This window comes from Sarcophilus harrisii, chromosome 4 (assembly GCF_902635505.1).
Source record: "Sarcophilus harrisii chromosome 4, mSarHar1.11, whole genome shotgun sequence".
NCBI lineage: Eukaryota > Metazoa > Chordata > Mammalia > Dasyuromorphia > Dasyuridae > Sarcophilus > Sarcophilus harrisii.
Genome location: NC_045429.1, coordinates 31,048,680 through 31,109,627, shown reverse-complemented (window position 1 = coordinate 31,109,627; position 60,948 = coordinate 31,048,680). Strand labels below are relative to the sequence as shown.

The following is a 60,948-nucleotide window of genomic DNA, read 5'->3' as shown; positions in this document are numbered from 1 at the left end:
TTTCAGAAAGGCCTGGAGAGACTAACATGAACTGATGCTGAGTGAAATGAGCAGGACCAGAAGATCATTATATATTTCAACAACAATACTATATGAGGATCAATTCTGATGGACGTGGCCTTCTTCAACAATGAGATGAACAAATCAGTTCCATTTGTTCAATAATGAAGAGAACCAGCTACACCCCAGAAAGAACTCTGGGAGATGAGTGTGAACCACAACATAGCATTTCCACTCCCTCTCTTTTTGTCCGTTTGCATTTTTCTTTCTTTCTAGAGCTGATTTTTCTTGTGTAGCAAAATAACTTTTTAGACATGTATACATATATTGTATTTAACATATACTTTAACATATTTAACATGTATTAGTCTACCTGCCATCTAGGGGAGGGGGAGGGGAAAGGAGGGAAAAAGTTGGAACAGAAGGTTTTGCAATTGTCAATGCTGAAAAATTACTCATGCATATATCTTGTAAATAAAAAGCTGTAATAATAATAATAAAAGATTGAATCTATCATACTGAACTAGAGAACTATTAATCACCATGCTAAACTAGGAGGGGAAAGAAAAAGAAAAATTATCCATGTATATGTTTTGAAAATAAAAAGCTTTAATAAAAAATTAATAAATTGATGCATCATCACCCCCCCCAAAAAAAAAAAAAAGAGAGGGGGAGGCAGATGCAGGAGATGTCTTACAGAAACAAGGTTTGCAAATGATTTCACCAAAATGACCCATCTGGAGCTCCCAGTAGCCCTTCAAGATAGACCTCATCATTATGCTCATTTCATTTGGGTCAGTACTTCTGAGTGGGAAGTAACTTGCCCAGGGTTCCACAGCTTGCAAGAGCCAGAGAAGGGATTCCCAAGCTGTCATGAGAAAGACTGACTAAGAGAGACCCAGCCAACAACCTGAAGACCTCCAGGAACAGTCACAGGTGACCAGGAAAGGACACGTGGGTAGCCAACAGATCCATTTGGGCCGGCAGCATTAGGGAAATCTGGGAGGAGGGTTTGGGATCCCCTCAGCAGACGGCAAAGTAGAAAGAGGGCTGGGCTTGAAGTAATGAAGGTCTGAGTTCAAATGTGGCCTGAGATGCTAAGGCCCTTAACCTCTGTCTACCTCGGGTTCCTCAGCTACAAAATGATAATAACGCTTCCCTCCATGGGTTTTTGTGAGGATCAAATGATCAAATAGTTGTCAAATTGCTTAGCACCATGCTTGGCACATAGTAGGTTCTATTTAAATATTAGCTATTATTATTATTTACCCCCGGAGAATGGGGCAGAAGAGCAGGGCGAGGTGGACAGCTGCTGTGGGTGGGGGGTGGACTCTACAGTACTTACAGAGTTGGGGATGAAGGGGGGGGACAAAGAACCAGCTATCCCAGTGCCCACCCCCTTCCTCTCCAAGTCTACACCACCTTCCCTCACAGGTCCCCAGACTTCCTCCTCCCAGACCCCGAGCCTGGGGCCCCAGTGTGGTCAGGGATCAGTTCCTCTCCGGCCCCTGGGCTGCCCAGAGCTGGGGCTGGGGCTGGGAAAGGGAAAGGGACAGGACGTAGGGCCATATCTGACAGGAACCTGTGGGCCTGGGGTAGAGAGAGAGCTGGGGCCCAGCTTCCTGAGGGGAGGACCAGGGTCTCACAGCCCACATGCCCAAAGGGATGCCAGCCTGGGGGTTCATCCTGGTCACCTGCCACCTCCTCCTCTCACCCAGCCAGGCCGTCACCCATGTCAGCAATGAAGGTAAGGGGATAGAGCCTAAAACCCCCCTCCCAAAGGCCAACATCATAAGGTACAGGGGGAAAAGAAAGGGAGGAGATGAGGGGGACACTGGAAAGGCAGAAGGACACAGGGGGAAAGGGAGAAGGGAGAAAATGAAGGGGAGAGAGTGAGAGAGAGAATAAGAAGGGGGGGGGGAGAATGAGGGGAGGAGGGAAAGATGGGGAAGGAGGGAAGGGGAAGGAGAGAGGAAGCCTAGAGAGGGAGAGAGAGCAGGAAACTCTGCTCAAGGTGGGGGCCTCGGTGAGGGGGTGAGGAATATTCGGCCCTGATAAAGTGCCTACTGTGTGCAGAACACTGAGCTCAGCATGGGGAGATTCAAAGGCTACAGTCATAAAATACACATGTTCCTATGCATTTCATCAGAGAAGGGCTAATATAGGAACAAGAGCTCTGGGAAGCTGGGATGGGGCATCTTGCAGGAGCTGAGCTTTGAATGGGTTTGGAATTCAGCAGAGGAAAGGGAAGGGAGGACAGCATCCCAGGTCCAGAGAGACAAGAGGGCAGGACAGTGAGGAGAGGATGAGCCAGATCTCCAAGTCCCCACGTGTGGCGACCTCCCCCTACCAATGTGGGCTGGCCCCTTCTCCGAGTCATACCGTCTGACACAGCTGCCTTGGGTCACACACTCAGTAGGCACCAGATGGAAGACTTGAACCCAGGTCTACTGCTATACCAGGCTGCCCCTCAAAAGCCCCGGGCATCGCAGAGGGGGAGCTGGCTTTAGAGACAAAATTTAGAGTAAGAAGGGACTTCAAAGTTCACCTAGTTTCATTTCCACAGGAGGAAACAGAGGCCCCCAGTCAGGGTCATCCAGCCAAACAGCAGAGCTGAGCTCCTTCCCCTCTGCCTCTCAGACCCCTTCCTCAAACTACAGTTTCCTTAACTGTAAAATAAGACAATAATGGTTACACTCCTTGCCTTTCAGGGTGAACCTTAAGGGTTAAAGGGTAAGCTAGGAGAGGCGACTGTGGGGCCTGGGGGCTGGAGAGCCAGCCCTGACGCCAACAAAGCCTGAGTTTGTCTCTGACCCTTATTGAGAGGATGGCTTTGGACAAGTCCCCTAATGCTGCTGGCAGAGAAAGTACCACACACTCTGTTGGCAGAGGGAATCTTCATCTGGGAGCACCCTAGACCATGAAATCACTACTCTATATTATTATTATGCTTACTTTTTTACATCCCTATTATTATTAATAATAAGTTAAAGGACAAAGTTTCATAGGGATGTTTTATTCAGGGGCAGAGAGACACAGCCAGGAAATTAAACTGACTCCATAAGTGAAGGCCTTGAATGCCAGGCAGAGGAATTGAATTAGAGAGCCTGCTTTAAGTCAGTACATGCTTTGACATCTTAGTTCTCTGCTCTTATACCATCTTGTTGGGGGTTGGATGCTGGGACGATTCCTGGCCTTTCTGAGGCAACGAGGTGGCTTGTGGCTAGAGCCCGGGGCCTGGAGTCAGGAAAACCCGAGTCCAACTACTTCAGCCTCAGAGGTGAATGGTGTGACCCTGGACGAGTCACTTAACCCATTGGCCTTGATCCACCAGCAATGACACTTCACTGCAGCACCCTTGCCAAGAGAACTCAGCGGGCAGCAGTCCGCGGGGTGGCAGAGTTCCGTCCGGCTGAACGATAGGGAGTCACTGAGGGGTTTTGTTTGTAAGCGGAGGAGTGACCTGATTCAATCTCTGGACAAGATCTAGTATTCTAGGAAGGTCAGTGCTGCCATCCTCCAGAAAGCTGGCTGGTGCGGTGCCCCCTCCCCCTCAGCCCTTCGCATTCTGGGCTACGACCCTGGAGAAAGCTTGTCTAGAATTGTCATCCTCTCCTCAGGGCCAGCTCTGCTCCAGACTGAATTTCTCTGTGTACTTGATAAACATTTATTAGGCCCCAACTGTGTGCAGGCACTGTTCTAAGTTATGGGATACAAAGAAAGGAAAAAGACAACTCCTATCCAGCTCTCAAGGAGCTCACAGTCTCCTGGCAGCCCAAACACCAACACAACTGCTTAGGGGCACGTTTAGAAAGGGCATAAGCTGCCAGTGGGAGGAGCCAGGGCAGAGCCCCCAGTTCTTCCCCTTGGCCCAGTTCTGGCTCCCTCTACCATCCCGGAGTATCCCTAGTCCCCCTTTAAAAAGGGACTTTTCCCAGGAGTCAGGGGCCCTCCCGGCCTGCCTCGGGGCCAGTGAGATCTGCATTGATGAAAGAGTCCGAGAGGCTCAGAGGCCCACAGGCCACTCCTAGGCTACACAGAAGCCGCCAAAGGGCCCTCGGGGGAGCTGCCTGGGGAGCGGGCTCCAGAAGCATCAGCCCGAGGCCCTGCAGGCCCCGCAGAGTGCGGGCAGCCTTCCCCACCTCAAGCCCCTTCCTCGGAAGCCTGGAGCGCAGCACTGGCTAACGCTGGTGTCACCTGTAGAGAGCTCCCCGTGCGGCCGCTCAGCCTCCGGCAGCGCCCGCCCCGTCGGGAAAGACCCGGGTCTCTGTCCCGGGCGCAGCCGGACCCCGGCTCGGGATCCGGCCGGGAGCCCTGTGGCCCTCTCCAGGCCAGACCGGGGGAGCGCGGGCAGGCCCTGCCAGAGCGGGCCACCCGCTGACGGCCCGGCCTTTGGCTCCTTCCCAGAGGCCTCGCTCCTGGCGGCAGAGCCGGAGCCCCTGCGCTGCTTCTCCAGGCAGTTCGAGGACCTCACGTGCTTCTGGGACGAGGTAGAGGAGGAGGACTGGGCTAAGCAAGAAGCGGAGGGTGGCCAGGAAGACCGAGGGCCCTACCAGCTTTTCTTCGCCTACCCCGGGTGCGTGCGTCCCACGCAGAGATGTAGTCCCAGGCGACCCCTACCGTCAGGGAATGGGGGGGGGGCGGTATAGGGGGAAAAGACGGGGTGGGGAGTGGGAGGGGAGGGAGGGGGCAGGACGGCGGTGCATCCTCTCCCTCAGGTAGAGCCCCCTCCGCTCCCCATCTCCTCCCCCCGCCCCCAGTGGAGGCCGGAAGGAGGGAGGGAGGACAGGGGGGACGGGGAGCCAGGCAACCGGAGGAGGGGTGGGCGCGGGATGGCAGCACCCTCTCCTCTGGCAGTTCCCACGCCGGGAGAGCACAGGGGCCTCCGGAGTCTCTTAGATCCGTGCCCGGCCTGTAGGGAGGAGCCCCAAGTATGCCCGCTGAGCTCCCAGAGGCTTCCCAACGGAGGGCTTCGCCACGTCTGTCAAATCCAGCCCGCCGAAGGCATGCGCCTGTTTGCCAAGCTGACGCTCTGGGTGTGGGACCCTGCCAACCGCCGAAACCGGACCCAGCGAGTGCTCAGCCTGGAAAACGTGGGTGAGGCCCTCTCTGCACAGCCCGGCCCCTCCTCCCTCCTCCCAGTGCAGATGCTCCTTTCTCCCCACAATCCGGTCCTCCCTTCCCACAGATCTGTCCCTCCTTCCTCCACACAGCCCTGACCCTTCTCCCTCCAACAACTCAGACCCTCCTCCTTCCACACAATCCTGACTCTCCTCCCTCCACATAGCCCTGGCCCTCTTTCCTCCACACAGCCCTGACCCTCCTCCCTCCCTACAGTCCTGATATTGTTCTCTCAGTCCTGCCTTCTTTCCTCAGATCCTGTTCTCTCTCCTCCCAGCCCTCTCCCTCCTCACTCAGAATCACAGAATTTAAAAGCTGGAAAGGACCTCAAGGGCACAGTCCATAAAGAACCCTGGCTCCAACATACCAAGCAGTGGCCAGCCAATCTTTGCTTAATGACCTCCAAGAAAGGAGAGCCCATCATCTCCTGGGAAGGCCCTTTTCCATTGGGGGATTATTCTGAGAGGAAGTTGTTATTCTTTTCTGACATTCAGCCTAAACTTATCTCTTTGCAACTCTCCCCTTTCTCCACCGCTGGTTATTCAAGCAGAACAAGTCTCTTCCATGGAAGTCCTTCAGATACTTGAAGGTCACTCTCTGGAACCTTATTTTCTCTAAGCAACCATCTGAGGTTCCTTCAGCTATTTGTCAACAGGCTCCTTAAAACAGGTCACCCAGAACTGAACACTACTAGGTGGCGTCTGAGCAAGACAGGGTGAGGGACTGTTAGCTGAGCAGACCTACTCCTCTGAATGAGCCCAGCAGCTTTTCTGGCTTCCACGCTCCAGAGGACATGTTCAGTGAGCTCTCAGTATCCAGCATGTTTAGGTCTGGGTCGGACCTAAACATGTGTGTTTACAGCCATCCCACCCCAACCCTTTGCTTCTGGATTCATCTTATACCTGGAAGTTTCACCCAAGTATTGCAAGAACACATTTGTGCCATCTGAATTTCATCGTATTAGATGTGACTAAAAAGAATAGCATTGCCAGCTTGTTTATAGTGCTTTAAGGTTTGCTAAGTGCTTTAAAAAATATTCTCTCATTTTATACTTACAACAACCCGAGGAGGTAGATGTTATCATCACCTAATTTTACAGATGAGAAAATTAAGGCAGACAAAAGTGAAATGAGCACTTGGGGTGAAGGTGGGAGAAGAGGGAGCCTGACAGCTAGCAAGTATCTGAGGCAGGATTTGAACTCAGGGCTTCCCGAGCTCCAGGGGTAGCTCTCTATCCACTGCATCACCTAGCTGCCCCTTCTAGTCTCTTCAGGTTTCTTGGGCTCTTGACTCTGTATTAATAATAATCTGACATTTAGGTAACAAATTTAAATTTTACACAACAGTTTACACAATCATCCCATAGGATGCCACCAAAATCCTATAAAGAAGATATTGCTGAAGCTCAGAAAAATTAAGCAACTTATTTATCAGGCTTATGTCTAGTAAGAGCCTGTCCAGATCTTTTGGGTCCCTGGCATCTTTCTTTCTTTTTCTTTTTTTCTTTCTTTCTTTCTTTTTCTTTCTCTATCTCTTTCTCTCTTTTTTCTTTCTCTTTCTTTTTTCTTTTTCTTTCACTTTCTTTGTTTCTTCCTTCCTTCCTTTATTTTTCTTCTTTCTCTTCCTTTTCCTCTTCCTCCTCCTCCTTTATAAAGATCTTTCTCTTCTTCTTTCTCCTTCTCCTCCTCCTTTGTAAAACTCTTCTTCTTTTTCTTTTTCTTCCTCTCCCTCCTCACTCACATTTAGATAGATCTTGCAGGTCTTCAGAATACTTCACATCCATCATATCCCATGGAACCTGTTGGATCCTGAACCAGGAAGACCTATGTTCAAGTCATGCATCAGACACTTAATAGCTGTGTCACATTGGGCAAGTCATTTAATTTCTGCTGCCTCAGTTTCCTCATCTGGCACCATTCTGGCAAGGTACTTATGAGGGTCAAATGAAATCTTTATAAATTGCTTTGCAATCTTTAAAGCACTAGTTATTAAAACCTGTTAGATATCAGTTATAGTTATATGCCAGCTAACATCATCATCACCATTCCCCTGCTAGGAAGGTATTACTGTGGCTGAGAGGAATTGGGCAATTTGCTCAGCATCCCACTTCTTGTAAGGCTGGATTTGAACCCAAATGTTCCTGACTGCAATCTAAAGTTCTTTCAACTATACGTTGGTGCTCTCCATGCCGCAATTCTCACTCTCTCAATTTTCCATTCACTGCAAAATTAATGAGCCTGCCATCTGTGCCTTTAGAAGCTATTGCTAAAAAAGTTTTAGCAGCCCATTGTCAAGGACGTATCTTTGGGCCACTTCACAGGAGAGCGTGTGCCAAGGTGGCATTGAACCGTTGGTGGCAGCTCTTGGAGTCTAGTCATTCAATTAGTTCCTAAACCAGTTAATTGCACTAGCCTCTATTTCTACATCTCATTTTTTTTTTTTCAAAGAATAGCTTGGGATGCTATATCAAATACAAATCTAGATAAATTACATGTATGCCATTCCCTGGGCCTAATAGTCAAGTAACCCTATCAAGAGAGACTGGCAGGACCTGTTCTTTAGGAAGCTAGGCAGGTTATTTGTAATTAATGCTTCCTTTTCTAGTGGTCACCTCATTAATAATTCATGAAAAAATTGTGCCAAGAATTGAAATCAGATGTACTGACCTCAATCTTGTAAGGACTTTGGTCTCTTTCTTTTTTCTTTTAAAAATAGATGTCTGATTAATTTCATATTTTGTATACATTTTATTATATGAACATTTTACATTTATTTTTTATTAAATTTTATTAATTGGTACCTAATTAATTAATCAGCAATCATTAAATATTTCCCAGTTACATTTAAGAATAAATTTTATATTCTTTTTTAAAAATCTTGTTTGAAATTATCACCTTTTTTGTCCATTAAGAAGGCAAGCAATATGATTATAGATTCTAATATATATGAACTCATGTAATACATATGTTCTTATTACCCATGTTGCAAAAAAAACAAACAAAAAAAAAAACCTCTTTCCTTTTCCAAAAATTTACCCTTTTCCAGTCATACAGAATTTCTCCCATTCAGCATCTTTCAAGTATCACTCCCAGAGAATTGGTAATCCCATCTATTTCAATTCAATAAACATTCATTAAGACTTATTAATGTTCCAGGCATCAGGGATGCAAAGACAAACATCCAAAGTCCCAGCTTTCCAAAAGCTTAAGTTCCAGACCACGCCTTGAATCTCAGGACAATACAATAATCTCTAGTTATCTCCTTAATTTTCTTCCATTTCAAAGTGACTATTTTAGTTCTATCCTTTACAATGCAAAGGTCATAGTCCTTGGCAGAGAGAAAACAAGTAAAACAAGACTTGAGCTCCTCAGTCTTCTCTTGATTGTCATTTATCATCAGCCCTTCTATCCCTTCTCTGATAATTTTCTCTTTCTCAACAAAACAAAACTCAATTAAAACCAAAACCTGACACCTCCAATTCTTTCCTTGTCTTTAGCTTTCAATTTGTTTTGAGCTTTCACTCTTCTAATGTGGTTCTTATAGGCTCACTTCAATCTTTTTTTCTTCATCTTCCTTCTGTTGTCTCCATTTTCTGTATGTCTCTTTTCAAAATGGAGTTGGTTGATAAATTCCCCATATATCCACATTGTTTTTTTCACTTTCACTTTTCTTCTTCACTAGAATTATTTCTTCCTCTCTAGAGTTATTAATTAATTCCGTTTTTTTTTTTTTTTTTTTTTTTTTTGCTTTTTTGCTGAGGCAATTGGGGTTAAGTGACTTACCCAGGGTCACACAGCTAGGAAGTGTTAAGTGTCTAGGGTCAAATTTGAACTCAGATCCTCCTGATTTCAAGGCTAGCTCTCTATCCACCGCGCTACCTAGATGTCCCTATTAATGAATTCTTTAGACTTGCCAACTAGTAGTGGACTGATTTCCTCAGTAGGATTTTAGTTCTGTGAACCCTTTCACTCTGAACTCAAATCTGTGGTATACCCAGATGTTCTCTCCTTCTCTTTCACAATCTCGAAGAGGCAGTGATGACTTTTCTTCACATTTCCCATTATTTCTACCCCAAGAGTAAGCTCCTCTCCACTCACATCAGTGCCTTCACATTTTGAAAGATGACATTACCATCAGTCCATCAAGAAGTTATTAGCTTCTCTAGCTGTGTGACCTTGGGCAATTGCCTCCCCTCCCAAAGTTATTAGCGTCTATGTTTTTGGAAGAGAGAGAGATCTCCCGCATACATTGAAATCTCCCATTGTATCATCATTATATCATGCTTCTGTTCCAGTCTTATGAACTCTTTTGTGACCCCTTTATCTCTCTCCTGCTTCTTTCCAAGCAGTCTGCTGTCTGGTGAAAATCTCCCTTTAGTTTCTGCCTCCATTCATCTTCCCTCCTGCATTCCCCCTCTGGTTCCTGGATTTCCAACCATGAACTTTTCATCTTTCTGCTCAAGCTCATCCCGCCTCTTCCCCCATGTCTTTCTAATAAAGCATATCCTTCCTGAGCTATATTCCTATCATGGATTTCATCCCACCAAGTTTCACAATTACGGGTTCACCCCATCTGTTACCTTACCTTTGTGCCTTTTTGTGCATGGACATCTAAGGTCACGTGTATTCCTACCAGCATCCTTCCTGGATGTTGTCTCTCATGAATAGCTGAGTGACGAAACTGCTTTTCTCTTTCCTAAGTTGTGGCTACTCACTCTGGTATCTGGCTTGTTGGAGACACTGGGTTAATTTTCTCCCTTCCCCTCCCTTTTCAATTAAAGCTCTAGATTTACAAGACTCAAGGCCATTTACCAATCCTGTCCTCATTCTTCACAGTCTTGGGTATTTTATTCTTCAGCCTTCTACTTACAGTTCTGTCTCCTATGGTTTGGAAGGATCCTTTGAGGTGGTTTGGGGAGCACTCACGGTGGTCTGAGGTGGGGAGGAAGCCTTTGGAGTGGTTGGGGAAGCCCTGAGATGCTGGGTCCTCTCCCCTAGGCCTGCCTGTGCCACCGAAGAGCATCACGGCAGTGACTTCTGGTCAGTCTGGGGAGCTGCAAGTCACATGGGAGGCACAGCCCTCAGATATTAGTGACTTCATGCAGCATGAACTTCAATATGGCCCTTTGGATCCCAGCAACCCCGCTCAGCCCACAGTCACAGTGCTGCTCCAAGCACCCATGTGCTGCCCATTCAGGAAGTGGCCACATACCCAGCCACTCCAGGTCACGGCAACCCCCAGACCCGACCAGACTCCAACGCGGCTTCCAGGGAGTCAGTCTATGCAGCGGGACCCCACCACCGAGGGACCCTCCAGAAAAGGCTACGTGAGCCAGGGACCTGCTGTCGGGGGGCCCACAATAGCGCAGTGGGCTGGGCCAGAGCAGCTTGGGGCCACCAGAGAAGTAAGTATCCAGCTTTCTCTGTCCCCATCTTCTCTCACCCTAGGCCCGGAGCATTTCCTTTGGTAATGAACAGAAATGGCCGTGAAGCTCCCTGGTGCCCCATCCTCAAGGTTTTCTTTCCCTACTCCATTCCCAAGATGACAGGTTCAGAGTTTAGAGGTTGAGGTCTCACATAGCCCAGGAATTATCGGCTTTCTCGGGGGCTACTTTGGGGCTAAATTCACTATGGATGAGTCACAAATCCTTCACTGAATAAATCCCTGAGCCGCCAGTGTACCAGAAGGATAAAGGAATCCAGTATACATATGAGCTCTTCCACCAATGAGAGATGATGTACCCAGGAGGCTGGTCTTGGGATAAGAATCATTCACATAACCCCTTCAGTAAGGTAGTAAGCTTCCCATTATTGTAGCTATCCAAGCCAAGGTTATAATAAGGATATGGTGGGTGGGACATTATATGGAGGAGAAGGAGAAGAAGTAGACCATAGGAACTCTAAAATCCCATCTATGGCTGAGTCTCTGATTCAATGATCTTCCCTCTTCAGTCCCTAGGTCTAATAGGTGAAAGTTGTATCATCTCAGGATTTCAACCTGGGACCTCATATTGGCTCCAGCTCCGGAGCAAGCCTGATGGAATCTCTCTCAAGGGTTTCTGGGGACCGTGGTCATCTCCTGTGAACGTTACCCTGCCACGGGACGCCAGTGAGTCACCGGGGGAGGGCAGGTTGGTTTTGTAGAGGAACAGGAATGGGGAGAAGAGCAGAATCCTCCCCCCATTCACTCACACACACACAATGCAGTAGAAGTTACTGGGGGGGAGGGCAGGGATAGGGAGAAGGGAGGGAGAGAGGTTCAGGTGGGGCCCAGCACAGTCTTCCTCTCCTGGTCCAGGAGAGATTGGGCTTCAGTGTTTTACTCAGGACCTGGAACGTATCACATGCCAGTGGCGAGGACCAGCCCAGCCCATTGCCTCCCACGGCTACTTCTACCACTGGACAACTGACAGCTGTCCTAGAGACAGGTGAGCAGGCCGGAGGTGAGCCAGCAGGGCTGGCGGTCTGGACTAAGGAGAGTTCCGGGTCTAGGGCCACAGAGTTGCTCTAGTGACGTGGATGACACGTCCATATCCAAACCATCATCAAACTAAAGCTGCCATTGCTCCACAGGGGCAATCAGTCAATCGCCAAGCACTGATTAAGCATTTGTACTGTGCCAGGCACAAGGCTGAGAGCTGGGGATGCCAAGAACATGTTCCCTGCCTTCAGGGAGTTCACAGTCTGATGGGACAGAGGAATAAATCATGCAAAAAGACACAGTAGAAAGTAAATACAAAGTAACCTCAGAGGAAAAGGCCCAGGACCAGGAAAAGCCTCACCGGGAGAAGCCAGAGCTTGGGTTGGGTCTTAAAGAAAGACAAGGATTCTAAGAAACAGATGAGGGGAAATTGCATTCTAGTTGGGGGGGGGGGCGCCCAGTCCAAAGGCACAGAGACCCATGTGAGGAACCCCAAAGCAGGCAGGTGGACCTGAAGCATCGAGTGCATGGAGGGGAGCTGTGTGCTAAAAGGCTGGGAAGGTATTATGAGGCTGCCATGGTTACATTTTAGGGAAATCACTTTGGCAGTGGCGGATAGACTACAGAGAGAAGGTCTTAAGCCAGAGAATGTCTTGCTGCATTTGTTCTTCAGTTAGAGTTGGGGTAGTAGGGAGGGCGGGCCTTTCTCCACTAATGTCATAGATGATAGAAGAGACACTGGTAGCCTGGGACTTGGAATTTATTTATCTGTTTGTTTATTCATCCATCCATTTATCTGTCCATTTGTTTATTTGTTTGTTTGTTTGAGGTTAAGTGACTTGACCAGGGTCACACAGCTAGGAAGTGTTCAGTGTTCGAGACCAGATTTGAATTCAGATCCTCTTGACTTCAGAGCTGGGACTCTATCCACGACACCACCTAGCTGCCCCTAGACTTTGAATTTATTAAGAAAGGTTTTAGAGAAGGAAATCCTTGAAATTCCTTGTGATAATTGTACCCGAGTATTGACTTACACCAAGGGAAAGGACTAGCTTTCTCTGGCCTTGGGCCATTAACTAGCTCTTATTCAGTGTGCCAGGGATACACTTGGGAAAAGGCCATCTCTGCCCTTGGCAAGTTCACATCCTGCTGGAGGAGACAACATGCAAACAATCATGTGCCAGAAAAATGAGCAGGCAGGCAGAAAGAGAGCTGGGAGAGAGACCCGTGTCATGAAAATCCACAGAGAAGGAGATGAGGGGGAACTAGTGTCAAAAGCTGCATCGAGGCCAAGAAGGATGAGATTTGGCAAGCTGGAGATCACTGGTGTGGAGTTCCGCCAACTGCATTTGCCCTATTCCCTAAGGAGAGAGGGGGGGCTCTAGAGCCCTCTCCACAGGCACCTAAGCCTGTAAGTCGAGCTACGATAACTTGGGGGGTGCATCCTGGCATCCATCGTCTCCCCTCAGAGGGCTCACCTGCAAACAGCTGTGGCGGCACAGGAGATGGCAGGTCATCGGGGAGGGGAAGGCCCCACCAGCTGACAACACCAGACCTCCCGAGGATGAGAGCTGAGCCTGGAGATGGAGATGAGGGGTCTGACCGTCCCAGGAGTGGGGCAGACCCAGCCAGGACAGGGCCTAGAGATGGGGGCGGGAGTCTCAAGTTAAGGAGGCCAGAGTCCCTGTATCCCAGGGTACATGGAAGAGAGTAACATGTAAGAAGACTGGAAAGGATTAGAGTTTACAGAGGACTTTAAAAGACAAACAGAGGACATATTTGATCCTAGAAGTGACAGGAGGCACTCAGTGTGAGTGAGAAAGGGGACGACTTTTACTTGTACTTTAGGACTTGTACTTTAGGAAGATCCACTTAGGACACTTGCAATCATCCAGGTGGAGGTCTCAGTATCAGGGTGATGGTTGTGTGAATGGAGAGGAAATAGATGGATAGACAGGCAGATCCTCTCCATTTACATAACATATACATTTATATCTATCTATAGGTATGTGTATATTATATATGGGCGCGTATGTATATGATATATGAAGACAAATCTGACAATGGTCCTGGAGCCCGGGACCTTGTCAGCCTAGCCCGGCTCATGGGCCGTGGTGGGAGGTGGGGGTTTCTCCGCAGGGGCCCCGTCTGGGAGAGATGTGAGAAGATGGACTCCAGGGCGGAGGAAACCCCACTCTCCCTCTGCCGTTTCCAGTCTCAAAATGGCAGTGCCATTCACCTGCTGGTGGAGATTACCACCGAACAGGGCACCGTCCAGCAGTACCTTGCCACTCCCTTCTGGATGCATCAGATCGGTGAGATTCCGCGCTGCCCCCGCAGGCCCCTCTCCCAGACTCCACGCGGCAGCCTCCTGCCTCCCCAGCTCGGCCCCCAGCCCCCGCTCCGGGTGGGCCCAGCGGCTCTGAGGATGCTTCTCCTGCCTCTCCAGTTCTCAGGGAAGCTCCAGAGCTGCACTGGGCAGCCGGGCCCGGGGGGCAGCTCAAGCTCACCTGGAGGGCCCCGGCGCCCTGGCTGCCGGGGAAGACCCACTACCAGATCCGCTACTCGGTTCAGAGCCACGAGAACTGGAAGGTGAGGGTTTACCCCCGCTTTGTCGGTGTGTCAGGTGGGGTGTGCCGCTGAGCTGGGCGCGAGAGCAGAGCGTGGGAGCCCGGGGGTCCGTGTCTCCGCAGTCCTGGGGGGCTATGGGAGGGTCCGGATGCGTCAGTGCGGGGCGACAGTTGGGGCAGTGCATTAGGGTGCATCCACGGGAGGGAGGGTGTCTGAGGGCGTCTGAGCTGCCGGCGCGTGGGAGTGCGTGTGGCAACGCCACTGTCTCGGGGAAGGCACCCGGGCAAAGTCACGTATGGGGCAGGAAACGTGGGGAGTGTAGGGGGCAAGTTCCTAGTTCAGGACAAAGGTGTGTCAAACTCCTCCCCCCGCCGCGGACGAGCGTACACGCAGGCCAATCAGAGGCCACATGAGGCCTCTGGCCCCGCCCCCTCCGCTTGGGTCTATGCAGGTGCTGGAGCCTCCGCGGGATGCGCTGGGAGAAACCCTGGAGCTCCGCCCCGGGGCCCAGTACCGACTACAGCTGCGCGCGCGGCCGGACGGCCCCACTTATCACGGACCTTGGAGCGCCTGGTCTGCGCCTGCGCTCGTGGAGATGGCGCCCGAGAGTGGTGAGAGGCTGGGGTGGGAGCTGGGCCAGGGACTGCGGCTGCGCAATGAGGGAGAGGGCGGAGCTCTGGGCCCAGCCTTTTTGACCTCCGCGACCCCCTGACAGGCTGGGTCTCCGTGGTGACGAGTGCGGTGCTGACGCTGGGCTTCGGCGGTCTCGTGGGCCTCGTGTTGCGGCGCCTCTTCCCGGCGCGGTTCAGGTATAGGCCCCACCCTCAGGCGCGTGCGCGTGCGCGGCCACTCTCTTCTCCCACCCTTTCCCCGCCCCACCCGGATACTGTTGGATACAAATGGATACAAAGTAGCCGCGGGAGGAGCCCTCCTGGGGAGCCGAGCCTCGGAGCCTTGAAGGGCCCGGGGGGGGGGGGGGGAGAGCATTCCAGGCACGCGGGGCAGACAGGGCGGAGGCTGCGACTGAAAGGAAGGCAGGGCCATAGTCCCCGGGAGTAAAGAAGTCAGGGGAAAAGCAGGGGCTGAAAGGCTTCTCCTGGAGGTAATAGGGAGCCGTGATGTTTGTGGAGTCGCGAATGTCACGGTCAGATAAACCCAGATACCTCGGAGTCTGAACTTGTTTTCTTTTTTAATATCTTGATCATTATTTTAAAAGGAGCTTCCTTTGTAATCTTATTCTTTGCTCTTAAGATCATGATTCAGGGAAGGTTTGTGACACGCGCATTAGACCACCCTGTTAGTGGTCCCAGAGCAGGACCTGTTCTAGATGGTTAGGCTGGAGTCCTCGATTCTCATTCTAGCCAGTTACAAACCACCTCGATGATCCAAATCCACCTACCCAGCCCTACCCTCTCTCCCGACCCCAGTCTCCATTACAAGCCCCCAGGATCCAGCCACTTGGGCTTTCTTGCCGTTTTCTCAGGCCTTTAATGCCTGACCGGGGCTGGACAGCTCCAATGGGAAGTCCTATGGGCTTGGGGACCCAGCTTGGCTTATTACTGTTTCTCACATGCTTGCTAACTGCACCCTGGCCCAGGTTGTACCCCACACTTATACTCTTTTCCCTCTTCACCTATACCTCCTTTCCTCTTTCAGGATTTAGCTCAAAGTTCAGTTTCAGGAGCTTTTCCAAGCCTCCTAACAGCTGCTTGTGCCTTCTCCTGGTATCTGAGTATCATGTATATAGGACTGTGTATAGACATTTATTTGGCACCGCTATGTGTCTGGCATTGTGCTAAGTGCTGAGGAAACATCCTGTCTCCTGGAAATTAATACTCTATGTAAAAGGAAGCTGGGGATGGAGAGAAGGTATCCCCTGGGCAAGATGGAGTAAAGTTGAATGAGAAATGAAGGGGAGACTGGCCTATGTTGCTTCTTAACTAGAGAACTGGCCTGTGATGTCATTGTCCTGAATAGGTAACTACTTGGTTAAAAAAAAAAAAAAGGTCTCACCTTTTTAGCAATTCACCATCCTAGAGTTGGGGGAGGGGGAAAGAAGGGGTCACTGGTCTCCCTTGGTGAGAGCCTATCCTCCCTAGCCAGGGGATAGCCAAGGCAAGATTTGAATGCAGCTCCATCTCCTTTGCTCTGAAGTCCAATTTTTACACCGTGGGCCACAAAAACTTCTCACCTCCATTAGAATGGGGCAGGGATGACTTTTTCTTTAGATTCCTAGGGTAAGCACTATGGTTGGTATATAGTAGGTACTTAATCAATGCTTTCAGCCTAGCTTCCCAGGGTAAGTGCTATGCTTGGTATACAGTAGGTGCTTAATCAACACTTGTTGATTTCCCCAGGAATCAGTCCAGCTCACTTGCCTGTGATCTTCAGACAATAGTTCTTTTGATCTCTCTCCTGGGTCACTGACAGACCACAATTCTATTTGCTAACTGTCTCTGGACCTGGGCAATTGCTTTCTTGCCCATTCGGGGCCTAGGTCCTGGAAAGAATCTAGAGCAGTCTTAGCTGCCAGATGCTCCATCCAGATGCTCGGTGCCAAGAGCACCGAGGCCAAGGGCTAAGGACCATGCAGACAAAAGCCAACCTGTACCTTCGGTCCACAGGAATGTCACTGTGGTAAATAGCTAGAGATCCTGGGAGGCCACTTTGCTGAAGAAGGTGGGGTGTTGAGGAGGAGGAGCCTTATTTTGCCAAATAGGGACAATGAACAGAGAACAATGTGAAATAGAGACAGAAAGGCAGCTGGGTCTGTACAAGGTGAGGGCTTCGAGGGCTTCCCAGGCCTCTTGGGCCATCATCTCCCGGCAGTCACCACTGAACTTACTCTGCCTGGTCTATTGTCACAACTTCCTAATTGGCTCCCTCAGATTCCAGGCTCCTCTCCTCTCCAGTCATCTCCCAAGTTAGCTGGCTGAAGCTTAGGTCTGAGAATGCCCATTCTCTAACTGAGAAGCTTCCGGGCTTCCCAGGGCCTCCAGGATCCACTACTCAGTCTGGCTGCCCCCATCCTTCCAGCCCGTGCACGTCCCTCCCCCTCAGCCCATTGACTGCTGGTAACTTCCCCCCTTTTCTGTGCCCACACGTCTCCTGTTCCTGGAAGGAGCCGCCTCCTCCCCTTCACTTCTTAGCATCTTTCGGTCCCTGTTCCTGGCTCTGCTCCTGCTGCTCAAGCTGCCTTCTCCAAGTATCCTATACATGTTAGGTCTGTCCCCTGCACTCCCTGCCCGAGACTGAGCCCAGAGGGCAGGGCCAGCTGCTTGGTTCTTTGTACCCCTGTGCTGGCCCCAGGGGATGCCCTGTAAACCAGGTTGTGCCCCATTGTTTGGGAGAGACTTCCTGTGATCTTGAAACTCGGCCTTCCTCTCTTTGGCTGCTTTGGGCTTTGCTATCCTTTGCCCAGCCAGATCTCCTCATCCCAGCTGGATCCCTCAGAGGAAGGGCCGGCCTATGATCAGGACAGGCGGGGCCATGTGGCTCCCTCCTCACCTCTGCCAAGATGAGCCATCAGTCAGATAGCCTCCAAGTTTATTGTTTTTAGCAGAGAGAAATCACAGGCCCCATCAAGCTGTCATTTATTAGATGCCTGCTGTACCTGTATTAGATGTACCTGGCAGCGTGCAAAGCAAAAAAACAAACAAAGCAGGCACAAGATATTTTTGGAGAAAAACATTATAGAGCAAGGATTCTCAGTTAATGGTAGGGAGGTTGAGTACTTGTTTGTGTTTTGTTTTGTATTTCAATAGCATTTGTTTCGTTTGTGATCCTATTTACTTAATTTCAAAAATAGTACTGCATTCTTGAAAGAGGCCAGAGGCTCCACCACACTGTCGAAAGGATCAATGACAAAAATGGCAGATAGAAAAAATTGTGCCCTGGGAGCTGGGGGTTCAGATCTGGGAAGGATAAGGTGCTTGAGCTGAGTTTTCAAGGAAAGTAGGGATTCTTAGAGGTGGAGATGAGAAGGGAAGGCATACCAGACATTGGGCACAGCCTGGGCAAAAGCTTGGAGATAGAAAATGGAGTGTCGGATGTGAGGAAAGCCAAGGTAGCTAGGCTAGAGTGTGTGGAGGGAAATAATAGAAGGCTAGGTTGGAAAAGATTTTCAAAACCAACCAGAGAGAGGAGTTTTCTCTTTACCCTAGAGGTATAAGATACTAGTTTTAGTAAGGGGTGATGAGGTCAGAGCTGAATTTTAGCAATATCAAGTTAGCTACTGGGTAGTATATGGACAAGAAAGGAGAAATAGGAGGCGGGCAGGGAGGCCACTGGGAAGGCAAGTGGCAGCTGTACCACTGGAACAGAGGCTTTGAATCCAAAAGATGCTCCATGGTTACTGGGGAAGGAGGGAAGCTAGGGAGTCACTGAGGAACACACCTAAAGTGTGAACATGGAGTCTGGGAGGAGAATGGAGAGGGGCACAGAAGGAAGCAGGATTTGGGGAAAGAGAAGTTCTCTTTGAGGTGTGCTGAGTTTGAGGGGCCTGCAGGGAATCTAGCATCGATGGCCAGGAGCCATTGCACCACCCTGCCCTATCAGACCAGCTGGTTTCCTCTTCTGGACCTCTGTGCAAAACCCTACCGGCCAGGACTCTGGGGCTTCCTCCCACTGTGGGACTGTGTTTTCCCTCTATGCTCTCCCTTTGAGCAGTCTCAATTTCCTCACCTGAATAGATCTTAAGGTCCAGAGCCTCTCTCCATCCTTGCAGAGTTCATCCCAAGTCACAGGGACCCCCCTCAGGATACTGGAGTTGTTTGCCATTTCCTTCTTCAACTCATTTTACAGATGAGGAATCTGAGGCAAATAGGGTGCTCCGGGTCACCCAGCAAGTAAGGTAACCTCAGGTCTTCCTGACGCTAGGCCTGGCACTCCATCTCAGGTACCGCCGAGCTGCCCCTAAATATGGTAGCCTGATGAAAAATAGAGTCCAGTGAAAATCTGTTTAAAAATAAATGTATTAATGTAACATAATAGCAAAGAATTAGAAAAATATATTTCTCATTCAGGTTTATTTGTAATAAACTTTGTAAACTTTGTAAGCTTTGTAAACTTTGTTTTACTTTGTAAGTAAAAAGAGTAGTTATAGGAAGCCACATTTTAAGAAACTTTTAATTCCTGAATTTAACTATATAGGTAATACTACACATATTTCTAGATAAGTTTACAATGATAAGTTGAATTTGTTATTGCCATTTAAAATATTTTAGCAGCGTGAATTGCCTGGTCTTCTCTTTCTTTAAATTTTCCTAGGGATGCTAGTGAGTACACAGAATTTTAGCTACATCTCATGAATTTGCATGCTCACATACTCACATTCTCACGTAATAAACAATGTAGTAGAAAATCCCGAAGCATTTTCTAAAATCAATAATGCTTTTACTATCCTTGCAATATTTTTCAATAGCTACATTAAAATAAACTTGAAAAGCAGACTTTGGAAATAGCTTCAGCCACTTGTACTTGTGATCAATGGTTGTCACCTCTCAGAGTGAAAGGGTTTTAGTATTGATAAACGAAAGTGCTAGGCAGTTCTTAGACACTTTAAATCCAGGTGGAGTGGTTTTTATGTCTTAAAAATGGAAGTTCTGGAAGGCATCCTTTCTTAGAATAAGCCTGTTTCATTCACCTGAAAATTTTGTTGAAAAATATATCCACAGGGGAGCAGCAGCTCTGAAGTCAGAAGGACCTGAATTCCAATCTGGTCTCAGACACTTAACACTTCCTAGCTGTGTGAACCATGGCAAGTCACTTAACCTCAATTGCCTCAGCAAAAAAAAAAAGTATATCCACACTTATTTTCTTCTTCAAAACATCAAGATATTTTGCCACCACGTGCAAGTGAGCTCAATTTAAAAAAAAATATTTTATTTCCCCAGTTACATGTAAAGACAATTTTCAACATTTTAAATTTTGAGTTCCAAATTTTCTCTCTCCCACCGTGATTTGATATAGGTTATACATTTGAACTCAATTTTCAAAGCAATGAGTCAAGCACGATAAAAGTTCCTTCAGTATCGACTTCATTTCCATTTTCTCTCCCTGCCTTAAATATATTTGATGCTTTTGTCTGCAGAATGGCTGCTGTGCTAAAAGGAATGCATTGATGATTGTAATCCTAAATCCAGATTGCTAAAAGATACTCCATTTGATCATTGTAACACTTCTGTTCTTTGTAGTTGTTTGCAAACCACAAAAGGCTACTGCAACTTGGTCTTTTTCTTCTGTTTCATCTGCATGTTTTATAAGATTCAGCCCCTCTGACATCATGCCCTATTTTAGAACCATGTTCATATCATTCAATTACATCATCATTTAACGCTTTAGCAAGCTGTTTCTTTTTTGTGCCTGCACTGTAGTGTTTCCAACTCATATATTCTTCCTTTTGTCCATTTTGGTAAGAGCTCTTGTTCCCTTTATTTATTTAAGCTATACATGTACATTCAATTTTTATATATTTCCATATGAATCATGTTAGGAGAGAAAAATCGGAACAAAAGGGAAGAACCATGAGAAAAGAAAAAGAAAAAAGGTGAAAAGTGTTGATCCATGTTCAGTGGCTACAATTCTTTCTCTAGAGGCAGACGGCATTTTCCATTCCAAGTCCATTGGAATTGCTTTGAATCATTTCATTGCTAAGAAGAGCCAAGTCTGTCACTTAGTCTTGTTGCTATTGTGTATGATCTTCTCCAGGTTCTGTTCACCTCATTCAGTATCAGTTCATGTAGGGCTTTCCAGGCTTTTCTGAAATCAGCCTCTCATTTCTTACAGAACAATAATATTCCATAATATTCATATACCACAATTTATTCAACCATTCTCCAATTGATGGGCATCCATTCATTTTCCAGTTTCTGGCCACTACAAAAAGGGCTGCCACAAACATTCTTGCACATACAGGTCTCTTTCCCTTCTTTAAAATCTCTTTGGCATATAGGCCTAGTAGAAACACTGCTGAATCAAAGGGTATGCACGGTTTTTGAGCATAGTTCCAAATTACTCTCCAGAATGGCTGGATATATTCACAATTCCACCAACAATGTATCAGTGTCCCAGTTTTCCCACATCCCCTCCAACATTCTGCATTATCTTTCCCTGTCATTCTAGCCAATCTGACAGGTGTCTAGTGGTATCTCAGAGTTGTCTTAATTTGCGTTTCTCTGATTAATAATGACTTAGAGCATCTTTTCATATGGCTAGAAATAGTTTCAATTTCTTCATCTGAAAATTGTCTGTTCATATCCTTTGACCATTGATCAGTTGGAGAATGGCTTGATTTCTTATAAATTAGAGTCAATTTTCTATATATTTTGGAAATGAGGCCTTTATCAGAACCTTTGATTGTAAAAATGTTTTCCTAGTTTATTGCTTCCCTCCTAATCTTGTCTGCATTAGTTTTGTTTGTACAAAAACTTTTCATTTTGATATAATCAAAATTTTCTATTTTGTGATCAGTAATGATCTCTAGTTCTTCTTTGGTCATAAATTCCTTCCTCTTCCACAGGTCTGAGATGGGAACTATCCTATGCTCTTCCAATTTATTTATAATCTCATTCTTTATGCCTAGGTCATGAACTCATTTTGACCTTATCTTGGTGTACGGTGTAAAGTGTGGGTCAATGCCTAGTTTCGGCCATACTAATAATCTCCAATTTTCCCAGCAATTTTTGTCAAATAGTGAGTTCTTATCCCAAAAGCTGGGGCCTTTGCCAACTGTTATCTTAAAAGTAGAGCAACTGAGGGTCACAAGGAGGACATAACTAATTCAAGATTACCCAGCTATCCCATGGATGTCAGAGGTGGGACTAGATTTCAAAGGAAGGTCCTCTTGTTTTGGAGCTGCATGTCCCATGTGCAGGACATAGCTTTTCTGAGCTGCAGGGCAGCTCTCCCCCTTTATTTGGCTCACAGATCTCCAGGATGCTGGTCTTCCTTTATTGCTTTCCACCCCTGAACAGGAAAGCTTAAATTAGGACTAGTGAATCCAAAGCTCATCCTTAAAGCGCCTTCGTAACCTGCCATTTCCCTTTCCTGACTCCCTTCCTGTTCTGAATCTTCCCCTTGGAATCGGCACCAGAGGAACACTTTTCCCCTTCTGTGCTTTCCAGGCTTGGTGGGCAGTACTCAGCAGGTTCTCAAGGTGTCATCGGACTGGTGGACATGGGGATGCTGTGGGGATAGCATTTACCTAGATTCCAGAAAGGCTTCCAAGCAGGGTCTTTGAACATTGTTGTAGAGAAGATGGAGAAATGTAAACTTGATAAAAGGGAGAAGAGTTTAATAATAGACCTCCAGAGGATTCATCAGTTAGAGGGATTCAGAACCGTTTGTGTGGCCAGACACCCTCAGAAAGCAACTCTTAGTGGCTGACAGTTGGAGGAATAAATGCTCTGTGCCTGGCCCTGGGCGGGACTCCTTTCTTTTTTTCATCCATGACTTGAATCAAGGGTATCATCAGTCAACAAATACTTATCATGTGTGCTTTTTTCTGGGATTCTAAGGGGGGCATAGGTGGGATGCTCGCCAGCAAGGAACTGCTATCTAAGGAAGGTGACGTGTGTAAGTAGGTGGAGAGTAGCCTGGGCAGCAGGTGATGGCAGTGGTTCCACGAGGGGGAGGGGGGGAGGATACCCAGTACAGTGATGTCAGGATCCACATTGGATTGGCTCACCAAGATGAGACTCAGTAGGGATAAATACATCTGCTTTGGGGTCAAAAATCAGCCTCCCAAGTACAAGGTGAGGAAGACTCAGTTAGGCGGGGCTTTGACAAAGCTCGAGCATCTTGGGGACACCACCGAGGCACTGGTCAGAGCGCCAAACCCCAGACCCTTCCCAGATGTGGCTTCATAGGGGACACTTCTGACTCTGCCTCAGTTGTCTACTGTAAAGTGGGCCAATAATAAACTTTGTTATAAGACCGCCATTACTACTACCACCACTATTACTATTTAGCCTACTGCAAGGTCAACCTGAGTCAACAGTCTCAAGTCCATAAGCATTTATCAAGTGCCTGCTATATGCCAGGCACTGTACTAAGGCCCAGGAATATAAAGCCAAAACCAATTTCAGGTTTTAATGGGGGAGAGCACATGCAGACAAGAATGAAGCAACAAGATTTCGACAGGATAAATTGGAGATGATCTCAGAGGGCAAGCATGAACATTAGCGGGGATGTGGCAGCCAATTAAGTGAATGGGCCCACATCAAGGAGCTCAGGACTTTAAGAAAGTGTCTACAGGAAGGGCTAAGCAAAGGGCTGGAATCCAGGCATTCAAGGATCCATCCAAGAAACTGGGAAAAGACACCAGGAATGAGGTCCCTGAGCAACTATGCAAAGAGCTTTTGTGGGAGGGAGAATAAAACAAACCTGGCCCCATAGAATAGAAGCAGCAGCAGTGGGAGTTGAGGCCGGGTAGAGTTTAGGCCTGAGTGTCAGGGAAAATGGCAGGCTGGTTCCTGTTTTTGAGTAAGCTACCCCTTTGTTTCCTTTGCTCTCTGGAAGCTTCCCTTGATGCTAACAGGGCTGCTTCCACTTGGGGGATAGAATTTGGTGGCCAGACACAGAGAGGCCGAGGATCTGAGATACAGTGTGATTCCCCAGGGGGGTCTGCCACCTGGCCCCTGTCTTGGATGCTGGGCGGGCTTGGTCCGGGACTCGGGACATCTTGGACTGGATCAGAAGGGCTTGCCTGAAATCTGGAAGAGCTTGCTGTCTTGGTTTGAGGGAGCCCCAAGTAAGCCCTTCCTTTCTGGGGGCAATTCCATGTTGGCGAGGGACTAAGAGACTGCTTAGCCCTGGTCCCACAAGGCCACGACCCTCTAAGATGGGGCCATTTCCTGGTTCTGCCATTGGCCCAGGCAGCCTTGCCCTGACTTGCCTTACTTCTGACTGTGGAAGTGTTTGAGAGAGGACTGTGGGCTCCAGGCCAACAAACAAGGGAGGGACAGGACACCCTGTTCCTAGAACACACCAAAGGGGCAACTTCTGAAGCTTTTAATGAAGCACACCAGGCCACATCATGTACAGGCTCCAGCGGGGCCTGGTGAGAGGCTGTTTGCCCAGGTAGGCGCCAGTAGGAAGGCCTTGGATACTCACTGCAGCCCCCTCCCCACTGCTCCTTTCACTTACCTCAACAGAGTCCCGGCACTGCCAGCAATGCTTGTGTCACCCCTCTCTCTTTCCCTGTGCAGGGCCCTCCGGCAGACCCTATGGCCTCCACTACCTGACCTGCATCGGGTCCTTGGGAGTTTCCTCACTGAGCCTCCCACCTCCACGAGCCAGGTGAGTTATGCGCTTATCTCCTGGGCTTCCTGATTAGGTCTATGCCCCCCTCATGGGCCTTGACCTCATCTTTCCTAGCCCAAGGCCCCAGCCGTAACCGAAGAAGAGGAACCGAGCGTCTTGGAGGTCCTTTCTGAGTCCGTAGATGGCCAGTCCCAACTGGACTACCCCATGTTACTCCAGGCTGGCTGCCCAGGCTCCTCCTGGTCCCCACCTTTAGCCACAGCCCCTTCACATTCTGAGCTTGACCCTACCACCCACATCGACAACTACTCCTACCTGCCTCACTTGTCCCAGCCTCCCCACCGCTCAAATCCCTGCCACCAGCCCTTGGACAAAGTACCATTCCCTAGAGCCTCCAGGCCTGAATGCCTGCCAGTGACCCCCCTCACTCCCCTGCTTTCCCAAGTGAGCCCGAGCTCAGCCTACTGACCTCCTGAGTGGGGCCCTCACCTGCCCACATCCCTGTCTCCTGAGCAACCCTTAAGGAATCTGTTACCCTCCCAAATTAAGCCCCATGGAGCACAATTGGGGCCAAGCTGCCCCCCTCCCCCACCCCCCAGCCCTAACACTCCCTCCTAATCGTGGAGGCCTGAGCAAGCCTGGGCCTGAGCTTTATCTGAGCAGCCATTGGTCCCCAGAGTGACCGACCCTAGGGACTGGAGCCTTTATCACAAAGCACTTGAGGTCTCTCCCAACACCCGGGATTGAGTCTTTCCCAAAGCCTCTGCCACCTTTATTGTACAGAATTGGAATCAGCTGTATATTCTTGGCCGTGGCGGGGCTCCTTCGCCATCTGCCCGGAGCGGGGCTCCTTCGCCATCTGCCCGGAGCCTGGCATCGGTGACTCACCTGGCTATCGCACACAGCCGCTCAATAAAAGTTTCCTGGAATGACCACTTGGGTTCCTACACTGGGGACAGAGAGGGAGGCAGCTGAAGGAATGGTCAGGCCCCTGGACTCCGTCCCGGGCCCCCTGCTGCCAGGCGGCAGAGAGGAGTCCATGGCTTTGCCAAATGAGTGTGGAGAGGCCCTCAAAGGCAGGGAAGAGAGGCACTGCCCCCAGCTCTTGGTGGGAGCTACAGGCCTCTTATTGGAGCTGGGAATGAGGAAGAGCCAGCTAACTTTCAGTTCTGACCTCCAGGCTGGTGACCTTGGAGAAGCCAAACCCTTTCCCTGTGGCCTGAGCACCTGCTGTGGTCCCAGCGCCAGCTAGGCACGGAGGGACAGCCTGAGACAGGAGGGCACATGTGCAGGGCCCTGAAGACTGACAGGGACACGCCAGCTTGCTCATGTCTCAGTTAAGCCCCCCAAGACCCATGATGAGAAAACCACTAGCAGCATCTCAGCCCCTTCCACCCCACTCCCCTGAGGAGCACCTCAGGGATGGCTAGCAAGGGTCAAAGGGAGAATTCAGGGGAAGTGAGGAGGAGAGAAGACTTTCCAGGCTAACCCAGGGCAGAGCTGCCCTCAACACATGCTTGTGGACTAATGGGGGGAAGCCAGATGATGGAGAGCCTGAGATGTCAGGTGGAGGAACAGGGAGAATTAGAAGAATCCTTGAATTTCTGAGATTCATGGGCAGGGAAACCCCTCCAAAGAACATTGTTTCTGCACCTTCTATTGTGCATTTGTGCCATGGTGCATCCAAGCACCGTTTGGTCTCTGGTGGAAGACCTTCACAAGGAGGGGGAGCCCACCTTCCCCCAGGGCAGCCTAGGCCTCTTGGAGGTAGCTGTTAGCAAGCTTCCTCAGTCAGTGTCTTTGCAGCTTCTTTAGATTCTGCCCCGTGAGGCTAAGGAGAAAGAACCTAGTCCTCGGCAAGGCAGCTCTTTCTGTCCCTGAAGGTGGCTGGCATGGTTCCCCGGGTCTCCTGGGCAGCTTGGATGGCCAAGAAGTTTTTCATCTCCTGCCAATGGTGAAGGATGACAGAGCCCCCTGTGGTTGGCTCTGACAGCAGAGAGCTGGACATTCCCTCTGTTCACTGTGGGCCAGTGACGCCTTCCTCCAAGCCCCACCCTGCCTCCCACCCGGAGGCCTTTCAGAGCTGGGGCAGGTGCGGGAGGGAGGTCCTGGGCTACGTGGCCAGTGTGCTGGCCAGAAGAGATGTCTCTTTCTGGGCTTGCTTTCCAGCCCATCTCTCAGGCCTTGTTCACTGTTCTCAGTCCCCTCCAGCACCTCACTCTGCATTCAGCCCTCACCTCTCAGCACCCCTCCAGCCTCACCTCACCCATCGTACTCCTGATCACCCAGTCACCTCAGACTGCTTTCCTCACCTTCCATATCCAGTGAATCCGTTGCCACGGCCCAGCCATTCTTCCCTTGACATGTTCTCCACAAGGCTGGGTGACATTCGTTCCCCAAAAAGGTCCCTGCTCTTTGTGGACTTTGTGTCTTTGTACTGGCCACCCCCCCACTTCCCCAAGCCTAGAATGTCCTCCCTCATTTCCACCTTTCAAACCCCGTGATTTCCTGCAGATCTCAGCCCAGATGCCTCCCCCGAAGAGCAGGCCCTGGCTGATTAGCTCATTCATGGCGTCCTTGGGCTTCACCCAGGCTGGTCCCCTGCTAGCTTAGACCAAAAGGAGCATGAAGTAAGATTCTTGTACTAGTCCAGCAGCTAACAAAAGAACCTTGCTTAGCCGTGACCGGAGGATAAAGACTGGTCCGGGAGATCAGCTCCTCACCAGTGACCATGAGTCCGTCACCCTCCAGAATGGTTTTAAGATCTTTCAAGGGAGAACCAATCTCCAATTTGCTTGGAGCTGGGGAGGAGGGGAAGGTGAGTCAATTGTTCTCTCCCCTCAGAATGAAAGCTCCTTGAGGTCAGGGTCTCTTGTCTTTGTTTCTCCACTGCTTAGCCGAGTTCCTGGCACACAGCAGGTACTTAATAAATGCTTGTTCATTGGCTTACATGGCTGTTGTGATTCTGCGCTTCCTCCCAACTAGCTCAGTCAAGGGGCCTGGGGCCCATACCAGATCGGTCCAAACAAAGCTGCGTTTGCTAACAGGTTCACCTTGGATCATGTTAGGCCCTGACTCAGAAATCTTGTTTTCCCCTACCCCCTTGGCCCACAAAACCGAGTTCAGCCCTGCGTCAGGTCCTGGCGGGAGCCCTCTCCCCAGCTTTCGGTTGCCTCCTCTCACAGCCCCCAAATGCGGCCCTCCCGGCTTCTGTTCATTGCTAGGCGGAGTGCCAGAGTCCCCGCGGCTCTCTGCGCGGCATCACCGAGCCCCCTCCCCGGGAGGGCCAGCCGCCCGTGCCCTTCCCGGCGCATGACTGCCTCAGCCCGGCTCCCTATCCCTGCCTGCCCTCCTCCCCACCTCCAGGCGCGCCCTGCGCCCTCCAGCTCGGGAGGGCTGCCCCCGTGGCTCCCTCTCCCAGCACTTTCTGACCGAGGAGCCTGACGGGGAAGCCTCCTGGCTTTCCTTTTTCGTCCTTTGTATCCATTAATTAATTATCTCCCCCCCTCCCTCGGCCTCGTCAGGCCCCGGGCATTCTCCAGGGTTGCACCTTTCTGGGCAGCCGGGTTCCGGCCTGAAACCCCCAGACCCAGCTAAAAAAATCAAAACCCCCCGCTCCGCCCCGCTCCTCCTCCGCAGCGTGCAGCCCCCCCTCCGGGGGCCTGGTCCGTCCCGGACAGGGAAAGCTCCGGGGGGGGGGGTTATTGCTCAGAGACCCCCCCCCCCCTCGCTCGGAGCTGGAGGGGGGCTGGAGGGGCGGAGACCCCGGAAGCCTCCGAGTGCGACTCCTTCCTCTCAGGGCTGAGGAAAACGAGGTCCGCGCAGGCTTCTCCGGGTCTCATCCGCCTCGGAGGTGGGCCCGGGCCCGAGGTGCAGAGTTCTCCTCCCTCCTCCCTCGGGGAGGACTCTGCTGGCGCCGTCCCACAGGCGTCCTCTCCTCGGTGTACCCCAGCCGGCCCTGGGGAGCTCGCGGGCAGCGGGAGACAAGGGGGAGAGAGTGCGGGGGCCCCGGGTCCCAGGCTCCCCTCCGAGCCCGTTTGGACTCGCTGCGGGCCCCGCACCGCCTAGGCTCCGCCCCCCGGGGTACCCCGGTCCTCCGTGGGCGCACATATAGAGAAACACATAACACACACATACACACCCCCCCCCAGCCCGTGCTCCGCCTCTGCCTCAGATCCGGCTCTCCATTGGCCTCGTCCCTGTGACCCCGCCCCCTGTCCGCGCCTTAGCCTCAGCCTTAGCCTCTCATTGGTTCTCTCTCGTAAGACCCCGCCCTCATTTCAGCCCCCTTCCCTCACGGGACTTAGTTTCTGATCAGGCCCCGCCCTTGTCGGCGCCTCGGCCTCTAGCTCTCTTCATCATGCTCCCGACCAAGCCGGGGTTGGCTTCTCGCGAGGAAGGCGGGTCTCGGAGGAAGTCCCGCCCCGAGTGCTGGAGCCAATGGAGGAAGGCGATTGCAGCCGTTGGATTTGAAGCGGCCAATGGGAGCGCGGCGGGAGCCTTCAAATGGCGGCGGCCGGAAACGCCCAGCCTGCGAAGTCAGTGGCGGAGGTGGCGGTGGTGCCGGTCCGGTCCGAAGGGAGGCCGGGCAGAGGTACGAGCAGGCCGGGGACGGGAGCAGAAGCTGGGGAGCGGAGCGGGGGCCCGAGCAGGGATCAAGGGCCGATCGTGCGCCGCCCGGCGGGCTGCGGCCGGCGCCGGGGCTAGAAACAGCCCGGAGATGGTCCCGGGAGGGGGTGGGGCCCGTGGGAACCTGAGGGAGCAGCAGGAGCGGGGGGCGGGGGGGCCGGCCGTCTGTGGGCCGGTGTGTCCGTGGGGGGTGACCCGGCGGGAGCGGGGCCCTGAGCAGGAGGAGGGGCGCGAGTTCTGGGCGGACAGGCGCACCCTGAGGCGCTGCCGCGACCTCGGCAGGCTCCGGAAGCCCTGGAGGGGGGGTCCCCGAGACAGGAGTAAGAAGGGAGACCCCCCCCCGCCCGAGCCGGGGCTGCCTCGCTTCGGTTTTGCAGGCCCCCGCTAAAGGTTTCCCGGGCCTGAGGGAGCGGGAGGCCAGAGGCCGGACCGAGCGCTGGGGAGCGGGCCCCGGCCCGGCCAAGCCCTGGCGGCCCCCCTGGCTGGGCTCCCGGCTGCCAGGCCGGCTCGCCCCTCTGCCCAGGAAGCTCTGAAACGGCCCCCTCCTCGCTTTGCCAAAGCCCAGGGTCCTCGCTGGTCCTTCCTCCCCGCCCCCGGCCCCCCCCGGAGAGAGGCCCAGCCCCCAGCAGCGTTCCCGCAGGGCGCCGATGCCCAGGCCCGCCCTGCCCGGCTCCGCACCGCCTTGTTTCCTCGCCACCCTTCACCATTTGTCTTTGTATCCTGGGTCTTGCCCTCGCCCCGAGCTCCCTCTGGACTTTCTGGCCTGATGGTCCTGTCCTTGCTGGGGGCTCCGTCAGGGAGAATTCGGCCAGTCCCATCTTGTCCCTTTGGGGATATTCCCGGCGTTCCCTCCGCATTTTGCAGAGGAGGAGAGTGAGGCGGGCAGGCTAAAGTCACCCGGCCAGGAAGGTCCGAGGCTGCCCGAGGACAGCCCCTTGCCGTCCTCTGCTGCTCCTTCATGCACCGCCCTGGGCTCCACGCTCCTGCCCCGCGGTGGGCGTGAGGCTTACATGGGATGCCCTGTTCCGTCTGTGGGCTTCCAGCGCTTATAAATGCTGCCACCAAGGTTCTCCACGCCCGGGAGTTTTCGGTGCGTGTGATAGGGACTCCTGGGGCCTCCATCCTTCTAACTGTGCGCAACGGATAGCTTACCAAGGAAACAGACTATTGAAGCAGTCATTGTTGTAGTTTTCAAAACAAGTTGGGAGAAGCCCAAGTCTTCCCTCCCCACAGACAAATCCTCCAGCCTTATCTCTACGAGGTAAAATCCATACTTGTACCTTCTCCTTGCTCTGTGGTCTCCCACAATGGGCTGCTCTCTCTGAGCCGATTTCTGGCCTGTTTCTCTTGCTTCCTGTCCCTGTGCGGTTTGTTGTTTTTTGAACCCAATTCTAGGCCTTGACATTTATCCCTTTAAAGTTAATCTTGGTGATTTTCAGCCTTTTGGTTGCCGTCCCATCATCCTTGACTCCTCTTTCTATACCGTATTCACTCTGCCCCTTTTCTGTCCCTTTGTGGTCACTCTAATCCAGGCCCTCGTCTTCCCACTGCCGTACAGCTTCTCGGAGCCAACAGCCCAGGTCTTCTTAGAGTGGGCCCCTCTTGACGACCGACGGCTTCTCTCTTCCAGGTCCAGTACCATGGCTCAGTTTGTGTTTGAGAATGACCTGCACTCCCTGCTCCAGCTGGACACATCTATTGTCAACGCACCTCCTGCTCGATGGCAACGCAAAGCCAGGGAGACCCCCGGGCCCCCCCCTTCCCCAATGCGCACAGCCAACCGGTCACACAGTTCTGGGAGAACACCGGGCCGGACTCCTGGTGAGCGAGGACCTGGGCCTGGGGCAAGGCGGGGTGGGAAGGAGATGTGCCCCTAGGGAACCTGGTCTGGGAGTCAGAGGCAGGAGTCAACACTTCTAGCCTCTCTCTGTCTTCTCAGGCAAATCGGGTTCTAAGACACAAAGCACCCCCAGTAAGGCAGGTGGGGATCGCTACATTCCCCATCGAAGCACATCCCAGATGGAGGTGGCCAGCTTCCTGCTGAGCAAGGAGAATCAGCCAAGCAACCACACGCCCACCAGGAAGGTACGTGTGGTGGGTATGGGGGGGACCCAAGGGGGAAAAGGGGGCCCCGGTTTGTGTAAAGATATAGTCCGGCACCTTCCTGACTTTTGAGTCCTGCCCTCCTTAGGAGCAGCAGAAAGCCTGGTCCTTGAATCTGAATGGTTTTGATGTGGAGGAAGCCAAGATCCTCCGGCTCAGTGGAAAGCCCCAAAACGCCCCTGAGGGCTATCAGAACAGCCTCCGGGTGCTGTACAGTCAGAAGGCCACCCCAGGGTCCAGCAGGAAGAAGACCTGCCGCTATATCCCCTCCCTTCCTGACCGCATCCTAGACGCCCCTGAAATTCGCAATGACTATTGTGAGTGGTCTCGAGGAGCTTTTGGGGTGGGGGGCCAGGAGGGCTGGGTAACCCTGGATACAGCTGCCCTCTGCTCTCTGCCTCAGACCTGAACCTCATGGACTGGAGCTGTGGCAATGTCCTGGCTGTGGCTCTGGACACCTCTGTGTACCTGTGGAGTGCGGGCTCTGGGGAGATCCTGCAGCTGCTGCAGACAGAGCGGCCAGGGGACTACGTGTCCTCTGTGGCCTGGATTAAGGAGGGAAACTACCTGGCCGTGGGGACCAGCAGCGCAGAGGTTCAGGTGAGGCTCCCCTGTGAGGCAGCACCTCCGAAATACCGCCCCCACATAACACCACTCAGGCAAGGGCCCGGAGGGACCACTGACCTGAGGCAGGAGGATGCCTGCCTCCCCAACCTTCTTTCCCTCCCTCCCCAGCTGTGGGATGTCCAGCAGCAGAAACGGCTTCGAAACATGAGCAGCCATTCAGCCCGGGTAGGCGCCTTGGCCTGGAACAGCTACATCCTCTCCAGGTCTGAACTGGGCCCCGGCCCCATGAAGACTCCCCCACCCCCGCCGGCTTGCTCCCTGTCTCTGACATCTTGTCATGGTTCTGCAGGGAGGGAGGAGAGGGTCGTTGGGCAGATGGGGAGCCTCTCCCCCAGGGAAGTGAAGGGTCTCAGAGCCCCACCCTTAGCCATCTTCTCTTCCCAGTGGGTCGCGCTCTGGCCACGTCCACCACCATGACGTTCGAGTGGCCGAACACCACGTGGCCACGCTGAGCGGACACAGCCAGGAAGTGTGCGGCCTTCGCTGGTCCCCTGATGGCCGATACCTGGCCAGCGGCGGCAACGACAACTTGGTGAATGTGTGGCCCAGTGCCCCCAGTGATGGTGGCTGGGGTCCCCTGCAGACCTTCACCCAGCATGTGGGCGCAGTCAAGGTGAGAGGCTGAGGCAGCCCGAGGTGGGGACAGCCTGACCCTAAGGGGCTGGCGCGTTCCTGACTCTGTTTTCCCTCTCACCCTCCCCGCTAGGCCGTGGCCTGGTGTCCATGGCAGTCCAACGTGCTGGCCACCGGAGGTGGCACCAGCGACCGACACATCCGGATCTGGAACGTCTGCTCGGGAGCGTGTCTCAGTGCCGTGGATGCCCAGTCCCAGGTGTGTGCCATCCTCTGGTCCCCACACTATAAAGAACTCATCTCTGGCCACGGCTTTGCCCAGAACCAGCTGGTCATCTGGAAGTACCCAAGCATGGCCAAGGTGGCTGAGCTCAAAGGTCACACGGCCCGAGTCCTGAGCCTGACCATGAGCCCCGATGGCTGCACCGTGGCCTCAGCTGCCGCGGACGAGACCCTGCGCCTGTGGCGCTGCTTTGAGCTGGACCCTGCGCAACGGCGGGAGCGGGAGAAGGCAAATGCAGCCAAGAGCAGCCTCATCCACCAGGGCATCCGCTGAGGCTGGCCCCAGCTCCCCCACCCACTGGGTTTTATTTTTCTAATAAAGACATCTGTCCCCCTGCCTCCGTCTGCCCCTGCCTTGGTCTGTCCTCTCGCAGCTGCTACAGGCCCCACCTGAGAGGGCCCAGGGGCCCTTGGGGAGGGTCCTCACTGACACTGAGACATAATCGGTGGGTCACTGGTGGCCCGCCCGTCCCCCTGAGCACCAGAACAGAGCACACCGCCAAGCCACTGATGTTTCCTGTCACTTTAATTAAGACACGTGTGAGTGAGCAGCCCCTGTGGGCTGTGTTCTCCCTGCCCCACGCCCCTCCAGCAGCGGGGCAGATGTGGGGTGAGAACCAAGTCCCCGGTGATCAGGGGAAGATTATTGCTGACCTCTTCAGTGTGAGAAAAGTTAAAAGGCCGCAGGCCTGTGGTTGGGGCCAGCCCTGAGTATTCCCCTTTCCCCAGACAGGCTGGCCCAGGGTGGGGGGGAAGGGGGCATGTCCAGCTCAAGCTGCACCCCCACCCCCAGGGCTGTGCTGTGGCAGAGGGCAAGGGAGCCCCTGTGGTTAGGGGTAAGGTACAGGGAGGGGGGTGGTCGTGGTCCCTGTGTGCCAGCTCGTAGAAAGAGGGGAGGGTCCGGGTTCGTCCCCCTGCTCTAGCCAGGTCCTGTGACCCACCAGCAGAGACGTGATCCGCAGTCCCCCTGCCCAAATGGAATGGCTGCCCTCAGTGCAGCCCCGAGGCACTTCGGTGGTGGGCGAGGGCCGGGGTCAGGCCAGCCTGGCTCAGTTCGCCTTGACTTTGGGCACTCCATTCTGCTGGGCGGCCTTCGGCAGCCGCTTGCCTTTGGTGTACGACTGGTACCAGAAGTTGGAGAAGAGCACAAAGAAGATGGTCCCGTACATCCAGATGAGGTGGATGATCACAGGGTACTGGTAGTCACAGCTGGGCAGGAAGTAATACTGAGAGATGTGCAGCGAGACCAGCACAAACTGGATCTGGGGGAAGAGAAGGCGGGCTCAGCACGAGACGGGGAGGGGAGCCAGAGAGGGCACGGAGCTGGGGGAAGGGGCTTCTCACCAGCTGGATGGCCGTCATGTGCTTCTTCCACCAGAGATAGGGCTGGGCGGCCGGGCCCAAAGCGGACAGCCCGTAATAAAGGTACATGATCACATGCACGGAGGAGTTCACCATGGCGTGGAAGGAACCCATTCCTCCTGGGAAAAGGGAAGCAGATCAGAGTAGTCAAGAGCTGAATGCAATGCGGGCTCCAAGGGAGCCAGCAACCTCCCTGCCCCAACAGCCCAGTCCCATCCCCTCCTCACCTGGGGCCACCCTAACGCCCCACCACCAGCTCCAGGGCAGCACAGAGTGATGGAAGACATGCAAGAAAGTCACCTGGCCGTCCTTCTTTCGAAGAATAAAGATTACCTGGAGGGGAAGGGCTAAGGGTTAGAGCTGGAGCCCGGTTGCCCCCGGCTGCCCCCAGTCGTCCCCGGCCACCCCAAGCCCGCTCACTCACCGTGTCCATCAACTCGATGAACTTGGAGAAGAGAAAGAGCCAAGCCACACGAACCATCTGTAGGGGAGGAAGGAGGTCCCCAATGAGGCCCTGGCCAGTTCTAGCTCCCCAAATCAAGCTTCCCCGGCTCCAGCCCTACCATCAACTCACCCGGAGGGCCTCTGGGTTCTGGGAATAGTCCACAGGGTCACAACGCCATGTGTAGGTACTCAGCCAGCCAGACATCAGGAACTGGGGTGGGGGTGGAGGGAGAAGCTGCTCAGAGCCCATTTCCCCCAGACAACCTCAGGCCCTCGGGGGACCCTGCCCTGCCCTGCCCACCCCTCGTGGAGCCACTGAGGGCAAGGGGCCATTAGGGGCAGCGGCCAACTGCCACCCCGGGCCTGGGTTAGGCCTACTTCCACTACAGCCCCTCCGGACCAGGGGTCCTCCCTCACCTCATAGACTATGTAGAGGGAGAGAGCCACCAGGGAGAAGTTGTATACGACCATGAAGCCGCGAAGCTGAAATGGCTTCCGATTGGCCATCAGCCGGGGCCCCAGGGACAGCACGAAATAGACATAGCCGATGAGGATGGAGGTCATGAGCAGCGGGGTGTCCATCAGAGGGTAGCCCTGGAGCCGGGGGTCTGGGGAGACACAAGCACAAGGTCAGGACCTAGGAAAGCTTGGGGAGAGGAGACGGGTCAAAGGGGCTCAAGTCTCACCTGCTCTCTTCATCACCTCATGGTAAAAGTTCATTAAGGACTCCATCCTGGCTGGATTGGCTTCTGGGAAGGAAAGTTAGGAGGGTCAGACGGGATCCACAGACATCTCACTACCCTATAGAGGTGGAGGGTTGTGAACAAGCTGCCCATGGATACCCAGGTCCTCTGGGTAACCAAGTTCAAAAGGAAAGGAGGAGGGAAGAGATGGGAAAAGAGCAGAGGCAAGAAGAGCAGATGCAAATCTGAGCAACACTGGAGAAGGGTGACCAGAGAAGGGAGAGCGCACAAGAGCCCAAGCAGGGCACAGACCACAGGGGGGCCGCTCCTGGGGTTCCGGGCACAGACCACAGGGGGGCCGCTCCTGGGGTTCCTTTCCAGGGCACTCTTCCCACTCTCCTGCCAAGATTAGGGTGTTGCTGTCCCCCATCGTCCCCCTGCAAGGTTCCTGGTGCTCTTCTTTAATTACCTCCCCCCCAGACTCCCTCTTCCCTTCCCCCATGCTTCCTCCTCGCCTCTCTTCTCCTTCCCTGATTCTCTCCTTGCCTCCCTCTGGCTCCTTCCTCTCATTTCTCCTGGCTCCATCCTCACCTCCCTCTGGTTCCCTCCTCTCCTTTCCCCGGCTCCCTCCTTGCTTCCCTCTTCCTCCTCCCCTATCCCCGTTTCCTCCTCGCCTCTCCCCGGCTCCCTCCTCGCCTCTCCCCGGCTCCCTCCTTGCTTCCCTCTGGCTCCCCCCTTTCTCCCTCCCCTCTCCCCAACTCCCCATTCTCTGCAACCTCCCAACCTCCCTTCTCCCCAGCTCCAAGGCAAACCCCTCCCTCCTCCCTCCCAGTACTTGTCCCTCTCCCCCAAGGCCCAGCACCCCTTCAACCCCTCTAACTTCCCCAACCCCTTCCCCGCAAACCCACTCCCAACCCCTCTGCTTCCCCCTTCCAATCCCCGCTTCCCTCCCTTAAACTAATCCAGGCACCCCCTCACCTACAAAGGCACCCAACCATCACCCCCCCCTACTTAAAACCCCCCCCTATCCACAACTCCAAACTCCCCACCTAACGCACAAACCAAATCCCGCAACCTCCCCAACCCACCAAAACTCCAGCCAAAACCCAAACACCACCCCAGCATCCGGAACCACCCTTACCCACAAGCCCACCAATTTAAGCAAAAATCCCCAAAGAAATAAAACCAAAAAAAAACCTCAACCCCTCCCCATCCACCCTTCCCCATGCGCCAACGGTCCCTAAACCAACCACCAAAACACTAAAACCCAACCCACACCCTCCACCCCCCCCCCAACACACACAGAAACCACCACCAACTCCCATCACGCAAACAACATCCCTACTCATACCCTAAACCCCCAACCTCCCTCTTCCTCAAAAAAAAAAAAAAAAAAAAAAAAAAAAAAAAAAAAAAAAAAAAAAAAAAAAAAAAAAAAAAAAAAAAAAAAAAAAAAATTTTTTTTTTTTTTTTTTTTTTTTTTTTTTTTTTTTTTTTTTTTTTTTTTTCCATTTCTAACACACCCGGCTTCCTCATCGCCACTCCCACCCCTCACCCAACCAGCGCCCTACCCCCAAGCACCTCTCACTCAACTCTTACTAACTACCTCCAAAACTCAACTGTCGCAAGGAATGATCCCAGATCTCCACTACAAACACTTAGAAATCTCTCCTCCCAATACCCCTAGTCTACCCTCAACCACAAACTTTATTTTCTGCCGAACCCTTGCGCACAGGCACAACACCAACACGGGACATGCTAAAGGAAGCCATGCCGGCCTTCATGAAGGAACAGATGAATGAATGAAGCCCAGAGGAAGGGACTGGAGTCTTTGCAGGGACCTGAACACCCCAGCACTGGCGCCCACTGTATGGGAGAGCAGGGCGGGCCCCAAACATCTCCCCAGCTCTGCCCGCCTCCCCCATAAGGGGAGAGGTGGGAGACTCCCAGCCCGATGGTCAGGTGGGCTCCGGCCCCTTCTGGGTCCTCCGGAGGCAGCGGCTGCAGGTACTTAACTAAAACTTGTGGGCATCAACTGATAGTCGGAGGCTGGGTGCCTAGGCTGGGCTCCCTGGCAGGCTGCCAGACCACCCCCACTTCGGCAGCCAGCAGCCAGCCTCTCTGCCTCCTCCCTCATCCCCCGGTACGAGGAGGGAGGAAGCAAGGCTGGCCCAGCGAGGCCCTGCGGGGAGTCCCGGAGGCCTAGAATGCCGAACCAGGGTTTGCCTCGGCGGTGGGGGCGGGCGCCACTTTCCAAGGGGAAGTTGGTGTCCCCAGCGGCCTCGGGGCGGGTCCCGGGCCGCTTGCACATGCCCGCGGCGCGGGCCCCGTGCCGGGCCCCGGCGGGCTCCCTCCCGCTCTGGCACTGCCAGTCACGGCCAGGGTCACACTCACACGCACACGTGCTCCTCCCCACCTGAGTTCGGAGAAGGCCGAGGGCCGCTCCCAGGGGGGAACCAGGCTGCCCGACCCCACCCCCCACGGCGCTGCGAGCTTCGGGCCCCCTCCCCCTGCTCTCCTCCACTCTCCCCTTCCGGCCCGGGCCAGCCGGGGAGAGCGGACACGGGACGGAAAGAATGGGGAAGGGAGGGAAGGAGGGCCCCAGGGAGGGGGGGGGGTCACCAGATTGGGGGGGGGGGGAAGAGAAGGAAAGGGGACCCGAGCCCGGTCCAGACGGAAAACCCCGCCCTCCCGGCCAGCCGCGCCCGGAGCCGGAGCCCCGCCTGCCCCGCCCGGGCCCAGGAACTCACCGGGCCAAGCGAGCGCGCGCAGAATTCCGCGGGGCGGGCGGTGGGACGGCCGGACTGGCAGGGACCGGGGGCGGGAGGGGGGGGGGGGGCGGAGGCGAACCAGCTACCGGAGGGCCAGGCCGGAGAGAGCGGGAGGAGGGCGCGCCCAGAACCAGGGCGAGAGCGAGGGGAGTCCGTCCGTCGGTCGGTCGGTCAGGACGTCCGTCGGTCAGTCCCAGGGCCAACCCGGCCGCCACTTCCTCCTCCGCCTCCTCCAGCTCCCGGAGCTGCCGCCGACTTTCTGTCACCCCAGGGGGAGGGCGCCGAGGCCGGGCCCGAGGGGCGGGGGCGCCGCTGATTGGGCCGGCCCGGGCCTGGAGGCCTGGCAGGCCAGGGAGGACTGGGAGGGCTAGGAGGGCGGGCCTCAGCTCAGCTCAGCTCAGCTCAGCTCATCTCGGCCAGCCCGGCCCAGCCCAGCCCGGCTCGGCCCGGCCCTCCCCGGCCTCGGGGGAGGAGCCTAAGAGGGAAGGGGGTACCGAGCTGCTGCGCCCTCCCGGAAGCTTTAGCCGAGCACCCCCCACCCCCCCCCCCCCCCCGCCCCCGAAATGGCCCTGCCCCGACGGTTCGGTCCAGCCTACTGCGCTCCACCCACCCCACCCGCCAAGCTCCTGGCTGTGGCCCACCCGACTGGGACCTTCTTTGGGCCTGTTTCTTCATCTGTACTAAGAGAGCTGTGGACTCCGCGGCCTTCAAGGCCCCTTCCAGTTCTAAGGCCATGATGCCTGTGATCTTAAACATCTCCAAGATCAAGGCCAATCCCAAACAACAATCGGAGCTATTCACATCAGACTCGGATGTCTGACACCGTCCTGACACTGTCACGACTGGGGGTGGGGGGGAGTCTTTCGGAGGAGCTGCACTTGTTTAGCTTGGAGCACACTCACAGAACAAACAGCTAACCCTAAGTCTGAGCTGGCCTAAGTCTGAGCTGGCCTTAAGCGTGCAAAGAGCTCTCCTGTGCTTCTCCCGGCCCAGGGACAGGAGCAGGAGCTGGGGAGAGGCTTCAGTCTATTAAGAACTTCCCAACATCCTGGGGGGTTCCTGAGGGCTGCCTGGAGAGGTGAGTTCCCGGTCCTTGAAGCCTTCGAAGCAGAAGAACCACTTGTAACCCAGAGCCGGGATTTCTTTTGCCAAGTGGGTTAAACTGGATACCTCCGAGGTCCCTTCCAACCCTCGAACCCAAGGTGTCTCGGCCCCAAGTTCTCGGGCAGCCAGAGTGCCTCCTAAAATAAGGCGCCGGCATCCGGACGTGTGCCGAACGTGCAGTCTGAGCAGGGCGGTGGGAGGCCGTTAGCACCCTGGCTAGGGACCTGGCTGGGTTTAGACTAACCCAGAGGAAGGATAGGCCTCCCTTGGTCTCTTGACCCATAGAGCCTACTGACTCATTATTAAGCCAGCAGTCAGCCACAACCCTTAAGTTTCCGTCTTTGTTTGGGGCCCGACCTATAATTTTACAGGTGTAAACCTGTAATTTGCACTCCCTGTGTGAAAACTCCCTCTACCAAAGCCGATAGGCAACCCTCTGTCTCAAAGATCATTTGGTCCCAGCAAGAACCCTGTGAGTAGGTGTATCATTATCCAAGTTTTACAAAAGAGGGAACTGAGGCTGCTATTCCCAGTAACGTTGAAAACACAAGAATTCCTAAAACAAAGACCTGCTCTTTAGCCACTATTTCACATCGTCTCTCTTTGCCGATTTTTTTTTTTTTTTGGCATGAATTACTCTCTTGACGCAGTCACATCTTCCCAATGGTTTTGTTTTAACCAATTACAAGAATCTTACCAGTGTAAGAGCTACCATTTACATGAACCTTAAGGTTTGAATAGCACTTAACAACACATATCATTCGATCCTTGCAATCACCCTCCTAGATATCTGTTATTATTAAATACTCATTTTGTAGCTCAGAAAACTGACACTTAGAGAGGTTTAGGGAATTGCCCAGAGTCATGTAGCTAGTAAGTGTCCAATTCAGATTTTGAAATCACATCTTCCTGACTCAAAGCTCCGTGTTTCTAAAATATCCCCTATTAAAATACATCTTACCAAACACGGGAGAACAAAGGGAATTCAAAAGCCCTGGGTTTTAAACACCCCAAGACACAAACTCCTGGTAAAGGACTCTTTATTTGACAAGAACCACTAGAAGGCACTTTGGCAGAAAGTAGGTTTATACCAACATATTAATTACAACATACACCATAATAAGTTTCAAAAGAATTTTGGTCCAGACCCAGGATTTGAGTTCCTAATGAGGAGACTCCTTCTGCAATTGTAGATAGACATCTACTCTTCAACTTGTAATCGTAGAGAGTTACCTGAGACACTGAGAGATTAAAGATCTTCCCTGAGTCACTTAGCCAATTTGGGTCAGAAGTGACACGTGAATGTAGGCCTTTCTAATTCTGAGGGCAGCTCCCTATCCACTATACCTGCTGTCTCTCAACTCTACCAGATGGTAAAAGGGACTGAATATCAAAGCTCACAACATTGTAAAACAACAGCAACCTAAAGGAGAAATTAATTTAATTAATTCATTAATAGGGCGAGAAGGGGAGAATTCATATTGGCACAAACAAAATCTGTGCAGCTGGGATAATTTTTAAAAGTGTTGAGAGGGGAATGTTTTCAACAGCTATTTTTGATAAAAGTCAGATCTCCACAGTTTATAGAGAACTGACAAAAAATTGACACGGCTAGAACACAAGACAAAGGATGAGAGGGTTCAGTCATATGAACAGTTTTCAAAAGAAGAAATTCCAACTATCAACAGCCATATGAAAAAATACTCCAAATCGCAAATAGGTAAATGCAAGTAAGAACAACTTTGAGGACTGACCTCACAGCCATCAAAGTGGCAAAGATAGCAAGGAATGGGCACAAGTCAGTGTTATTGGGGCTTGGAGGAAGACAAGCACACTAACATTAAAGTACTAGCCCCAAAGGCTGGAACACCTGAGATCAAATCCTGCCTCAGGTATTGACTAACTTGGGCAAGTCAAATAACCTCAGCCTCAGTTCCCTCTTTTATTAAATTTGGCTAATGATACAGGTACTCACAGGGTTGTTGCTGGGACCAAATGATCAGATTTATAAAGCACTTTGCCGATCTTCAAGCAGCACGCAAATGATATTAATGCCCTTGGGGAAATTGTGAATTGGTCTAGAATTTTTCTGGAATATTTTCCATCCTAGAAAACAATTTATAATTTACTATTATGTGAAAAAGTTACCACACCCATTAATATCCTTTGATATTGCAATATCACTACCGACTTTATGCCCTAAGGAAGTCAATCATAGACATAAAGGTGGTACAAATGCCAAAACATGGATAGCAATACTATTTATAATACCAAAATAACCGGAAAAAACTGTGCCCAGTGATTGGGGAACAGTGGAATGATTATGAAATGTGATAGAATATTATTTCACTCTAAGTAATGGTGAATATGAAGAATTCTGAGAAATATGAGAAGAGTTATATGAATTGATGCAGAGAAAAGGAAATTCAGAGGAACATAGAGTGACTATATATGTATATATAGATGATTGTTAAATGAAAGTAACACTTTGTCAAAGTCACCCAAATGAAAGTAACTTGGCAGAAAGTAGGTTTGTATCAACATATTAATTACAATGTACACCTAGCTGCCCCTGTTTTTGTTTTTTAAAGGGAGAATTATGGGTCTGTCAGAACAAAATGAGACTGGAGAGCTCCATGAAAGCTAAATTAGTACTTTTCCCTTTTTAATTGTAGCTTATAACTCATTGGTCATTTTTCTAGTGTATTCCCTCTACAAGTCAGACTAGTTTCTTTGAGGAAACTTTTGTTTGTTGAATGTTTAGATATTAATATCTATTATATTTGTATCCTTTTGTTCTGTATCACGGGAACTCTTTGATCATGTGTAGCTTACAAATGACGGAGAAGACAGGGATGTTGGTTAAGCCTAGAAGGCTTTCCTTAATTTAATGAAATCCTTATGAACTAATGGTCTTTAGGACAAGGTTTGCCTACTGGTCTAGGAAACCCACTTCCCCCAGGAATTAACCCCAACTACGCAATCCCTATGGGAAGTTCTACACCTGTTAGGGGCTTATATGACTCTATTTTCTCCTTTGGCACATGGAGCCTACCTAGCTTATTGTTCACTCTCGAAAGTTTGTTTGGATTGCCCTTGCAGTGGGAGAGATCCAATGAGGAAATTTCAAGTGCCTTTTGGCACCAGGCCCTGGTTAAAAAGTGGTCCTCCAAAGGGTTCCCTATGGTATAGGGACTCCCAGAGAAATTCTAGCATGTTCTGTAAAGGGGATCATTAGAGATTTTCTGAGTGACCTTCAGGATTTCAGCCCAGCGAAGGACTCACCTGGCAACCATGTCCCATCCCATGATAGGATCAGTGCTACTTAGGAACTGAGTGAAATAGGTAACCTTCTTCCCTAGAGACCAAAGTGGTATGGGGGAGGGAGGGTTGCCCTAGAGGTATTGGGAGTAATTCTATATTGTTCTTGCTCTATGAACTAAAAATATTCCTATGTAAAAATTGGCTGGCAGGTGATAAATGAAACTGAGACGTTAGTCTGCAAGTGTTAGGAAACACAAGTGATAGGGACCTGACCCAATGGCAGTAGAGAAAAAGTCACTCACAAATCCCTCAGGGTGTCCTGAAATCTTGAGAGGGATGTAGATGAACTGGATCTGTTAAGAGAAGACCAGAACGCATTTTAACTTACTTTTTTAAGTCTTTACTTTAAAGTCTCTCTCCTTGATCTCTTTTGCTGGTCAATTTTTTTTTTTTTTTTAAATACCGAACACCTTACATTATCTTCTATTTTTTAATTTTTTGATTTTGTTCTACTATTTCTCATTTCATGAAGTCATTGGTTTCCTTTTGTTCCATTTTTGTTTTCAGGGGGTGAGTTAGTTGAGTAAAGTTTACCACTTACTTTTCTAAGCTATTCTTCTATTCCTACTTCTAGCACTTTTATTTTATTTTTTCAGTTTCTTGTTTTATGTCTTCCAGGTAGTAGAAGAAATGAAGTCTTCATGAAGTTCCTGAGGAAATCAATTTCTTTCTTTTTTGAGTCTCTGCTTATAGTTGATTCAGAGTTACTGGTTTCTTTTCTTTAGGAATTTCTAAATCTACAGTATTCTTTGATACTGGGTTGGTGTTTTCTTTGATTTATTATTATTCTCTCCAGCTTCAGTTCCTAAATAGGGGATTTGTACCATCTTGAGATTATGTTCCCTACTTGACTTTTTGGAGGGAGGAATGGCCTTTCTTCATCTCACCCTGAGTCTCCTGCTGTCTTATCCTGATCGAAATCTCTTTTCTAGTGAGGTTCAGAAAGCTGGATCTTCAGACACCCTCTGGGGAACAGAGTCCTAGAGATCCTGAAGTTCCTGGCCTTGGGCTGTCCTGGTCTGAGCACTACCATTCCTGCTCTGTACCAGTGCTACTCACTGGAATCTCCAAAGCTGTCAAATTTTCTGATCTCTCGACTTTTCTCAGGGATCCTTCCACTGTTACTTATCGGGACAGTGATCTTTGCAGGCTACATGTGTCTCTGACCCATGAAGAAAACTCGGAGGCTGGGCTTATTTGCCTTATTTGTTGTCACTCACTTTGGAGTTTAATACAAACAAGAAGTCCAATCTCTTCAATTTAAGGATTCTTCCCATTTCAAAGTCTCTATCCTTTCCCCGTTTCCCCGTCCCCACTAAGAAATCCATGAAAGGAAAGGCCTGGAGAGATTTACACGAACTGATGCTGAGTGAAATGAGCAGGACCAGGAGATCATTATATACTTCAACAACAATACTAGATGATGACCAGTTCTGATGGACCAGGCCATCCTCAGCAACGAGATCAACCAAATCATTTCTAATGGAGCAGTAATGAACTGAACTAGCTATGCCCAGAAAAAGAACTCTGGGAGATGACTAAAAACCATTACATTGAATTCCCAATCCCTATATTTATGCACACCTGCATTTTTGATTTCCTTCACAAGCTAATTGTACAATATTTCAGAGTCTGATTCTTTTTGTACAGCAAAATAACGTTTTGGTCATGTATACTTATTGTGTATCTAATTTATATTTTAATATATTTTACATCTACTGGTCATCCTGCCATCTAGGGGAGGGGGTGGGGGGGTAAGAGGTGAAAAATTGGAACAAGAGGTTTGGCAATTGTTAATGCTGTAAAGTTACCCATGTATATATCCTGTAAATAAAAGGCTATTAAATAAATTAATTAATTAAAAAAAAAAAAAAAAAAAGAAATCCATGAAAGGAAAAAAAGTTGTCTTTTCTTTTTGTCCCTTGTACTAAGTTTGAGCCCACTCTCCTAGGGGACCTTGTATATTAAGGTACAATGTATATTCACTTTAGGGAGAGGTTTCTGTAAAAAACAAACAAAAAAACAAAAAACAAAACTGAGATTAGTTATCAGCTGCCTTCTGGGAAACTAGTCCATGAAATTGAGAAGCAGTTGTGGAAGTGGCCCAGAGGGGTGCCAAAAATGGAAAGAGCTGGGAATGTTTAACCTGGAGAAGGAAAGCCCTAAGGGGGATTCTAAGGGGGATTTAGTCCCCCTCCTCAAATATTTGAAGGGCTGTCCCATAGAGAAATGATTAGAATTGAATTCTTTGGAAGTATCAGGAGCAAAGGGGTGAGGGAGGGATGAGGAGGATTGAAGGAAAATTACAAAGAGGTGGATTTGAACTTCGTGTCAGGAAAATTTTCCTGGCAATGAGAGCTGCCCCCAGATGGGCTGGGCTGCCTTGGAAGGTGATGGGTTCTCCATCCTTGACATTGTACAAATGATTCTTGTCTAAGCGGCTTTTGAACGAAATGGTCACTTCCAAACTCTGAGACCCTCTGAGTTGGTTGGATCTGTGGATGTATGCTGGGCTGGGGGTGTGGAAAGAGAGAGGGAGTGAGTGCAGTGAGTCAAAGGTGATCCAAGATGCCTTGGCGGGTTTGACTAGGTTTGTGTGTGAGGAAAGGCCCACTGGTGGAGGGAATTCAGGATTGGAAACCAGTTTTTCAGGGAAGATGATGAGATCAGTTTCAAATATTTTGCCTCAAAGGTGACAGCCCAGCTTCCAAATGATGTCAACAGACAGCAGGTGAACATGTGCAGCAGGAGCTTAGGATTCCGAAGGACAGAATGGCGAGTCACCTGCACAGAGGCACTCATTAAAGCCTCAGACCTCAGACAGTTCCCAGAGAAAGAGGAGCAAGGACAAGCATTGGGATGGGGAGGGATTCGGGAGCAACCGCCATCTCCCCTAGCACCTCTGAAGAGCTATGGAGGGAAAGCCCTGACCAACCATGTGCCCCCCAAACTCAAAAAGACAACAAGAAGAAACCCTTAAAGCTGAGGGTGATGGTTATGGAGGGCCCTAGGAAGAAGGGGAGATCCCTAACCAACCAATCACTCAGCAGCTCCTTATGAAAATCTACCCCACCCCAACTTCTGTGTTCCCCAAATCATGTTCTGTGGTATTTTGTTCATTCTTCTTTCTCGAAGAGGACCAATGGCATCACAAGGGTGATAGCTTGACTTGCTGGTGAATGGAATTTGAGTGAGGCAGCTTGGGAACTTAGACTAAAATGAGACAGTCCCTGCCTTCAAGGATCCGACAAGTGCATGCACAGGTTTACCCGAAAGCCCAGGGGCCGGGTCAAAATCCAAAAGAGTCCCAGTGCTGGAGAGAGGAAAAACAAGCTGTAAAATGCAAGACATAGAGTGATTTCTGAAATCATAAAAGCATCAATTTTCATAAAGCTTATGAAGTTTAGGTTTGGAGGAGGATTTTTGGTAAAGAATGAAAAAGGGCATTATGGTCTCTGGTAACGGGTTCAAGTCTCTAAGGTGAAATAGCCAAAAACAGACACATTACTTTTCTCGTATTTTACACCCTGGTTTTTCTCTCCCATAGAATTGAAGTTATTCCTGTCTTAAACCAGGCTTTAGGGATGCTTTCTATAAATAGATACAAAAGATTTCGAGAATACCTACAAGGTAATTTAGTAGAAGAAGGCGCTAGCAGCTGGAGGTGGGGGTGGGGGTGAGAATCAGTAAAGGCTCCCTGTGGTTTTATGCAGTGGTGTCTGACTGACCCCATTTCACGTTTTCTTGGCAGAGATACTGGAGCAATTGGCTATTTCTTTCTCTGGCTCATTTTACAGATGAGGAAATTGAGGCAAGCAGGGTGAAGTGACCTGCTCAGGGTCACACAGTTAGTATCTGGGGTGTCTCCCCACTCTATCCATTGTGTCCCTCAGCTACCTCAGAAGGCCTCCTGTAGGGGATTTCAAGAGAGGAAAAGGGATATTCCAGGAACAGAGAAAGCTTGGTCAAATGGTTTGAGATGGAAAATGTCTTATATGCAGAACACACCAGTAGGGCTTATACTTGGAACTTCCATTTCCCTCAGGAGTATTCCTAGAATATTGAAATTAGTGTTCAGCTGCCTTCTGGGGAACTAGACCATGAAACTGAGAAGCAGTTGACCCAGAGTGGGGTGCCAAAAATGGAAGGAGCTGGGAGTGTTTAACCTGGAGAACGAAAACCCTAAAGGGGATTTAGTCGCCATCCTGAAGCATGTGAAGGGCTGTCCCGTGGAAGGTTGTTTGGAAGTATCAGGCGCAAAGGGGTGAGGGAGGGATGAAGGGGACTGAGGAAAAATGGCATAGCGGTAGATCTGGACTTAGTGTTGGGAAAATTTCCTGTCTTATACAGGGACCAACAAGGGGTTCTGTTTGGTTACATCAGAAAGTGTAAAGACAAACAATTTGGAGGAGGATCCTGGGGAGCTGGGTGGGGACCAGATTCTGACCAGAAAGGCTAGTGTTTGATCCTAGAAGTCCTACGGAACGCCTGAAGTTGGCTGAGTGACATGGGCAGAGCAGGACTTGGAAAAGCAACTGTGACAGCTGAGAAATAAAATGGGCACAGACTGGAGGCAGGGGAAGCAAGGGGACCGCTTAAGGAGCTTTGGTGACAATCCGGGCAGAGAGCGACAGAGGGGCCAGAGCCAGAAGGGATGGCAGTGCCAGGCCAGCAGAATGTTTTGGCCACTCGAGTGTCAATTCCAAGGAGGCCAGGAGTCCCTGGGTGTCATCTCCCCTGGGCAGGCGTCCAGATTAGCTGCTCAGCAGGGGAGCGTTGCCAGCCACATCTCCGGGAGGCACCGAGCCCAAGTTCCTGTCCCAACACCCCGCCCACCCCCATTCCTGGAGAGGAGCTTCTTCCCACCCACCTGGACGGTCCTTTGCTTTCATCTCCCTCTCATCCAAACAGTTCCTTCAATTCCACCTGTTTTAGGAAGGCTCCTTGACTAAGAGGAAGGAACAGTCCCAGCCCATCTGACTCACTCTTCAGTCACAACCCACTGCCCAGGCCCAGCCTGGGAACACTTCCTGTCGCTGTGTGTGAGAGTCTTTCCCCAAGGAAAAGGTCAGGGAATGTGGGTTCAGGGTGGGGTGGGGGAAGAGCAGAGGGGGGGAGGAAGTGACAGAGAGAGGGAGAGCAAGGGTGACAGAGCGAGAGACCGGAGAGGGAGGGCACATGTGGAGGGGCGGTGTTCCCATAGGCCTCTCCGAGCTGGCCAGAGCTGATTTGTGTCAGAGCCGGAGCCCCCTGGTCAGTGTCTCCCTGGACAGCCGGCCGTCCAGTCTGTGCCCAGGAGAACATGTTGGACCGTCCAACGGGCCCATACTTCTCCGGGCTTCTCCCAGAGGCCCGGCAGCGTAAACATGTGGGAGCTGGGGGCCTCCCATACACATATTCCCACCCTCGGCCTGCTGCAGTCTATGCCCCTCGGGACGATTGTAGCTCTGCCTTCAGCACAGCAGGGAGATGGAGAGGAGGGAGCAGGCCTTCTGCCATTTCCCAGCTTCCCAGCAGATAGCCAGACCCACAGAGACAACCGTAGCGCTAAATTCGGCCCATTGGAAGGTGCCCCTGCCCACCTGGATTCAGAGGTTCCTCCTGTGGGCCTACCATGCCTGGGAGGAAGGGAGGCCCAGGGAAGATGGGGCCCTCTGCAGCCAGGTAAATGTTAGGACCAAAAGGGAAACTGAATGTTTTCTGATCAGAATGGAGCAGCCCAGCCCGGGAGAGGAGCTGAGAGAAGGTGGCCTTGGACTGTAGGAGCAGGGGGCGGGCGGGAAAAGCTTGTCGCACAGTCAACTAATTTTTCTGAATGTTTTTCTTTTTAAAATCTTTGGAAGGCAGGAGGATCCGAGTTCAAATCTGCCCTCAGACACTTAACACTTCCTAGCTGTGTGATCCTGGGCAAGTCACTGGGTGGGGGTGGGGGTGAGTGGGGGGGAACTTTGCACAAAGGAAAACTCCCAAGAGGCGGAGGAACAAAGGAATCTGTTCATATGAAAATGGGAACAAATACAGGAATCCCTCCCCTATCCCTCCCTGGACCATTTTCCCTTTGTATTATCAATTAAGGGCACTCTTTTCTACAGTACACAGCGGGCAAAGAATAGGCAGGAATCCAAAGTCCGATGGTATTAAGGCATATGTGTCAAGAAGAAGGCAGGTGACAGTTAAATGATACAGTGGACCCAGTGCTTGTCTTGGAGTTCCAAATTCCTGAGTTCAAATCCAGCCTCAGAAATGTAATAATTGTGTGATCCTGGACAGATCATTTAATCTCTGCCTCAGTTTCCACAACTGTAAAGTGGAAATAATAACAACACCTACCTCCCAGTATTGTTGTGAGGATCAAATGAGATAATCTTTTGTTTTTAAATTAATTAATTTAAAGCTCAAATAATGCAAAATAGAAAAAGAAAAAAAAAAGCACTATCACATGCACAGCAGAACATGAGAAGATTCAAAATTTAAAGCACTAAACTTCCATTTCAAGAAAGCCTATATAATAAATTCAGCACATTGGCTTCAGAGCTGTCCATCTTCTCTTTGCTTCTTTGCAGTTTTCCTTTTGCTCTCTGCTGTGTATGTTTTTATTTTATTCTTTTGCCCCCTTTCCTCCCAAACCCAAGAAGGCTACAATTAATATTTGTAATGTGCTTAACATAGTGCCTGGTACATAGTAGGTGCTATATAAATGCTAGCAATGATGATGATGATGATCTTCAGAACCTCGGGGCCTTCCAAGCCTCTCACTCTGCAGGGAGTACTTCATGTGAAGTTTTCTGTGAAGCTGCTCTGGCTCTGTGTAGGGTACGATGTTTCTACTGGACTCAGGGCTCAGCTGTCATCATGTCTCAGTGGTCTGGATCAATCTGTCGATGGCCTGAGCTAGGCAGTTATTAGGCAGTCAAGACCGTGCAGGCCACAGGTTGAGAAATCAGGGCAGTACTGTGGCACTGGGCACTTTCCAGAGTGTGTAATCTCCATTGGATGGGTTGCTAATAATAACAATGACTGACATTTCCAGAGATATTTAGGGTTACGAGGACAGTGTGAGTAGTATCTCCACTGGTAATGAAATGAGTTGCCCAAGGTGACATGGCTGTTAAGTATTTGAAACTGGATTTGAATAGGATGCTTTCTGACTCTGCTTGTCTGCTGGGCTCATTTCTCAACGGGCAGCTGCAGTCTCATCTCACTAGGGTCCTGCACTCTCTTCCCCTGCCCTGTTCATGGGTAAGCATATGGGGCAGACAATGGAGGCTGCAGTATTGGTGGTGGAGAGGAATGTTATAGGGGAATAGGGAGAGAGGAGTGATGGCAGGGAGATGATGAGGGTAAGAGAGGGATAGTAGGTGTTATGGGCCAGAACTCTGAAATTGAAACAAAGGATTCTTACAAGGTACTAAGTCAGTGGAATTGATAAAGACAATAGTTATCTAATTTAGCCTGGCTCAGTATGATTGATTTAATGCTACAAGGAGATGTTATGGGCCAGAACATGAAACAAGGTACTAAGTGGAATTGAGGAGACAATGGTTAAGTCTAGTTTAGCATCCTACAACAAATTTAATCCTACAACAAATAATGGTTTCCTAGTGATATAATGATTGGTTTATACTCAGTATAGGGAATATAAGCTAGGAGCCTCAGCCAGAATTCAGTCAGGAAGATTCAGAAGCCAGAGAAGGCAGGAAGGAGAGCAAGCTCTCGGAACCAAAGAAAGAGATAGGCCTCCAGAAAACTAGCTGATCCCCAAGTGAAGGAGACAAGACTTTGAAGGAGACAATAAAGGATTTAGACTTTAACTCCTGGCTCCTTGTGTGGTGATTGTTGAAGTGGAACGAAAGCTGCTCCCACAGACCCCAAGAAAACCTCAACAGAGAACATTACATTTTAGAGAGAATGTTACATTTTGGCACCCAGCATGGGGCTGACACAATCCTGATTTCAGTGGAAAAGTCTCTGATCTTGATTTTAGTGGAAAAGTCTCCTTGACACAGAAATTAGGGTGAGTACAAAAATAGACAAGAAAACTTTGTTAAAGGGCTAAAGTAGTACTTTAGCTAAAATGGGACAGAGATTTAGAAAACAGCCTTCTTTTCCAATTCAAGGAAAATGTGTAGAGAGCATTGTCAGACTTATGAAAAATCAAGGTTTGATTATAACTTGGGAGCAGATCATTGAATTTTTAGAAACAGTAAACTACACATTTCCTTGGTTCTCAAAGGAAAAAAAAGTTGGATTTAGACAAGTGGAAATTAGTAGGAGAGCAACTATGTCAGTATTACAATGATTATGGATCTGACTCAATTTTCAACGAAACACTTTATATATATAATTTAATACAGCTGGCTTTAGGAAATTACATAAGTTATAGAATAAGGAAAAAGAAGAAAGAGCAAGAGGGGGAGGATCCAGACAAACTAGGTGAAAAGGATGAAGAATCAGATAAAAATGGAGTTAGCTTTACAGCAGAAGCCATTAGGGCATTCCCTATCCCCTGATCTACTTCCCTCAATTAACCCTACATGGATGGAGAGAGAAGGAAGAGGGGGAGAGGCAGTAATACAATCCCAACACCACCTATAAAGCAGCCTATGACAAGATTACAAAAAGCACTGGTTAAAGCAAAAAAAATGAAGGACAGGATGTATCTGATTTAATAAATGCATACTCTGTGATTGAAGAGCTTGACTCTTCAGGTCAAAAAAGGAGAAGATACACTCCTTTTGATTTGGAAAAAATTAAGGATTTGAAAAAGGCTTGCACTCTTTATGGGTCTACATCATTTTATGTTAAGATGTTACTAGAGCATTTGGCTTATGAAATCTTAACCCCTTGTGATTGGAAATCCATAGCAAGGACATGTTGCTATGTTGGGTCTTATTCTCTCACCCTGTCCTTTCACTCTATATCTATACCTATATTGGGCTCTCAGAGGTCCAATTTTTCCACATTGAAAACATCAACGAATCCCCCTTGCCAAGAGGGACCCTGTATTCCCGTGTTCATCATAGTCTGGGTATAATAAGCATTTGTGCTTAGAACCTGGACAAAACTTGTTGTGGCTTTCAGAGTATAGTGAATTGTGCAGGATCCAAGACCAATTCAATAAGCAAACTGGAGTTAATACTCCAATTACCTTTGACAGCTACCTGGTGAAGGTCAGTATGCAGAGAATTCAGCTCAAGTTAATTACCCCATAGCAGTGTATAAGCAAATTGCTACTGCTGCAATAAAAACTTGGAGTTCCCTCCCAGGAAAAGACCTAGGGGAAGCCTTCACAAAAATAGAGCAAAGTCCCAATGAATCCTTTGCTGATTTTGTGGGACATTTGCTAACAGTTGTCACAAGAACCATTGGAGAAAATGCAACTACAGGAATAATGATCAGACAACTGGCTAAGGAAAATGCCAATGGGGTTTGCAGAAGAATTATATGGGGACTAGACAAAGATGCTCCTTTAGAGGAGAGCATAAGGCGCTGTGCCACAGTGGGCACAAATGCTTATTAAACTCAGACTATGATGAACATGGGAAGACAGGGTCCCTCTTGGTAAGGGACTTCTAGAGAGAGAGTCGTTGATGTTTTCAGTGTGGAAAAATAGGACATCTGAGAGCTCAGTATAGATATAGAGATAGAGTGAGAAGACAGGGTGAGAGAATAAAACCCAAAATTCTATGTTCAAAATGCAACAGAGGCTTCCACTGGGCCTCAGAATGTAGATTGACCCAAGGAGATGAGAAGCAGGGCCCAGTTTCAGGGCTCCAGGTGGGGCATGATGGCAGCTGAGTTTACACCCAGAGAGTCTTTAGATTTAAGACTGATTAATTAGCCAAAAGGCAATCAGATGGCAGAAAGGGATTACATGATCTATCAGCCAAAAAACAATCAGATGGTAGAAAAGGATTACATGATTTAACATCCAAAAAGCAATCAAATGGCAGAAAGGGATTACAATTGGAGAGAATATAGGCTTTTTTAACCCAACAGCAGGGCGTGTCCAGTGTGAGCGGCTCCAATGTAATTGCCAGGTGATGAGGAGAGATTTAGAAAGTGGTAAATAGAAGGGATTTAGATAGATTAACTGCTTGGAAGAGTTTGCTTGTATTTCTGCAAATGGAGAAGGAATCAGATGGGTGCCAATGAGCCGTATTCGCTTTGTCCATTGGAGAGATTCAGAAAAAGAGAAAAAGCTCGAAACAAAGAAGACCTTCTGACACTGAAAGAAACATCTGAAATTGAAAAAGCATGGCTGATGAGACTGTTACAGAACTTCAAAACCTTCAGGAATCATTGGATTTCCTGAGATAAAAAAATTGTTGATAAGATTGTTGCAGAACTTTAAAATCAGCAGGAATCATTGGACAATAGATTCCTTTTGGACTATTTCTAGGACTTATGAACGTGTATAATTCCTCTTGTTGATTCATGTTATTTGTCACATCACTACTAGTCTGTGTTACTATGTGCTTATGTAATTTATGTAATTATGTGTAATACCTCCCATACTGATAGATTTATGTACACCTGTTTTAAGAGTGAGCCCCTTCAGAAACCCACTAATCTGATTTGATTTCCCATTTCCTTTGGTGTTTTCACCTCCCTTCCTGAGATGTCAGGAAGGGCGTGATCACCTCCTTTTATGGTGTTTTCACCCCTTTTTTGAGCAGTCAGGGAAGGCGTGATCACCTCTTTTTTGGGGTTCTCATCTCCTTGAGAAGTCAGGGAGGTCATGACTACCTATGTTCTAAAAACAAAAGGAAGTGGGAGATGTTATGGGCCAGAACTTGAAACAAGGCACTAAGGGGCATTGAGGAGACAATGAGGAGCATTGATTCAATCCTACAACAAATAATGGTTTCCTAGTGATATAATGATTGGTATATATTCAGTGTGGGGCATATAAGTGAGGAGCCTCAGCCAGGATTCAGTTGGGGAGATTTAGAAGTCAGAGAAGGCAGGCAGGAGAGCAAGCTCTCAGAACCAAAGAGAGAGATAGGCCTCCAGAAAACTAGCAGAGCTCCAAGTGAAGGAGGAGACAAGACTTTGAAGGAGATAATAAAGGATTTGGACTTTAACCCTGGCTACTCGTGTTGTTATTACTGAAGTGAAACAAAGGCTGCTCACAGAGACCCCAAGAAAATCTCAACAGAGGTTTTACATTACATTTTAAAGAGAATATTACAGGTGGGAACACATGGTCTGATGGCAGAGATATGTGATACAGGGGGTGGGAGAGATGCAGGGGGAGGGTTCAGACTCCAGAGGATGGCAATAGAGTTCCAGGGGTGTTCTACAGAAGCTGATGACTTTGCTCCTTTTATTTCAATGTCTTTGCTCAGCCTCAGGTACGTTCTCCCTCCAGCTTACAGAAAATGTCCATCTGGAGGAAAGAAGCCCAGTCAGAGGGGTCCTGGGCATTCCAAGAAAGAGAGGTCCCATCTTGAACCAGGAGTGTGAGTCAGCTGCTGGGATGGAATACTGAGCACTACTCCCCATTCTGAGAAGAGAGGGATGTTCAGAAGCAAAGAGAGAGGAGATAAAGGGAAAAGGCCTAGCACTGGCAGTTCAGCAGCAGGATGGAAGGGGATTAGGCCTTGGTGGGAGGAGCTTTGAATCAAAGGGGCTAAATCAGCCTGGGAGCCAGGAGAAAGGCAGGGCTTTGATCTCAGGCTGGGTCCTCCACATGAGCCCTGGCTGAAGGGAAGGTTCTCAGGACTCCCTCCTAGCAGAGGCAGGAAGGTGATGCCAGAGACCCAGAGCAGCCAAACAAGCCGGACTTCGGAGGATGAGTCCCTAGAGCTGAAATCCTAGAAAATGAAGCCATAAGGAGAGCAGCTGCTTCTAAATCTCATTGAATCCTGGATTAGCAGAGGCAGCAGGGACACTTACCTGAAACAGAAGTCTTTCCACAGCAGGCCTACCAGGAGTAGCCAGTTTCTGCTTGCACAACCTCCAAGAACAGGGAACTCACTCTCTTTTGAGGCAGATTGTTCCACTCTGTGACAGCTCCAAGTATCAGGGAGTATTTCCTGCTCGTTTTCCTGATCCAATTCTTTAGGAATAAGCCTAGTGCTTTCAGATACTTGAAGAAATAGTTACAATATTCCCTCTGGCTCTTCTCTTCTTCAGGGTTCCTGGATCAGACCCTTTTCTATTTCAGAGGATGGACTTTCTTCTCCATGAAGATGTGATGGAGTCAGTGGCCAAGAGCATACAGAAAACTTGAAGAACCCAGCCAAAGTTGTGATGGATTTGGGCACAGTAAGGGGCTGGCACCGGGAGGGTGGGGGGAACAAGCCTGATCATTCTTGCCAGGGAAGCACCTTCTAGGTTTCCTTTGCTGCAGCAGCCTTGACTTACTGACTTTATGTAGTTTCCTAACTGGCCCCTTCTAGACAGCTTCTCTTCCTTCTTTCATACCAGCTTCCACTGTCACTCCTACACAGATGGTAGACCCTTTTGCTAAATCTTTAAACGATTTTGGCACTTTGGCAATGACAGCTTAGCTGTTGTTTCCAAGAAGCAAGGATGGAAATGGGACATTTTAACTTATCTATGAGGAGTCTGAGAGGAAATGGAAAGATCATCATTATTATTATTATTCCCCCCATTCCATGTAAAAACATTTTTTTAAGTTCAAATTGCAAATTCTCTCCTTCCTTCCCTCTTCTCCCTCATTGAGAAGATGAACAATTTGATATAGGTTATACATGTGCAGTCATGCAAAACATATTGCTATATTAGTCATGTTGTGAAAGAAAATGGGGGGGAGAAAAATAAAAAGTTTAAAAAGCATGCTTTGATCTATATTCAGAGTCTATCGGTTCCTTCTCTGGAGGTATATATATATATTTTAATCACGAGTCCTTTAGAATTGTCTTGGATCATTGTAATGCCGAGAATAGCTAAGTCATTACCAGCTGATCATCTTAACAAGATTGTTGTTACTCTGTACAATGTTCTCCTAGTTCTTCTCATTTCACTTTGCATCAGTTCATGTAAGTCTTTTCAGGCTTTTCTGATGTCTTCCTACTCATCATTTCTTATAGCACCAGAGTATTCCGTTATATTCATATACCACAACTTGTTCAGCCATTCCCCAATTGATGGACATCCCTTTAATTTCCAATTCTTTGCCACTACAAAGAGAACTGCTATAAATATAGGTTCTTTTCCTTAAAAAAAAAAAATCTTTCAGGTTACTAGCAATGGTGTTATTGAATCAAAGCATATGCATGGTTTTATAGCCCTTTGCGTGTAATTTCAAATTGCTTTCCAGAATGGTTGAATCAGTTCACAACCCCACCAAGAATTAGTGTGTCACTTTTTCCATATCCTCTCCAACATTTGTCATTTTCCTTCTCTGTCATATTAGCCAATCTGATAGGTAAGAGGAAGTACCTCAGAATTGTTTTAATTTGCCACCCAATGACTAAATAATAAAATAAATAAATAATAATAAATAATAAAATAATAAAAAATATGACTATAGATAGCTTTGATAACTTTGTCTGAAAAGGATCTGTTCATAGATCATTTATTAATTGGGGAATTATTTTTACAAATTTGACTCAATTTTCTAAATATTTGAGAAATGAAGCCTTTATCAAAGACACTTGCCATAATTTTTTTTTGCAGTTATGATTACTCACTGTATTTCCCTCTATTCTATTCCTCCACCCCTTAATTGTTCTACTCTTCTTTCTGTTTACCCTCTCCATCCTCAAATGTTTGACTTCTGACCACCACTTCCCCAAATCCACCCTCCCTTCTTTTTAGCTATTTCTACTTCTCTTACAATATTCCCTCTGGCTCTTCTCTTCTTCAGGGTTCCTGGATCATACTCTTTTCTATTTCAGAGGATGGACTTTCTTCTCCATGAAGATGTGATGATCAGGCTTGCTCCCCACACCCTCCTGGTGCCAGCCTCTTACTTTGCCCAAATCTATCACGACTTTGGCTGGGTTCTTCAACTTTTCTGAATGCATACAGCAAGCCTTATCATTCTTGCCCTTTCCCTCCTATTTTCCTGCAGTGTAATATAGATTTCTATACCTAAATGAGAATGTATGTTACTCCCTCTTTGGGAGTAATTCCAATGAGAATAAGGTTCAAGTGCTATCCCTCCTCCACATCTCCTAATTTCCCCTTTACCATAAAAGCTCTTTCATAATTCTCTTATGTGAGATAATTTATCCCATTCTGGTGCTCTCTTTTCCTTTCTCCCAATGCACTTCTCTTTATCACCCCTTAATTTAATTTATTATTTTAGATAATCATCCAATCATACATGTACCCTCTATGTATACTCCTTATAATCACCCTAAGAATGAGAAAGTTCTCACGAATTACATATATCATCTTCTCATCATACATCAGCTATAATCAGTTTAATCTTATTGGTTCCTTTATGATTTCTTTTTCCTTTACCTTTTTATATTTTTCTCAAAACTTGTATTTGAAAGTCAAGTTTTCTACTCAGCACTGATCTTTTCAACAGGAAAGTCCTCTATTTCATAGAATGTCTATTTTCCCCCCTGAAGGTCTATACTCAGTTTTACTAGGCAGATGATTCTGGGTTGTAATCTTAGCTCTTTTGCACTCCAAAATAGCATAATCTAAGCTCTCTGATATTTTAATGTAGAAGTTGCTAAACCTTGTGTTATTGTGGTTCCATGATTTTGAATTGTTTCTTTCTGGTTGCTTGCAATATTTTCTCCTTAACCCGGTAACTCTGCAGTATTTCTGGGAATTTTTATTTTGGGTTCTCTTTCAGGAAGTGAGTGATTGATCCATTTCTATTTTACTCTCTGGTTCTAGAATATCAGGGCATTTTTCCATAATAACGTCTTGAAACATGATGTCTAGGCTCTTTTTTTTTTTTTTTTTTTTTTTTTTTTTTTTTTTTTTTTTATCATGGCTTTCAGGCAGCTCAGTAATTCTTTTTTTTTCCTTCAATAGTATTTTTGTTTTTCCAAATATATGTGGAGATAACTTTAAATATTCATTTTTATTTGTATTCCAATTTTTTTCTTCCTTCCTCCCTTACCTTCTTCCTTTCCTGGATAGCAAGCAATCTGATATAGGTTATACATGTACAATCCTGTTAAACATATTTCCACATTTGTCAGGTTGTGCAAGAAAAATTAGACCAAAGGCAGAAAAACAGTGGAAATAAAAAAAACAAAGGAAACAAAAGTGAAAATGCTACTTTTAATCTCCTTAGTTCTCTCTGTGTGTGCAGATGGCATTTTCCATTCCAAGTCTATTGAAAATGTCTTGGATCACTACATTGCTGAGAGAAGCTAAGTCTATTATGGTTAACCATCACATAATCTTTCTGTTACTGGGAACATTTTTGCACATGTGGATCCTTTCCCCTCCTTTATGATCCCTTTATAGCTCAGTTATTCTTTTTAAAAAAAAAAAAATTAGCACAGTAATTCTTAGATTGTCTCTCCTTGATCTATTTTCCAGGTTAGTTGGTTTTCAGATGAGATATTTCATATTTTCTTTATTTTTTTATTCTTTTGATTTTGTTTTATTGCTTCTTGATGTCTCATAGTCATTAGTTTCCATTTTGTCAATTTTAGTTTTTAAGGAATTATTTTCTTCAGTGAGCCTTTGTACTACCTCTTCCATTTGGCCAAGTCTACTTTTTTTCTCTTCAATGAATTTTTCTGCTTTTTTTGGCCTAGTGTATTTTTTAATGTGCTATTTTCTTTAATACTTTTTGTTGCCTCTTTTACCAAGCTGTTGTCTCCTTTTTCATGGTTTTCTTGCATCACTGTCCTTTCTTTTTTCATTTTTTTCTCTACCTCTCTTATTTTATTTTCAAAATCCTCTTGGAGCTCTTCCAGGAATTATTTTTTGGGACTAAGACCAATTCACATTTTTCTTTGAGACTTTGGATATAGCAGTTTTGGCTTTGTTATCTTTTGAATTTGTATTTTGATCATCCTTGTCACCATAATAACTTTCTATTATCTAAAATCTTTTTGTTTGTTGTTTGTTTTTTGCTCATTTTCTCTGCCTGTTTCTTACTTTTAACTTTATATTAAAATTGTCCTCCACTCACTCCCCTCCCCCCAAGCTTCAAATATTTTGTGCAATTAATTTTGGGGGCCTTTACCCATGAGTATTGGCCACGTCTTTATTTTTAATGCTTTTGCCTCAAGCTTCTATCGAGTGCGTTCTCCTCAATATCAATCACTTATGGTTAGCACTCCCATGTCTTCAACAAAAGGGGCAGCTGGGCAGCACAGTGGGTAGAGGACCAGGCCTGGAATCAGGAAGACTCATTTTCTTGAGTTCAAATCCAGCCTCAGATATTTCCTAACTATGTGACCCTGAGTCACTTAACCCTGTTTGCCTTATTTTCCTCAAATGTAAAATGAGCTGGAAAAGAAAATGACAAATTACTCCAGTATCTTTGCCCCCAAAAACTTTAAATGGGGTCACAAACAGACACAATTGAACAAGCAAAGAACAACAAAGTCTTTGACTAATTTGCATCAGCTGGCTTTTACAAAAGGATATTTAATTGGAAGAAATACAAAACTGGGCATATTCTCCCCTTTAGATCATCTTGATATCTGGGAAGTTGCTATAAGGCAATCAAGTTCATTTCCAAAGCCAACAGACAAGGGTTGTTCCCTCTCTCATAGGCCCTGGTATTGATCCACTGCTGGGCTGCACCATGGGGATCATTTGGGCTCCCGAATCTTCGGCATGGGGTCCTGTCCTTGGACATCTGATTCCTCATTCTTTTGATATGTCAAAACTCACAGGGCCACGGCCTAATCTATTCTATCTCCAATATTTCTTCATCTAAAATGGAGAATGGAGGAGTACACAGGAGGACTGTGACCTCGTAGCTTCCTGTCAAACAGCTCAGCGGGCACTAATTCTACCCCGTCCTCCCCCAGCCTCTCTCTGTGTTTCCCTACCTGGAGGCTTACAGCAGTTCCTGCCTCCTCATTTGAAATCAACGGACAGGAAGGACAGAGATATCACTTTCACCGATTAGTGGCCTTGGAAATGCACCGTCAGGTTCAACTCGGCACCCAGTGAAATAGCCTTTTCTTTGACACAAAGCACACAGACAGGAAACAGTTAGCAAATGTCTGCCCGGGCTCCAAACCCCATAAAGAGAATGGCGTCAGGCAGCCCTCCTTCGTGTGGTCAGAAAGACTGGGTTCTCCGTTACATTGTGAAGAGAATTCTTCAGAGGCCTTGGCCACCCTTTTGAGTTGGTACTTTGTTTTCAGAATTGAGCAGTCAGCAGTTAAAGGATGCTTAGAGGTGACTCCGACTGTGATCTTTCTCAGTGGAAACATTTTAAATAATTATGTCTTTGTTTCATTATTTGTTACACTGTTGATAAATTATAGAGCCAGTAACTTTGATATTTAAGCCTGAAAGAGTGGGGGCTTTGATGTGTTGTGAGAGCTGAGCGATTGCTTATGGGAAAAGAGATTTCTCCGGCTTCCTAAATAAATAATATTTCTTAATCTGGGTTCAAGGGCTTAGAGGTAATGTTTAATGAATAAGAAAGCCGGAGCAATTTTAGCGATTAATGAGGGAATAACCAAACATCGTTGTGAGTTACTTTAGAACTCAAGGTGATTCCAAGTAGTAGACTGAGAAGCAATCCTTCCTCAACTATAAAATGAGGAGCTTAAAAAATCACAGGATTATTGTGAAGTTCAAATACGATTATATTTGTAAAGTGCTTATCACAGTGCCTGGTGGATGGTATGTTCCCTTCCTTTTCCCCTTCCTTTGGTGCAAGGTGCTTTACAGATATTTCATTTGAACCTCACAACTCTGTCCAGTAGATACTATTGTGATCCCATGTTACAGCTGAGGAAACTGTATATAGGGTTTAAGTGATTTACCTAGGGTCACATAGCTAAAAAGTATATGGGACTTAATTTGAACTCAGGTCTCCATTCCTGACAATCCAGTGCTCTAACAATCTTCCCACTTAGCCACCTATTAAAAACCTGATTACTTCTTATCAGGGAAATACCTTTTCAGGCTCCTTGGCAAGCTCATAATCTTAATCATCTCATTCCACCCACTTTGGGTGGGGGTTCCTTAATGATCTTTTTCCTTTCTTTTCCTTCCCCTGCCTCTATCCCTCTTTCTTCCCCCTTTGCCCCCTCCTGTCCTCTCTCTTCCTTTTTCTTTTTCTCTGTTCCTCTTTTCTCTCTCCTCCCTTCTCCCTCACTTTTTCTCTCTATCTCTGCGTGTGTGTCTGTCTTTGTCTCTGTGTGTGTCTCTCTCTGCATCTCTCTCTGATCTGTCTCTCTCTGTCCTGTGTGTGTGTGTCTCTCTCTGTTTCTCTGTATATCTCTTTTTTTCACTGATCAGCCAGACCTACACATCAAGTCTCCATTAAATTTTAGCCTCACATCTCCAGCAGAACATCCTATAGAAGTCTTGGATTCAACTCAGTGAAAATGCAAATAAAGAGCTTCCCCGGAAGCACACAGACTTCCTCACATCCCTAGTTCTGTCAGAGACATCACCATTCATTGGCTCACTCTGGCCCACTACTTCAGGGTCATCTTCAACTCTCCTCTCCAGTCCTAGTCACTGAATTGTCAGGTTTTGTCGTTTCTACCTTTGTAACGTCTCTGACAATGGACCCC

At 49.0% G+C, this 60,948-nt stretch overlaps 2 protein-coding genes across 2 annotated transcripts; one reads left to right on the top strand and one right to left on the bottom strand.

Moving 5' to 3' along the window:
- The first annotated feature begins 1,591 nt into the window (after positions 1-1,591).
- CDC20 (cell division cycle 20) lies at positions 1,592-32,927 on the top strand. The gene is given in 17 exon segments (XM_003767215.4): positions 1,592-1,747; positions 4,408-4,576; positions 4,858-5,093; positions 10,119-10,525; positions 11,073-11,229; positions 11,419-11,548; positions 13,663-13,856; positions 13,991-14,133; positions 14,564-14,723; positions 14,828-14,921; positions 30,635-30,825; positions 30,944-31,089; positions 31,196-31,424; positions 31,511-31,707; positions 31,843-31,937; positions 32,119-32,347; positions 32,441-32,927. Coding segments are annotated over 17 exon segments (3,294 nt in total). The 5' UTR covers positions 1,592-1,653; the 3' UTR covers positions 32,864-32,927.
- Positions 32,928-33,097: 170 nt separating this feature from the next.
- Positions 33,098-38,138, bottom strand: ELOVL1 (ELOVL fatty acid elongase 1). Its single transcript, XM_031969280.1, has 8 exons — positions 37,829-38,138; positions 35,082-35,144; positions 34,813-35,003; positions 34,526-34,606; positions 34,376-34,432; positions 34,179-34,284; positions 33,934-34,070; positions 33,098-33,851 (listed from the first exon to the last, which is right to left on the bottom strand). The coding sequence occupies exons 2-8, from the start codon at positions 35,125-35,127 to the stop codon at positions 33,639-33,641; spliced, it is 831 nt and encodes a 276-aa protein (XP_031825140.1). The 5' UTR covers positions 35,128-35,144; positions 37,829-38,138; the 3' UTR covers positions 33,098-33,638.
- Positions 38,139-60,948: the final 22,810 nt, after the last annotated feature.

Excerpts from the sequence above, each read along its gene's own strand:
- ELOVL1 (XM_031969280.1), bottom strand. The coding sequence starts at position 35,127 with ATGGAGTCCTTAATGAACTTTTACCATGAGGTGATGAAGAGAGCAG. Across the intron at positions 34,607-34,812 it reads CCCTCTACATAGTCTATGAG|TTCCTGATGTCTGGCTGGCT; the intron begins GTGAGGGAGGAC and ends CCCCCACCCCAG. Across the intron at positions 33,852-33,933 it reads ACATGACGGCCATCCAGCTG|ATCCAGTTTGTGCTGGTCTC; the intron begins GTGAGAAGCCCC and ends CTCTTCCCCCAG.